Source organism: Miscanthus floridulus, chromosome 8 (genome assembly GCF_019320115.1).
Source record: "Miscanthus floridulus cultivar M001 chromosome 8, ASM1932011v1, whole genome shotgun sequence".
NCBI classification, from domain to species: domain Eukaryota; kingdom Viridiplantae; phylum Streptophyta; class Magnoliopsida; order Poales; family Poaceae; genus Miscanthus; species Miscanthus floridulus.
The window spans coordinates 42,640,244-42,711,865 of NC_089587.1; the positions used below are offsets into that span (position 1 = coordinate 42,640,244).

A 71,622-nucleotide genomic window follows, 5' to 3' on the forward strand; every position below is an offset into this window, starting at 1 on the left:
ATGCAAGACAGTAAAAATACGATGACATAGTCATGGTGCTGCAAGCTACCTGTATGCTACTCAATTGCTCCAAACAATTTTACACATGAAGTACATTTGGTGATGTAGTCAGTCGTCGCATCCTCCTTGGATTTCCCTGTTCGGGTGCAAAAGTTGCAACGATGTATAAGCATCAATTCAGAGTTTGGTCAGAGGGGAAAATAGCACATCCGGAATAAATCTGAACAAACCTATAATAACCTTCCAAGCATCCCATTTGGCTGTGTCCTTCAGGTTGAAAATGCCTTAAGATTGAAGTGATGAGTCCTTTTAGATTTAGTAAGCACTCTATTAGGAAACTGTTAGTAAGCACAATAGTTTAAAAAGATGCAAGATCCAAAAGCACAGGATAACCAAGCTGTATGTGGGCATCACTGTACCTAAGCTGAAGCACACCCAAGTATAACTATTCCATCAGTTTTTTAGGATCCCCTCTAATGAGGCAATAACGAGGCAAAAGGATGCAAGGAAAGATTGCGTACCACCAGAATCTGGGCGAATCTAATGTAAAACTGAATCCTAGTTACAAAAAAAAGGTTTCACTATGTCACCAACATATTCACTATGCTTCTGAAAGGCGATTCAGTTGTGCAATTGATTCAAAGTTGAAACCGAAGACAATGTACATGTTTATTTGCAGCTACACCAGGTCACCAGCAAGTTATATCTACAGAGTATCCTTTTTTATGGTCTGAATCACTAGTCCTAGAATCACATCAATGTCTCAAATACTTTAAGAAGAAAGGAAGCGTAATTGCCTAAATATATGAATACACTCTGCTAGTTACTTTATACCACCAGGGAAATAGGTCAGCTGTATTTGCACAAGATACTACTACCCAGAAATTAATTAATGTAAGCACATGATAGAATAAAAACAATAGGAGAAAAAGAAGAGGTGCTAGATCACTGTTGCCTGAAACCCTAACCCTAGCCGCCGCCGCCGCCGGGGGGGCTATTGTCCTAGCCGCGCGCGACCTGGTGGACGTCGGCTCATCGTCGCGTGGGGGAGAGGAGGAGTTGGCGTGCGAGAGGACCAGGGATCATTCACCTTGGAGAGGAAGATGAGAGCCTTCTCCCGGAGCTCCAGGATGTAGAGGTTGAGCATGAGCTGCGCCATGTCCTGATCCTCCGTCGCGTCGTGATCCTCCTTCGTCGCGTCTGCACAGGCGGCGGGCGGCGGTCAGCGCCGGGGGAGAGCAGGGGCTCGGACGCCGCCGCGGCCACCGGCGTTGGACGGCGCACCATGGCGCCGTGCCGGGGGATGCGGCTGCGCCGCGCACAGGTTGCGGGGAGCCTCGGCGGTCGCGACGAGGAGCGAGGGAGAGAGCGAGAGCGCGGAGAGGAGAGAGAGAGGAGGGGAGGAGGGGAGCTGCTGCCGCCTGCCATTTATTACACGAGAGAGATAGAGGAAGGAGAGGACCACGGTGGAGCCCAGCTCTGCAAAGCAAGCCAGGCCCCAACGGCTCGCATGCGTGCCGACCACCATGAGTTAGGCACTGACCATGCATGCCGAGAATCCACCGTTCCCTGCTACGCGCCACCGTCCATTTGCATGCCGCCTACGATCAGAGGAAGTCGTACTTCATTTAATGCGTCCAGTTGCTTTATCTATCCACTGCGGAATGCACGGACGAAGGCCGGTTGTGACGCGCCTCATCTGTGCCGTGGAATCTCTATCTAACGCACCAAATAAAAAGAACTTACGTGGACACCCTAGAAGGCCACCGATTCGGCGTGCCTTCATATCTTTAATGTCGCTAGGATGGAACATACATGAATATTCAGACTACTCACTGGTATTATTAGTGTTCTTGGACCATTCACAGCATCGAATTAGCCTGTTTGCTCTGTGCCATTGACAGGAAAGGAGTGGATCAATAGCCGATGCTTCAACAAGCTCCAAGAGATTTTGCAGGGAAGATTCTCCATGCGTCACATGCTGGCAACACTTCTGGCTCGTCTGCAATGCTTGTCTATTTGGATGTTAGCTTTTGTTTCAACCCACCCTTGGATCGCTGGTATTGCTGTGGTATATGCAAGCAGGCTAATTGCGGAGGGGCCTCCCTCAATTTTTTACCAAAATGGGCTTGTTTCATACCGGAACTTTCTCCAGCAGAAATACCATATTTACCCTAAAGACTGCGTTGATAGGTGGTAACAGAGGAAGATACAAATGTCTTTAGCAAGTCTACAAATCTAATTATTTGATCGATTTGAAGCATATCTATGTTCCTTCTCTAGAACTTGATTTGCCTATTTATATTGATATTGAAATTGCAAGATGGCTAATTGTCTTGGAGAAATAAGCTAACATACAAACTAATAAAAACGTTTCGTGAATGGAATTCAACTAATATAATTGTACAAAATTGCTAAAGAACAGGTGACAGCACACAACAGCTAGTACAGTACCACAAGCAACCTTCGTTTCTTCATGTCGTTCACAGGAAGCTGCTCGTAAGAGGGCTTGATGATGTTCTTCAGGTTGAAAGGATCAATCGTGTCCTTGGTCTCAAACCCAGGAGGTGAACTCTTCGATTTATTAGTCTTCGTAGAGTTGCTAAAAAGTGTGTTGATGCAGTAGTCGTCCTATACTAAAAGAGCTGGTGTGCTAGGATCGCACAGAACGGATCACTTCGCCGGAGCTCAAGGAAACGAGACTGGCCGGTTTTGGCTAGCTTGCTGCAAAAAGCTACAAATACCTCTCGTGAAGGATCTCATCAAGGAGGTGCATCGAGAGTTGCTCTTGTGTAGGTACTAGGTAGACTACTTAGATCACCCACAAACTCACTTGTAGAACTCTAAGATATGGGTATGAAAAAGCTATGATATATTAAACAGTAATGCTTTGATTTGAGCGTCCTGACTCTTTACTGGATATCAGATGGACGTGGGGCATGGGGCCATGTCAATTTTGATTCTCTACTCCCCAACTAACACAACTTTAATATCTTGTCAATTCATCAACTATCCATCTCCCACACCGCCGCCCACGCCACTGCTCCTGTCGCTGCTCCGTGCGCTCGCCCCGCCGCCCTGCCGCTGCTCCGCACGCTTGCCTCACTGCTCCTACCACTCGTCGCCGACGTAAAGCAGACGCCTCACTGCGGCACCGCCGCACCATCCCCATGGCTATGGCTTCCAACGTCACCACCGCTGCTTCTCTCTGCCTCGCCTTCCCTCTCCTCTCCGCGCCATCCTCCTCGTTGTCCTCCTCCTCCTCGTCCTCCAATACCCTTCGCTTCCCTCTCCACACCGCTGCCGCACCTCCCCGCCCCTCACCATCGCTGCCTTCAAGAAGCTCTCAGAGGTGTCCGTCATGTCCATCCTTCAGGAGCCCACGCAACCCCTGGTTGAAGAGGACACCCTACCCCGAAAGCCCGGAGTCTACGGCATCTACAACCCCACCGGGGAGCTGTAGTTTGTTGGGATTTCGCACAACGTCAGGGCCGTACCGGGATATAATGCATGTTGTAAGTGTACAATTCAAATGTTTTAGATGTTTTAGAGGTATGTTTCAAGTGTTTTATATAGATGTGGCAAAAGTATATCGGGATGTTGCACATATTGCAATGACTATATACATATGTTGCAAGTATATATTTTAAATGTTTCAGCTGTTTTAAACATATGTTGTAAGTGTTTTATCTGAATGTTGCATATGTTGCACTAGCTAAACACGTATGTTGCAAGTGTTTTATCTGGATGTTGCATATGTTGCAGTGCCCATACACATATGTTGCAAGCGTATGTTGTAAATGTTTTATTAATTTCAGACGTATGTTGTAGCAAATGCTTTTTACGTTGCAAGTGTTTCATCTGTGGGTGCGGCTAGGGGGCGCAGGTAGAGGTGGTCCCCTCGGTCGCAGCGGTCCCCACGTGCACAAAGCTAGGTGTGGAACACAAAGCTGGGCGCGGAACAACAAGCTAGGCTTGGAGCACGAAGCATGAAACTTGGCATGGAGCACGAAACTGCATGCATGCTCGGTTGCTCTCTCTCTCTCCTTATTCAAGTTGGATACGGCCAGTTAGCACAGCATCACATGCCAACAGCAGCTTGTGGGCAGCAGGATTGTGTGGCTAGGCGTGGGCCCGTCACTGCCTGATGGCAGCGGGCACGATAATTTCCAGGCAGCAGGCGCGGGGCGGATGCGCCGTTGGCGTTGGACGTCCAGACGCTAGCATCTCCCCATATTAAAAGGTAGGTGTTAATTTATTTTGATGGATACCCGTAATCTATGGTGACCCTTTATATTTATACAGGGTGGGACGATCTTAATCTGTTAGAAATAAACCGTAATCGTTTAGGACTCAAAACCTACACGATTTCGTGAACCTGGTTCGGACTAGCCAGTTTTGCAAGAAACAGCCCACATGGCTCAAAACGCGGCTGTTAACAATTTCATTGTTAATTAACTTGCTAATGGAAACGAGCTCTTGTAACCGCTGATGCTACTGCATCACCTTCCTCGTTTACTGACATACATCTTGCTTACATCTTGGGATATCCTGGGCATCTGCGGGCAGTTCCTGCCCATATGCGGTGCTAGTCACCGGCGTCTCTGGCGGCGGGCGAGCTCGTGCAGTAGCTGCTTCTAAGCGAGCTGTCTCCGACAGTGTCCTCTCTCGGAAACTCCTGATGAACATTTCCGCTTGTTGGTCTACTTTGCCATCCTGCCCGTCGACGGGCTTCATGAGGACCGTCTTGCACCCGGCCATGGGCTCCACAGAGCGGGTAGTGGATGTTGCCGAGGGCCATGTCGGAGCCATGGTGGTCGCTACCATCTTAGTCGTCGGTGATGCGGTTGCACAGCGGGGTGCGATCCTCGATAGGAGGTACGACGAGGAGGCCATGATCATGTTCGCCGTGATGATGGTGGAGGACTCGAAGAGGGAGGAGTTTGTTCCTACGCCTTGATGGCGCCATAGTAGCTACCTCCCAGCTGTGGGTGCTGTTGCCTAACAGATGCAACTGTATCTTCCTGTGTTGTGTCAGTTTGTGGATGGGTTTGGTGAGAGAGAGAGATTTGTGATATGAGTGTGCGTGTATTCTTGATGGTACGTACACTGGGGCTTTATAGATATCACGTTCGTTCACTGTTGTAGCTTGTAATTTGAAATATATGTGTGGTGGTCTATGAAAACGCGTGTTCGGTTTGGTTGAACCAATGAGAGTAGTTCGCTTGAAGAGTATAGATGCTGTACAGCTCAGCTCAATAATGTTTTAATTTTATCTGTTTCCTTTTCAGTGTACATATTCAAGAGTCTGTACATGTGCGTGGACTTATTTGTCCATTAAGAAAAGCACTCCTCCGTTCCAAATATAAGTCGCTTTGACTTTTTTGGTTCATCTATTTTGCTATGTATCCAGACATATTATTATATCAAAATACATAGTAAAATGGATGTACCAAAAGAGTTAAAACGACTTATAATTTGGAATTGAAGGAGTAGTTGTGTTGGAATTATCCTTTGTGATACACCGGACTTTTTGTTTGTCACTGCAAATAATGAAGTACAACAATGGAAGCGGCAGGGAATTAAGCAACAACAGCAGTATATAGTACTCCCTCAATTTCAAATTGTAATTATGTCACGTAGGCTTTTACATGCCTAGATATAAATTATATCTAGATCCAGATACATAGTAAAACCTTTGCACGTAGAAAAGCTAAAACGATTTCAATTTCAAAAGAATGGAGTATGTCATAGAGTGTTGAGCTATGGAGTAAATATAACCACAGTGCATTTCTTTGCTAAAATAAAGTTGCCTGATGTTCTTACTAATTGCCTTATGGTAAACACATTCGTTGAGAATTTTGAATAGAATGACTGCTCAATTGGCAAGAAGCTTAATGCAAAGAATAACTTTTGTGATCACTTAAGCTCTAGTTTACGTGACTGTGAATGTGTGTGGCAGAAGTATTTTTTTTATAATTACCTAAATATATATTTAGCGCTTTAGTGAGCTTTCCTTGGCTCAGCGTTTGAGTTGGCACACAGGTGCTTGCACTTTCCTAGCTAGTTTTATTTTAGAAATCTGTTCTTTCAAAGGTTAGGTCGCGTACTTAAGGTCATCTGCCTGTGTCATTGCCTGTGTTCATAAAGCTGAGCGTGTGTGTATAGGGGAGTATGTATATGTGTCTGTGTTTAGAGAAAGAACTACCTATCTCAGTATCCGACACAACAGTTGCAGTGGCCATTGGCCAAACGCAATTCAAAAGAGCGTAGTGTCAATATCTGGAGTACAAGTGGCATAGTGGAAGGCTAATACGATCATATCCTGAAAGGAATATTAGTTATGATGGCTCTTGGGTTAAAGGCAGAGATTGATAAGTATAAACATTGCCGCACACGATGACACGAACATATTCTCGACCTATCGTTGTAGTAAGTTCAGTAGAAGTGTGATCAGACTAAGTGCTTCGGACTACTGATTGTCAACTACTAGTTATAAGGATTGTTTTACTACTTGACGTGTGTGCATTATTGACATACACTCTCTATGATATTTTATGGCCAAAGGCATATGCCACTGCTTATATTGAAAGCATCAAAGGTGTTTCTGAAGATACCGGTTTACATCTCAGCTTTTTGTGCACGATGGCACCAAACAAGTAAAGAATGAACTACCCTCCACTATCTCTGAAAATCTCCCCTAGCTTAGAAAGTACCCAGTAGAAGAGATTAACAAAACTTTTTACAAAACAAACACGCAAAACACAGAGACACACAATCAGAAGAAACCCACATGGGCCTTCCTCCAGGTTGGCTTTTAACTTTTTAAATTCATCCGCCTTCTCCTTAGTGGGATTCATGTATCAACCAGAAGAGACCTGTGCATTTGTTTTGTGGGATTCATGTATCAACAGTATTCATAGAGATTTAATGTTTGTCCTTGTTACTGATCTCCAGCGAACCAATAGTAGCTATGGTGCTTCCAAGAAAGGATTACTCAAACACACCCTCTGGGTGAAAACCAGTGTTTTCCTAAACGCTAAACGGTAAACAGTCGGTCACCTACCGTTTAGCTATTATTCGGGCTAAACGGTCAATTAAACGGGCTAAACGATCAATTAAACGGGGTAAACGGACGATTAAACGGAAACGGACGGAAACGGCGCACCACCGTGTAGCGTGTACACGGCGTGTACACGGGCTACACGGCCGTGTAGGCGAACAGTGGTGAAAACTTTTTTGGAGACTACCCCAATATGCAGATGACACGCTCCTCATCCTCCCAGCAGATGCTAGACAACTTCTCAACTTGAAATGTCTCTCTAAGATCATTCTCTGACTCCACAGGTCTGCATGCTAATTTTCACAAATCCTTCCTAGCCCCTATCAATGTGCGGGAAGAAAAATGTTTACAGCTCTCTATAGAACTTTTGGATGCAGTGTGGGATCCATGCCTTTAATTTCACCTATTTGGGGCTCCCCCTAGCTGCCACTAGACCCACATTCATAGATTTCACCCTTCCTCTCCAAAACTGAAGGTCGGTTAATGGGAGTTAGCAGATATCTGTCCTATCATGGTAGACTAATCCTTGTGAACTTTGCCTTCTCTGCAATGCCCACATTCTACATGTGCACCCTCAGGCCGCCACCAAGAGTGGTGGACCAGATTGATCGCTATAGAAAACACTCACTGTGGAGTGGTAGGGAAATTCGAAAAAAAAAGGCTCCTGCCTAGGTGCCTGGGACACAGCTCGCAAACCTAAGGATCAAGGAGGCATTGGAATCCTCAAGCTACGGACCTAGAACTAAACTCTCCTCCTCAAGTTCCTTGTTAAATTCTATAACCATACTAATATCCCTCGGTGACTCTGACCTAGAACAACCTCTATTCTTCCAACACCACCCCACATCAAGCTAGAAACCCCATGGGGTCTTTCTAGTGGAAAGACATCCACAAGATCACTGTCAACTTCAGAAGGTTAGCACATTGCTCCCCAAATAGAGGAGACATAGTTTTGTTTTGGAAAGACTAGTGGCACTCTAGCACCATGAAACAATGCTTTTCGCAACTTTTCACTTTTGCTAAGAAACTGAACTACTCTATCAGGTACTTCCTAGAGCAAAAAACAATGTTTAGTCTGCCCTATTAGCCCAAGCTGCAGCTCAATTTGACGACCTCCTCACTCTGATCGAAGAGAGAGTTTGGGATCCCATGAGACAAAACAAGTGGAGGTACAGTTGGGGCTCCGATGCCTTTGTACCAAAGAAAGGATATACTCTCTTGATAGAAACATAACTGGTGTCCCCCCTTTTCAAATGGCTATGGTCAGTTAACAATCTTGGCAAGCAAAGTTTTTCTTTTTTTGAAAGATCCGTTACCGGCTTTCATTGATAAGAAGAGAGCAATTTTATGTACAAGCAAGGGCAGCCAAACGTTGCATAAAACACCACGAAAGGATAGCCCACCCATGCAAACGCGACAGAGTACACACTACCATGTAGGGATGAAAACGGTCGGGAACGGTCGGGAAAATGTCTTAACCATTCCCGCTCCTGTATTTTTTTGCCGGGAACGGAAACGGGAACGGGAAGGCCGGACGGGAAAACGAAACCGGTATTGCGGGATATCAGGAATGGAATATTTCGAACGGGAACATGTCGATTACGATCGGGAAGCGGTAACACAAAACGGGAACCGCTGCTAGCCCCTTCCTTGCCCATGACAAAATACTAAAAATATAAAAAATAAGATATTTGAAATGGGTCTAAAACACCTATTGACATGACAAAGGAAAAAGAAAATAATAACGAGGAGAAAAAAATAAGAAGGAAGACGTATGGAGTGTGTTGTTGGGCTCCAGCGCGCTATTCCACGGGTGGGCCTAAAGGAAAAGATGGCAGCTGCGTTGGGCCGCAGCCCATTAGAATATATTGCTAGGGCGCTCGACCTCGGCAGAGCCTGGGCCGCAGCTAGTTCATTTGTTTAGTCCCACCTCGCCCAGCCAAGCAACGCGGAGGCGCGCACTCGCTACATAAGGAGACCCAGGGCGGCAGACCAAAGCATATCTTTCTTGTCCTGCTTGAATACGGGAATAACGGCGGGAATTTTCCTGCTTGAATACGGGAACCGTGAAAACGGTCGGGAAAACTCCTTAACCGATTTCGATCCTGTTCCTGTCTAAAATACGGCGTCGGTTTCCCGTTTCCTGTTTTTCCTGTAAAAACGGTATGCGATCGGTTAATACGGTATACGGTGTCGGTCGGTACGGGAATTTCCCATCCCGTTTTCATCCCGACTACCATGAGTCATCGTTGCCAAGCATGGTTGCAAAACAGCTGGCAGCTTCGACTTCCCATGGAAGCACACAGACGACCCAACTAAGATGTAAGACCGAAGTTCCCGAAGCAGGAGGCCATAGCAAGTCATCGTTGCCGAGCTAAAGCACATCGCGAAGAGCATCTCCTACTTCCAGCTTTGACCTCATGCCCCGCCAGCGGCGAATGCCGAGCGTCCGAAGCAAACCCAGCCGTCTAAGAAGAGGCTGACCGGGCACCGAGAAGCGGAGGGCATCCACCACACGACACATCGCAACCGAGTCGAAATTCCACAACGACGCCTCTAGGAAGGTTACGACGTCTAGTGCGCTGGCGTCGCTCGTCTAGGCATGGACCGGGTTTTCACCATGGAAGACATTGTTGGGGGACATGACGCCTCAACAGGGAAAGCGGCGCCCACATGTGTCAGCTGTTGCCAGGCTTTCGCCCGAGTTGCCCCCCAGCAAAGACGTCAGCCTAGATGCCGAACCCAGCTTGTCGCCACCATCGTCACTGCCGGTCATCCGCCATGCAGAAGCCTTGCCAGAGGGGCATCGACGCGACGGCTACTCGCAGTAGCCGCACAGCTGCGTCGACCACCCCCGCCGACCAGACAACATGCCGAAAACCAGACTCACTCTGCCGCGGGCGTCACCATGCCGCACACTGAAGCCGTCGACGGCTGCCGCCGGCGGCTAAGCACCCGCCGTCGACGCTGCCGACCTCCAGCAGCCACCGTCAGGCGCATGCTCCACGCCTCCACGGGCGCTGCCCCCTGCGCAGGGGGCGCCAGATCTGGCCTACAGGGCACCAGACCCGGTTTCCCCCGCCGACGCCGCCGCCTCCACCATGGATCCATGGTCGAGGGGGAAAAGGAGGATGCAGAGGAAGAAGGAGAAGCCCCCGGCCGCTGCCCGGCGCCTGCACGGGCACTGGCCGGCACCGCCGCAGCTGCAGCAGGTGGCCCTGCCAGCCGCTGCTGCACACGCCGCCACCACAGCCGAGCACGGGGAAGTTGAAGAGGTCCGCCCCCGGCGCCCCAGGCCGACACAGGCGCACCGCGTGTGTCCCGGGCGCTGAACCGGCGTCCAGGGCTGTAGCCGCAGCCGCCGTCGCCCCACACCCAAGCTCCGCACGGATCCGACCCATGCCTGGTCAGACACCGAGGCGAGCAGGCCGTCCCAGACCGCCGCCGGCGCCGGCGCCGCCGCACTCTCCACGCCGTGACCCAGGACGCCACACACGAGCTCGCCCTCAACCACCGCACCCACCACCGCGAAGAAGGGCCCCGCGGCCGCCCTCACGGCAAGCTGCACGGCCATGCCGGCGGCCTACTCCGGCGGCGGCGCGGCGGAAGTTAGTGATGAAGGGGAGCGACGGCACGGCTTCGAGTCGCCTCCCGTGTCGCTCGCGTGGGAGCGACGCGGGGGCCCTTCCTCCCCGTACAGCCTTAGCAAATACTGATCCGCAAGCAAAGTTTTTCTTTTGGCTGCTGCTCAAGGAGAAGCTGAATGCCTACTGAGGAGAAAAAAAGACACCTTGAAGACTACAGCTGTGTCTTCCTGCAATGCGGGTATGGAAGAGACAATTCTACACCTCTTCTTCGAATGTCCCTTTAGTCAATCATGCATGTTGGGTTGTTTTTTTGGGATTAGGATCCACGTCGGTCAAGAACGTGTTCGATCGCACGAGAGCGCGCATATATAAAATCCACGTCGGTCAAGAACGTGTTCCATCGCACGAGAGCGCGCATATATAAAATCCATACCCTGTCCCTGGGAGAAATTCTTGAGAATCTAGAGAAATTTGTAAAAGAAAAATATTATTTTGAATGAAAAAAAAAGCGGATCAAGACGAGTTTAAATAGAGAAATTTGTGGAAGGAAAACATTATTTCGAATAAAAAAAAAAGAAGCGGATAGGCGGGTTTAAACGCACGCGAACGGGTAAAATCGAGGCGTCAGGAGGTGGAACGCACAAGAACGTGTCCTCTTCGCATCTCCTGAGAGTTGACCTCGAATCTTGACAACCATGATGGCCGTCGCGGGCTCGCGGCGGCCACGGCCCAACCGGCGCCTGGCATGTTTTCCTTCCCTAAGCATGACGTCGTGATCTCGGCGCGCAGATTTGGGCTCTTCCTGAGGGTATTTGCCCTGAACGGGGCGCTCTCCACGGCGCTCTTCCTCTTCAAGATCCTCGTCACGCCCCTTATGGAGTCCGGAGGCTAGAGCGCCAGAATAGAAGACGACGCCGTCGCTGCCTCGACCGTCGACGACGCCGAGTTCAGCTTCTCCAGGGTGTGGCTCCCTCACATCGCGTACCTCGTTCGGCTCCTTCCTCCACAAAGTGAGGGGCAACCTCCTGGGAGGCTCCGCGACCGTGGTGTTTGGCCTTGTCCTCCGGACGGCCTGCGCCACCGCCATCGCCGCCTCCATCCTCGCGCTGCCGGCGCTTGTCTTCTGGGGCTACTCGCTTAAGCTGTTCCTGCTCGACGCGCTGCTCGCGGTGCTCGCGTTGCAGTTCTACTTCTACCTGGACGTCGTGTGCACGATGGCCGTCGTCGCGTCGGTGGCGGCGGAACCCGGGCGGCGGCGCGGCGCCCTGGGCGCGGTGGCGCGCGCGTGGCGGGCACGGGCGGGCGCGCGTTCCTCTACACCATGGTGACGCTGGCTCTGGGCGTGGCTGCCCGTTCGGTGAGCAATCTCGCCGTGAGCAGGCTGCCGCATGGCATGGATAAGTTGGAGGTGTTCGTGGTAGACGGTAGCATCAAGTACGTGCTGCACTTCGTCGTGGAGGTGTTCTCCGTGGTCGCCATCACCGCTTACTACTTCGAGTGCCGGAACAGAAAGGAGGACAAGGCCGGCCAGCATACCGATGGCACGACACGCACTGAACTTTGTCGTGGAGGTGTTCTCCGCGTGGCCGCCACACTGCTTGCTACTACTTCGCGCCCGTCCGTTGCTACTAGACGTGCTTTAAGCCCTTGTTCACTCCAACTTCCAAAAAGTTGCTACAGTATCTGTCACATCGAATATTTACGGTCTGTGCATGGAGTATTAAATGTAGATGAAAAGAAAAACTAATTACACAGTTTGGTGGAAAATTGCGAGACGAACGCTTTGAGCCTAATTAGTCCATGTTTAAATACTATTTGCCAAATAAAAACGAACGTGCTACAGTAGCCCCAAAATCCAAATTCCTACGACTAAACACAGCCTAAAATTTCATGCCATCCTATGTATTTTTCCGGTTATTGAAACATACAAAAGCAAATGAGAAAAGCAATTAACTTTTCCTAATTTTTAGGATGATTGTTCGTCCATTACTCATCGAACAATCAATATACAGCGTTTCTTTTATCGTCTACCTCATGCTGTTGCACCTTCAGATGTTTGCCCCGCCGCTATAACTCAGGTCGCCATCAAACCACGCTAGATTCTCGATTTTCAAGAACCTATGCATGGCATAAGAGCAAGTATAATAGCAGGCTGTAAGCCGACTAAATGCTGAGATAAAGAAGAGAGGGGAGGAGAGAGAAGAGAAACGGGCTGTAAGCTTACAGCCGGTTTGGGCACAAGAATCAAAAAAGTCTGTGAGAGAGACAAGTGGGCCATGTATTAACTGTAAAGAGCTAACTACTATATGAGTGGGCTGAGAGAAGACTACAAAAAACCTTACAACCAGCAAACCGGCTGTATTATTAGCCTTGCTCTAACTCGGGCTTAGCAACCTTGCAAGGCCTGAGGCTACCGGAAGCCCCGCTGGCTCACCGAGCCCCCAACCCGTCAACCATTTACCCAAAACCAGCAACAAACAAGCATCTCAAAACTTCTCTAAAAACAATGGCGCCGTCAGGAATTGTGAGGCCACCTGCTAGTTCAAAATCCACGGCGAGTCAAATGTATTGACAAATCTCTACTTATTTGCTGACTTGCAAGAAAATATATAATTTAGCGCACAACGAAGAATTAGAGCCAACAAGCTTGTAGAAACATTTCTCAGTGGAAGTTCTTCCCTGCCACTCAATTTTCACAAATTGATCAACATGTAACACAATTCATTTTTATAAACTGGAAACATGGTGATGCCAATGGATATAATCAGTCTCCGTTCAAAAAAATGGAAATAATTAGTCATCTAAAATCCAGTTGGATTGTTAAAAAAAGTGCAGTTGGCACCTGTCGATGCGGGACCCACGGGATACACCGTAAGGAAGAAAAGAGATCTAGTTTGATTAGGATTTCTCCCATGTAATCCTAGTAGTAATAGTACCATGTAATCCTACTATAACTCTACATTGTAAACCGACTAGGACTCTGACCTCCTGACTATATAAAGGAGGGCAGGGCTCCTTAGATGGAGAGTTCCTGGAGAAGGGAGTTAGAGAAAACACTTTACAATCAATCCAACGTAAAGGCTAACGCCGACTGGACGTAGGGCTATTACTCGATCACGATCGAGGGCCCAAACCAGGATAAATCGACTGTCTCTTGCGTTTACCGTCGAGTTCTGCATACGCTGAAGCCCGAACAAACTGTCCCGGGTACCCCGCGACAGGCTATCGGTGGTGAAACATCGACAGCACCCCATTAGTCAAGGCTCATTTCATGTTCCCTGGTGTGAAAGTTCACCATTATGCCCCTGTATTGTGGCATTGCTGGGGCTGGTGTCTTTACAGTTTGTGCTGACCTTCACGGTCTCTCAAGGGTTCAATAACAACAGCCCTTGTATTGTTTCTGATAGCCTACCAAACGAAATGATCAAAATGCATGATTTAGAAAAACAATCTAGACACATAGTATATTGTTAGCACCGCGGAATTGCTGTGGTGAATTTGAGACAGGGAAGGAAGAACCGAAGAAGAACACAGAACAGAACAGAGGAAGGGGATGGTCCGGCTTAGGTACGATAGTTGAGTTTGGTCTCTATCTAGTTCAAAGTTGGTTACGGCTCTCCCTGTTCTACTTCTTATCATACTTCTTAACGGGCCTAGCAACACATGTTAACAAACTTGTACCGTGAGAGCCGGGTTAGTTTAGAGGATCTGTTGTTATCTTTCTGTTGTTGCATATCTTGTATAGGTTGTTAGTTGTGTTGTAGTTATCCTCGAATCTCAACAAACCTGAGCTCATCTTGTAAGCCACGCAGGGGGCAATTCCTTGCCTATATAACAAAGGTGCGGCCTCCTACGGGAGGTTCAACGCTTCCCATTTTCTTTACATGGTAATCAGAGCCATCCTCTAAACAAAACCCATCCAACAAAGATGTCGACTTCCAATGGCGCCGCCCTTCCATCCACCTTCGGTCACCCTGTGACTGAAAAACTCTCCCGATCCAACTATGCCCTCTGGAAGCTCCAAGTGCTCCCGGCCATTCGTGGGGCACAGCTGGTCGACTACATCACCCTCCAAGGCTCCGTCCAAGGAGATCAGTGGCAGTGGAGATGGAAAGCAGCAGGTGCTGAACCCGGCATACTCGGCTTGGCTGGCTCTTGACCAGCAAGTCTTCAGCTACCTCGTCGCCTCCCTCTCGCGCGATGTTCTCAAACAGGTCTCCACCTGTAGCACCGCTGCGAGCTATGGACGGCAATAGAGACGCTGTTTGCATCTCAGACCCAAGCGCGTGCAGTGAACACTCACATCGCGCTTGCAACTACGAAGAAGGGAGCCATGTCTGTCGAGGAATACATCGGCAAGATGCGTGCCCTCGCTGATGAAATGGTAGCAGCGGGCAAACCCATCGACGAAGAGGAACTTGTTTCCTACATCTGCAGTGGCCTCGACCTTGAGTACAACCCCGTCGTCACGCTTGTTCTGGCTCATGTTGAGCCGATCACCGTCACCGAGCTCTCCACGCAACTACAGTCCTTTGAGCAACGGATGGATCTACTCCACGGCGGCTCCTCCTCATCTACGAACGTTGCTGCTCGCGGTCATGGTGGCGGTCGCCGTAACCGTGGTCACGGAAATCGTGGCCGCGGTAGCGACAACAGCGAGCGCGGGCGTGGAAACTTCAACAACTCCGGCAAGCAAAAGGTCAAGTGCCAGCTTTGCAAGAAGGAGGGACACATCGTCGTGGACTGCTGGTACCATTTTGATGAGACCTTCGTTGTCCTTGAGGACAAGAGTGCCAACGCCGCCAGCCATGGTGGATATGGGGTGGACTCCAACTGGTACACCGATACCGGGGCCATCGACCATATTACTGGAGAACTTGACAAGCTGATGATTCGTGATCGCTACACAGGAGGGGAACAGATACACACAGCCAACGGCTCAGGTTTGGATATAGCACATGTTGGTCGTGTTATTTGTCACACTCCTACACAAAATCTTCTCCTTAATAATGTTCTTCATGTTCCAAGCACCACAAAAAATCTTGTTTCTGTCCATAAATTGGCATCCGATAATAATGCTTATTTCGAATTTCATCCACATCTTTTCTTTATTAAGGACCGAGCAACGAGGAGAACCCTTCTGGAAGGAACATGTAGAGGGGGTCTATATCCTCTACCAGCTGTCGCCCTCAAGAATAAACAAGCCCTCAGCACGTCCAGTGGTGCTCATCCCTCCTTGGAAAGATGGCATCATCGCCTAGGCCATCCCTCATTTCAAGTCATTCAACAGGTTGTGAAAAGGAACAAATTGCCATGTTCCTTCGAGTCCAGGATAGGTTCAGTTTGTGATTCGTGTCAAATGGCCAAGAGCCATCAGTTGCCATATCAAAAGTCGTCAAGTTAGTCTAGTTTCCCTTTACAATTAGTGTTTTCAGATGTATGGGGGCCAGCTTGTGATTCCTTTGGACGAAATAAATTTTATGTTAACTTTATTGACGACTATAGCAAGTTCACCTAGATCTATCTTCTCAAACACAAATCTGAAGTGTTTCAATGTTTTCATGAATTCCAACAACTAGTTGAAAGACAATTTGATAAAAAAAATTCTTGCTCTTCAATCAGATTGGGGAGGAGAGTATGAGAAGTTGAATTCCTTCTTCTCAAAAATTGGCATAACCCATCTTGTATCATGTCCTCATGCCCACCAACAAAATGGAGCGGCCGAAAGGAAACACAGACATATAGTTGAAGTAGGGTTATCCCTCTTGGCCCAATCATCTATGCCTTTAAAATATTGGGACCAAGCCTTTCTAGCTGCTACCTATCTCATCAACAGAACTCCTAGTAGAGTCATTGATCTTCAAACACCTCTTGAACGGCTTTTCAAGATGCAAGCCGATTATGGTTCCCTCATAATCTTTGGGTGTGCCTGTTGGCCAAACTTAAGACCCTACAACTCTCACAAACTCTCCTTCCGCTCGAAACAATGTGTCTTCGTAGGCTATAGTAATCTTCATAAGGGATTCAAATGCCTAGATGTTTCATCTGGACGTATCTATATTTCACGCGATGTTGTTTTTGATGAAAACATCTTTCCTTTCTCCAAGTTAAATCCTAATGCCGGCGCTCTCCTTCACTCCGAACTAAATCTTCTACCACCAAATCTCTTAAATCTTCCTAGATCAGGCAGTGCAAATACACATGACAACAGTGCTGATATCCTACCAGATAATGCTATTAATGATCCTTCAAGTGTGCAGGAAAATCCAAGTGAAAATGGTGATTTTGTGCAGCTGCCTTCTTACATGGAGCACGAGACTAATCCTCCTACTCAGTCAGTCCGAGGTTTAGGCAGATCTCCATCAGATCGAGCGTCGTCTAGCTCGTGCTCGCCACGTGGCGAGGCTCCTGCTCCGCCACCAGCACCCCAGTCACGATAGCATGGGGATATTGAATCTGAATCTTCTGCATCGCCATAGGCTGTTGCTCCACCGCCACTGCTCCAGCTGCAAGGATCGTTTGAATCTGGCACAAACTCCGAACATGATCTGCCTACGCCTAGATCGCCTGTCTCTGGTGTTGTTTCTAAGACAGCTTCTCCACCGCGTCCCAGGACCAGATTGCAGGCTGGGATTCGCAAACCTAAGCACTTCACTGATGGAATAGTAAGGTACGGTTTGTTAGCTGCTAATGGCGAGCCAAATAATCTTGAGGAGGCATTGCAGGATGAAAACTGGAAGAATGCGATGGATGCCGAGTTTCTTGCTCTTCAAAGAAACAAAACTTGGCACCTCGTACCACCTAAGGAAGGAAGAAATATCATAGATTGTAAATGGGTATATAGAATCAAGAGGAAAGCTGATGGCAGTATAGATAGACACAAAGCAAGGCTTGTGGCCAAGGGATTTAAACAAAGATATGGAATCGACTATGAGGACATGTTTAGTCCTGTTGTTAAGGCAACAACTATAAGATTGGTACTCTCTATTGCGGTGTCAAATGGATGGAGTCTTCGTCAATTGGATGTACAGAATGCGTTTCTTCATGGCGTTCTAGAGGAAGAAGTGTATATGAGACAACCTCCTAGGTATCAAGATAAGTTGCATCCTAACTATCTTTGTAAGCTTGATAAATCACTCTACGGTCTTAAACAAGCACCTCGTGCGTGGTATCATCGGTTAAGCATGAAGTTGCAAGCTCTTGGGTTTAAACCATCTAAGGGTGACACCTCCCTCTTCTTCTACAGAAAAGGAGGCTTGATTATGTATATTCTCATCTATGTTGATGATATTATAGTGGCAAGTTCATCTCCTGATGGAACTAAGGTTCTTCTTCAAGCTCTCAGGTCTGATTTTGCATTGAAAGATTTAGGAGAGCTTCATTATTTTCTTGGTATTGAAGTTTCAAAGGTACGTGATGGAATAGTCTTGTCTCAAGCAAAATATGCCAATGACGTGCTTAAGAGAACAGGGATGCGGCAATGTAAACCGGCTAGCACACCTATGTCAGCATCAGAAAAGCTTTCTGCGTATGAAGGAACTCCTCTAAGTGTGGAAGATTCTACAAGGTAAAGAAGTATAGTTGGTGCCTTGCAATATTTAACCTTGACAAGGCCAGACATTTCTTTTGCAGTTAATAAGGTATGTCAATATTTGCATGCTCCAACTATAGTCCATTGGACAGCAGTAAAACGTATCTTGAGATATCTAAAGAATACCACAAGGTTGGGAATTAGAATAGCAAGATCGCCATCAAGTCTTGTCAGTGGTTTCTCTGATGCTGATTGGGCTGGAGATGTTGATGATAGGCGCTCCACAGGAGGCTTTGCTATTTTCTTTGGATCAAACCTTGTGTCATGGAGTGTGAGGAAACAGGTTATAGTTTCACGATCAAGCACAGAAGCGGAGTACAAAGTTATGGCAAATGCAACAACTGAAATCATTTGGATTCAGTCTCTTCTACAAGAACTTGGAGTTCGGTCTCCGCCTGTTGCTAGGCTATGGTGTGACAATATTGGTGCAACATACTTGTCTGCAAATCCCGTGTTCCATGCTCGAACCAAGCATATAGAGATTGACTATCACTTTGTAAGAGAAAGAGTGGCACAGAAACGGCTTGATATCAAGCTAAACAGAACCAGAGATCAAGTGGCTGACGGCTTTACAAAGCCAGTTCCACTTTTCAAGTTACAAGAACTAAAGTGCAATCTCAACCTTCATGTACCAGGTTTAGATTGAGGGAGGATGTTAACACACTTGTACCGTGAGAGCCGGGTTAGTTTAGAGGATCTGTTGTTGCATATCTTGTATAGGTTGTTAGTTGTGTTGTAGTTATCCTCAGATCTCAACAAACCTGAGCACATCTTGTAAGCCACGCAGGGGGCAATTCCTTGCCTATATAACAAAGGTGTGGCCTCCTACTGGAGGTTCAATGCTTCCCATTTTCTTTACAGCACAGATGTTACAAGTTCCATTCAGGGCTATTCAGGCGCACATTCCTGGTCCGGGCTAGCTCTCATAGACTTTCTGGGCTTGGGCGCAGCTACTGGGTTTCCTAGATGTGGGCTGCTCACATCCCTCCCCCATTGGGCACCGGCATGTCAACTGTGAACCGCTGTCGGATCGCGATGTTGTCCTCCCAGGTGGCGAGGTTGTTGCAAGTTTCTAGGATTCAAAATGCTAAAAAATTCGGTGGTCACTGAATTTGACGAAATTTGGAAATTTCACACCGGTTTTTAGTTAAGTTGACCAGTCAAATATTTCATGTTTGACTGAATTTTGACAAATTTAGTCTGAATTTTTGATAAAAAAAAATAGAACATCAGAGAAATCAATTAAAAACGATCAAACAATGTACCACGCTTTGATCAAGGCTTTAAAGCAATAAATACTTCAATAGTTTTCAAACACATAGGCTGCAAAATTTGGAATCGAAACAGAAGGGAGACTTAAGACATAGGATCACATGGACTATAGCACGTGCTAGTTTGCAAAAAGATAGAGTCTGTCTACTATACAACCATGTGTTTTATACGATTTCAACACATGAATTTTTTTGCACCATAAGATTAAGATCCAACAGCCTCCATCCTTCTACCTCTAGCCTTCTTCTACCTTAACCATCATAAAATCACAGATCCATATATCACAAATCATATATCACAGAAAATAATTTTTTTCTATGGAAGGACAAAATACAGAGGTGCTGCTGGTGCACTGCTGGTGTCGCGTCATGTACAGAGGGGTTGGTTCCACTTGGTGCAGCCGCCGTCGCGTGCCGCGTGCGCTGCTGGTGCTGCGCTGCCGCCGTGCAGCTGCTGGTGTTGTGCTGCCCACACGACAGTCAAGGCGCAGAAAGCGAAAGCGCGCTGCTGGTGCTGCGCTGCCACGTGTGTTTCTTTGTATAAAAAATTTATGTGTTTTTTCTTACTAAAACACATGTGTGTTGTATAGCATTTCTGAAAAGATATGCCAACAACGACATTTAGAGATATAAGTAGAAACCAACTCGTACTTAAACAGTATTATATTGAAAAAGAAGTCCATGCTTCTATTCACAGTGTCCTTATGATTAACCTTTGCCTCAGGAAATCAAACAAAGGGACACAAATCTACAAAGAGATCTGCGCTCAAATTAGACCACCAAAATCAATCTGCTACGCACACCACGGCTGGAAGGACAATCAAAACCTGGGACTCATTCTAAGCACAGCGAACACAATGACATGCGAGGGACAACCGTTCAATAAAGCAAACTGAAATAAAAAAAATCAATAGCACAACAGGTGATGGGATAGGGGAAAACAATAATGAATACAATATTTTTGTTTGGAATTTTCTGGATTTATAGGACAAAGGCAAAAACACTAAAACTAGGATAAAGGTGAACCTGACGGTACGTGAAGCTTTGATACCACTTTATGGGGATGGGGTTCCCGATCTTCCATCAGGTGAGAGCGACACATCGATCCGGATTTAGATCACAAAGACTTCGAACCCTACAACCTTAGCACCACGTCTGCTTTAGTTATCGACCGTGTCACAATCTGGTTGACCTCTTGAAGAAGGCTAATCCCTGCTGCGAATCAAAGAACACAAGCAAGAACAAGATAAAACATAAATCAAGTATAATGCCAATTGCGGATGTATGATTAACCACTCGAATGTGGGGTTTCTCAAACCGATAACGGTGACTGTTCAAAGACAGATTGATATAAAGCAAAACCCAAACCCTAATGGAGACGGTGGCTACTGAATATATAGCCTAAGGGGAGTGCAAGTACCATTATTCGCGTCCCCCTTTTGGGCCTATACGTGACATGGCCCAATGGCCAAAAGGCAGTGACACAACACCCTGACAGATTTTAGATGCTGACTTATTTCGACAAGAGTAAAATACACCGGAGGTCCATTAACTTTAAAGGAGGTGTTATTCAGGTCCATTAACTTTAAAACAGTATTTTTGGGTCCTTAAACTTTTTAAGTGGTTCACCATACATCATACCCCTTCGTTTATGTTTGTATTTTACATAAACATCTTTCTATTTATTTTACTTTCACACCTTTACCCTTCTCTATCTTCTGAGCGCACGGTGTTGGTGGGAGAGCACAACGAGCATGCAAAAGGGCCTGCAGACTGCAGTGCGCTACCATCTGTGGACTATGGATGTGGGTAGAGATGTGAGCACCACGAGCCAGCGAACACCTATGATGCCATCTGCAGCTACCATCTGCATGGCTCCATGAAGATGGCGATGCGGTGGGGCCTAGACTCCAACGAATGCCTCGTCTTGACGTCTTGGGCAGTTGGGCTGACGATGCGCCACCATCTCCGTTCAGCACGCGCTCGTAGCACGACATGGGCGGTGAGGCCGCAACCACACCAGCACTTTATCGGACGCCAACGAGAGGCGCTACCTTAGAGTGGCGTGCTCTGCGACTACGCTAGCGTACATGGAGGTGAAGGACGCATCATCAAACCGACCGTTGAGTATCAGCATGCGGCTCGATGTCGACAACCTAGCTAGCCGGCGTACCCCTGCATGACGACGTACATCACGGCGAGCACAACCTTGGCCTCCCTCTCTCACTTGTGGTGTTTATCACAAACACTGACACACTCATGTTCTCTACGGTGGATACACGCGCACACATACAGAAGCCTGCTCACACATGACACATACAGACAGGGACGGATCCCCCCTATAGCTGGTGCATCAATGGAAATGTGGGGAGGGTGAGGGAGAAGAAGAGGTGGAGGAAAGAAGAAAAATAGAGAGAGAGAGAGAGGAAGAAGAAGAGACCAGCCCCCCTTCAATCCTATTCTGCATCCACCACTGCATACAGAGCAGTACAAGCTAACAAGCTTTGTTGACACAGCCACACAACAGCTCTCGTCCTTTCCATTCATTTATAGACTATAGTAAGTACATGCAACAAGCGATAAGAACCGAGCCATCCACTCAGCGGAGACTATCGCCATGAATAAGGTAAATAGCAAATGCACTAATGACAAGATTAAACTCTAACAGAGTGCGTACGCCTGCTCGACGCGAATGGCATGAACGTGGGGCGTCGGCCTGCCATGAGCCGCTCCGGCTTGCCCTTGCTCTTGCCGTGGGCAGATGGGATCTGAGCTCTAGTGGGAAGTGCTTCTCGGCTTGCTGCTTTGGGATCACCAGCTAGTTCAGCTTGCCCACATCGCTGGGGGTGACCATCTTGTCGAAGAGATGTCCTCGCGGGCGGCCGTCACGGGGGAGGGCGACGTGTGGGAAGAATGGTTGTTGGCCAGCGACTAGGTGGCAACCAAGGTGCGCTTGTTCTGCACGAGCTCATCAAAGTAGCTTCCCGTTGGGCTATGGCAGTTTCCTGCACACGCCCTTGTACCTAGACGATGGCAGCTTCCCACCCATGCCCACCGCGGCGGAGCCAGAGTCTGCCTCGGCGCTCTACTCGCCATTACCCGTGCGCTCAGAAGATGAAGAGGGGTAATCATGTGAAAGAAAAAGAAACAAAAGGAGATTTTTGTAAAATACAAACATAAAAGAAGAGGTATGGACATACGATGAACCACTTTAAAATTTAGGGACCCCAAAATGCAGTTTGAGAGTTAATAGACCTAGGTGACACATGACCAAAAGTTAATGGGCCTACGATGCATTTTGCTCTTTTGACAATTCCCATTGACTCAGGTGGAATTTGGACCTCAAACTAAATCCATTGGTTAGTTTATGAAATTATCTTTCCATCCATATGTAGATCATCAAAAGCGGAGTCTAGATGCATCTTGGGCGTCCATTTTACTGTAGGCTGATCTTGAAGGCCGAGGCAGACTCGAACTCAAGTTGGACTAGGCCTTCAGCTTGGCTTGGACGCCCTTGCTGGCATCCTATGGAGGTGGCCAATGAGAATGACATCCAAGAGCTTTCTTAGTGTGTTCTCTGTGTCCTTGAGGGGTCCTCCAACTTAGGCCTGGATCCCAAGTGTGAATAACAAGCTCACGAGTCAGCGACGACATCGTAGCACTCGGCAAAAACAATAATAGATTGTCGTGATGATTTAGAGGCCTTGCTGACATGATCTTGATGTCAAACGATAGCCATCTAAAAGCTTATCAACCTTCAAGTAGTGCTCATGGATGTGATAGAACCACCCAATTTATACAAGATTAAGTATGACTATCCCCGTTAAACACATTGACACTTATATAAACCCGATAGTCCGTCGAGTACCACGAAGGCCTCGATAAATCAACTTCACAACCAAGATCGTACTTGATTAAGCAAATACATATCACATACACAGAGTTTGCAGCAAAAATAATATTACAAGAGAGTCACAAGTAATTAATACAAGATCAGTTTCAAATCCAATAGGTTAAAACAACATAACTTTGAAATGATTACCAAATCATAATTTTGAATCATATTGCTAGCTCTGATGATACCCTCCAACAAAAGCATAGATGAGAAGCAAATACGGAATAGCCGAGCCCACTGGCACTTAGTCACCACCTTCAGCAGACAGAGCGCTTCACCTGCAACAGGGTGGGATAAAACTCTGAGTTCTCAATTGTACTCAGCAAGACTTACCCGACAGGAGAAAAATAAAGACTCCAAGGACATGCATGGTTTATTTGGTGGAACTAGATGGATAGCATAATCTTTTGCAAAAGAGCTTACTATATAAGTCCTTACTTTCAAAATTTTAGCATCAAGTTCAGTGAAGCCAATTATAGCTAAGTTTGCATCTATCCTATAACAATCATTTGATTAATAAGTATCATAGTAGTAACCATATTCAATTATCATGATCAATAGAACCATCATGTTTCATTAGCTACTACGACTGCCGAACAATGACCAAGTTTCTCACTTATCGGGAGAGACGGCGATTCGAATCGATTACATCCAGCTGGGCAATCCCAAACACACACACGTACGAGCCCACATTAGCTCGCATGGGTCACCGTTCACTCCATTCGACGGTGAGTCTGGACCATTTCACAAAACTCATGATCCTGCATCCTCACATGAATTGCCCGAAGCCCGAAGCCCATAGCAAACATGGTCTTGGGCCAGTCCCCTTCCTTCAGGCTCCCCTCCCAGCAATGCTAACGGTCCAATATACTCAGCCCGAATGAGCTAATCGGCTTCACGGTCAACTATAACTCAGGCCCTGTTATGTGTTTGGTACCTTCAATCTCAACCAAGGTCTGACAATGAAGCGGTCCTTAAATGACACAGACGGGATCAAAGAATACATGTCTAGCCGGCATCAACAAAAACCATAATAGCACCAGATCCCGTCTGGTCTCCAGTTATCCATTATCACCTGATTCTTTTCCACGATAGTAAATATAGCCAACCGTGTCAGAGTAGCCACCTATGTCTCGTAGGCGACAGGGATCACCTGACTTCTACCAGTCTAAGCATAGCTAAGCATAGAGCGACCTATATATACTAGTAAGGATACAAGTATATATATTGTAGACAAGGTAAGACATGCAGCAACGGGTTTTAATTCAACTCCTATACTTAATGCACAATATAAAATATAAACTCAAGTGTATTTTAAAAGAGAGGTAGGAAGCTTAGAATACTTCGAGGCTTACCTAGGGTTCAACACTAGGTCAGTGTTTGTTAGATGATACTCGCTTGACGAGCATCTTTTGCCCGACATGCATTCATGGGGTCCTTCCATCTTCTAGATCCGTCCACCAACATCGTCTTTTGGTTGGTTACAACACCACGTTCTTCACCTTCTCATCATGCATCTAACGTACCTAAATGATATATGCAAGATGCAATGCATGAATATGGAGAAGGAGTGATACATGATGCATGACAATTTGGCGACAAAACAAGCACAAGGTTACACTAGATTAAACATAGGCACTTAGGTGGATGATGATTAACTAAACATCACACAACCTACTAAGTTACAATAGCAAAGCAACACCAAGACACTCTCATGCAAGCTAGCCATACCAACCATGATAAAGGTTATAGCAAGTCAGGTACAAACATTATTTCTAATGACATGCATACAAGACCATCTATTGGCTTAATTAGTTTATCATAATTAAACAACAAGGTGACCAGCTGGTTTAGGTAGATTAACTCAATATCATCAAAGCATGAATCACACTAGCAACCATATCAACCATCAAGTTAAAGCAATCGACTTAAGCAAGGCAAGTTCTGGACTGCAGCAACAGCAGTCACTTGTTTTATTCATAACTGGAGTTGTAGGAATCTAACAAAAGTGTTGCTAGACTTTCTGGAAATCTTATGAAATTGCCCACAACTATCTTATTATCATCTTGAGATGATTAAACAGTTAACTAAGCTAAAAAGCACAACCTTTCAAATCTATCCAGCATACAAGTAAAACCTGATAGGGAATTTTTAAAATTCATAACTCTCAAATTTGTTGGCCTAAAATCATGAAATTTTAGGACAACAAAGATCAGCAAGTTACCTACAACTTTTATATAGACCACAACCACAGAAAACATCATTTTTATCATGAAACCATCATCACAACATAAACTACACGTGTAGCTATCTCAGCACACGTGTAACCAAGTTCCTCACCGGGTTCAACAACAAGATCATATATGTACAACTAATCATATGGATAACAACTTCTATCAACACAACTAATTGACCATTAGTTATAGTTAACATGAAAGGCATATTAACTTATCTTCACATATTTTTATTAAAAAGGCAAAAGTTATACATGGCAATATATTGAAGGCACTTAAAAGAAAACTGCATACTATAAACAAGACCTGGGCACATATCATGATAGAAACAGTTAACACACTTCCTAAACATGCTAGAAAAACTGTGGATCACTCCCAAATGAATTATTTACATGTCTTTTTTAATTACCTAGCAAACACAAGGGAAAAAGAAAAATGCTACTTGTAGTATAGTATTAATTCTATAAAAATTACAGCAGCTCCAATATGTCCTAACTAGCATGATGCATAAATTTCATAAAGTTTTGATACCTATAGCTGCATTTATCATTTTCACAAGCTAAACAAGCATCAAACAGGTTAAATCAAGAACTCAGTGACACTGCGTCCAATGAAGCTGAAATTTTTACCATGCATCAAGATCAACATGAGTAGCCTACCATAAAAATTTCACATCAAAAGGAGCACCCTAACTATAGATATGTATTTCTCCCTAAAAAGCATAGGCAAAAATCTAGAGCAAGATTTTTCTACTAACACATGCAAGATTATATATCCACTGCATATATCTAGTCATGAGGATTCCAGAACATCTTCATTTTTCATTTTATGATTTTTCTATGATTTACTATGAATTTCTAAAGTTTCAGCTGAAAACACATAAAAGAAAAAGAAAACCCTGTAGCGCACTATTCACTTGAGTCACGGTTTGTGCATTTAGACCCCTGGAAGAGTTTCTATTTCGTCGCGAGGTCCCTATCGTCGAGTCAGAGCAGAGGATTGCCGGGGAACGGCCGATTCCAGACGGATGGGCGGTCGCCGGCGGCAAGGAAGAGGCGTAGGAGCATCTCCGGGGCTAGACGCACCCAGGGGCGCCTTTGGAAAGGACAGAGGTGGCCGGTGGCCTCCCAGCCACATGCACAGGCGGTCTAGAGCGGTGTAGCCCGACGGCCATGCCGCGGAAGCGGAGCCGGTGGCCGGGAACGGAGAAGGGAGAAGCACGGGAGCTCCATGGAAGCGAGGCGAACGCGACGGTAGAGTGGTTTGCTGGCGAGGGCTTACGGAGAAGGAACGAGCGGCACCAATGGAAGCTGAACGCTCGGCCGGCCATGGCGGACCACGGTGGTGGCAAACTGGTGGGCGGCTGATCCCGATGGCGAGAGGCGATGCGAGTGGGTGCAAGAAGCGCTCAAGGACAAGGCGGAGCTAGTTTCGAGAGGAATTGGGCGGAGGTGTCGCGACAGCGGCGAAATCGACCGGTGGTGGAGAAGAGAGGGAAAAGAAGGAGAGCACCGACGTCGCGGTGCTTATAATGGCGAGGACGCAAACTTTGGTTTGTCCAGCGCCTTATCAAGCTCGCCACGTGGACGATCACACGTCCAAGCGCGCGAAACATCGAGGCGGACACGGCGGACACTGCTCACCCCGGCGCTGTTGTTCACGCTGACAGCGCCTCTCTCTAACTCTCTAGCTCTCGATTCTGAATAGTAACTTGATGATTTGCCTTAAGCAAAGTTGTTCAACTAACTGTGATCTCCAACTTTTCTTAAAGGATCATCCTCAAACTCTCACTGGTTTGAAAGATCTTGAATTTTGAAAATAGGAAATTGAAACTGAAAACTGAATTCAAATTCAGTTACAAAACAGAATTGATTAACTTTTTTGAGCAATTAATTAGTAGCTAAACATTGATCAAACAATCCAACCAATAGCTCAATATCAAAGTGCAAACATCACACCAATTCATAGAAGCAAAGTTGCACAAATTTTATTTATGAAAATTGATTTAATAATTCACCAAATATTGAACTTAATAACTGATATTCAGGAAAAGATTTTTGGAAAGCTAAAACAGCACTGCATCCAAACTTGTGATCACTGTTTTATCAGGTTATAGGATGATTTAGGCTTGGGTCCAAAAACAAAGTTCGTTGTACACAAACTAAACTACAACTTTTATTAAAGGCCAAAGCTCAAAACTAGAACAGAAACCAAAGTTCTATATTGACCAAAGCAGCAACATGAAAATGTTTAAACTAGAATTTTAGCTATTTTTAAGCATTTTCTTCACATTTTTCAAATATAAACCCTAACTTACTTTTGTTCGAGAGTTCAATTAAAGTTGTTTGAACATGAATGTAAGGTTTAGTTGACATCACATGTTTCTACTCAATTAACAAAAGTGTTTTTAAGCAAAGCGAAAATTATTATTTCATATAACTTTTTTATTCAAAACAACATGCAACTTTTCATGTGACCAGAATATGTTCATCATTAGGTGATGCACATGAAAAGACATGATTAAAACTGCTCATGCACATTTTGAAATAAAATTTACTTTTGAACAAAAGAGTTTTGTCGTTGCCTTTGAAAAGTTTAAGTTATGTCATATTTGAAAGAATTTGACTCCAGCTCTGTCACCACTTGTTAGGTGTTAAATTAAAGCTCACAATCATCCTTTGACTTGCTTAGATTAGACTTAATTCACTGCTTAACTTGAAATTGACACATGGGGTGTCACAATGGACCTCATACTCACTCCGAATGACGAAGTTATGGCCTTCCCAATAAAGTACTGTCGGGCTGCCAGCGAACCGAAAGTTTAACTTGGATGGATTTGCACTTTGAGATAAGTTTTGTTCAAGGCATATCCATTCTCTATCGTCATCTCCATTGTTCCTACACACATTAGAAATATCAATATTAGGTAGCAACCAATTCTTAGTTTTCTCATTATGGCCCTGTTCGGCTTACCTCATATTCGGCTTGTTCGGCTTCTTTTTTTAGCCGAAACAATATTTTTCTCTCACAATAATTCAGCCAGAACAGTGTTTTTCAGTCAGTTTCAGCCAAGTTTCGAACCAGCGAACGGGGCCTATGCAAATATAGAAACGAGCTCACCTTATAATCAATAGTTGTATCTAAAGGTGTTATATCCTCATCATATGGTGCCCTGGAAACTGTTTGGCGTACTGGTGAGGCCGAAGGCCATAATATTGAGCTTAAACTTTCCTAGTGTGTCTGGAAAGCCATCTTGTGTTCTTCACTGGGTGCTAGTCAGATATGATTGAACCTGACACAGAGATCCAAAGAGGAGAACCTCCTGGCAGCAGCTAGTTCATCCAATAGTTCATCAACGATCGGTATGGGGAACTTCAGCCTCTTCGTTTGCCTGTGACTTTTCGTAAACGATAATAAATTTTTGGTCGGAATAATATTTTTCTCTCACATAAACCAGCCAGCAGTATTTCTTCACGAACCAGCAACGATATGAACCAGCCAACCGAACAGGCTGCTTGCCTTTAATGGTGAGCTCGTTAAGTGTAACACCCTGGTGTTACTTATCTTAAGCCGTGTTAGAGATCGAGGTGGAGCTGGTTTTATATGTGCTAATAATGTTAATTAGGGGAAGAGCAAATGAGGAGGGAAAGAAAGAGAAAAAAAAAAAGATGGTGGGCAGCAGGTCTGTCCCTGGGCATGGCCAGCAGACCGCACGTGCCTCCACTTTTCTCTTAAAAAAAGGAAAGGAAATCAGTTTTGTAAAAAAAAACAGAAAAAAAGGAGGAGGGGAACGGACTGCTGCATGGGCCAGCGACGGCCGTGACGGCGTGCTTGCCCGCACGCGCACAGGGGCGCTTGCCGCACCGGTTAGGTGTCCGCGCCGGCGGGCCCGTCGACCATGCCGCGACCGCGTGCTGCCCTGGTCGTCGCCGTACTCCGCAAATTCCGGGCGCGCTTAAAGAAATCGCCGGGTATGCGTTGGGCCCATGCTGGTCCCTGTGGCGACGCTGTGCTCATCCTTCCGGCGCTGTGCCGGAGCCTACCCGCGAGCCTCGCTTCGGACCGACGGACGCTGCTCGTCCTCGCCGTTCCTTTTATAAGCACGAGCCGCTGCCGTTTTTCTCTCTCCCTCTCAAAATCTCCCGCAAAGGCTACGTCTCCCGGTCGCTCTCTCCTCGCTCGTGCCGCAGGGTGAGCATCCCCGCCCCTCCTTCCCTTGCTCGCGCCCTCGCCGGTGTAGCTGGCTGCAGGCGCGGCCATGGCCGTTGTTTGTGCGCCGTCCTCTTGCGCGTGCGTGCTGCAGGGCTGTTGCGCCGTTTCCCGTCGCGGGAGCGACCTTGCCGCGAGCCCGCCGTGGCCGCCGCGCCTCCCTCCGCCGCCGGGCAGCCCGCGGCCGGCCGGGATTGGCCACCGGCCGGCTGCTCTGTTTCGAGCTCGGGCCGGGGACTGCGAGTTTAGAATTGGAAAGAGTGGAAGGGCCCAGCTGTTGGGGACATTTAGTTTGTCGCAAGTTCGGGGGCCTTTCTGCACTTGTGCGTGGAGAGGCTGGGCCTGTCCGCGTGGGCCGCGGCCTTTGCCGCGCGGGCCTTCGGCCATGGGCCGCCACAGCTGGGCAGGCCACGAGCCTAGTGCTCGAAGGAAGTTCGTTTTCTTTTTATTTTTGCTACAGAAACTTCAAAAATCCACTAAAAATCATAGAAAATCAGAAAAATGTGAAACAAGTTTTGTTAGATTTCTGAAATCATTTTATGTCCTTAGATGTCAGTTTTAGTACTAGGTTGTGTGTTATCTGTAGGTATAATTAAATCGCCCTTGCATTCATGTTGCATATAGGTGACGTGGCAACCGACTACGTGCCACACGCAGAGTCGGAGTACGAGGAGGTTATCGAGAAGTACGAAGAGGAGGTCCTCGTTGATGGTGTTCCCGAAGCCCCTGCTGATTTTTCCGCTGACCCAGTCCCGAACCAAGGCAAGCCCCGGTGCATAGGCCTTATATTTCAACGTACTTGTTATTATGTGATGTATATATTAGGTTATAGGCATTGGTTGAAACACACTTGCATATATATATAAATATATTAACCTTGAGTCGTACTAGTATGATAGGTCCGAGTAGCTGCCTTGCTTAGGAACTTCGGTAGTACGTGGGTGACCTGTCGTCATGCATAATAGGCTTGTTACTTCTTAAATCATACTTGTGGGTTGGATAACAACCGGAGACCAGGCGGGAAGTGGTGTTTGGTTGGCAACAGGGCTGGGTGCTTGTTCTTAGTCCGGCCCGTGTCGATTAAGAATCATTCATTAGTGGCCATACTGACAAGTTTGAAGGTACCAAACACATAATAGGGCCCCGAGTTACAGTTGACCGTGAAGCTTAGTTCTCTCTTACGACTAAGGTGCGCAAAACGTTCACCGAAGTGTTTCTCTGGCCATTCTAGCGGCTGTTTTTGGGAAGGGAATGTCCATGGACCAAACTTATGAGGGGGAAGCCCGTCGCCGGTTCACGGGGCGGGCCTCATAGGGTGGGTTCCCCGGGGTGGTTAGTTCATTTCGGGCCTTGGTCGTACGACCAGAACGGTTGCCTTGTACTTGCTGCTTTGAGAAGTACAGGCGTGTGTTTGGGATTGGCCAGCTGGATGTACATCGATTGCAATCGCCGCTCTCCTCGGACATGGATACCACTTGTCGTATCACTGCTATCGTAGTAATAATTGTAACATGAGGTGGTGCTAAGATTATGGAGTTAAAATATTCTGATTGCTCACCACATGCTTGAAAGTAGTACAGGTGCCTATCTAGATTGGCTAGGTAATGAACTTAATGTGAATGCTAAAACTTGGAAAATAAGGATGTACTCATAGTAATGCTTTCCTGCAAAAGTAAATGAGCCAGCAAACCAAATAGCCCCCTGCATACCCTTGAGAGTCGGGAAATTATTCCCATCTAGACGGGTAAGTCTTGTTGAGTACATCGCGTACTCAGGGTTTGTTCTACCCTTTTTGTTGCAGATGTTAACCTTGAGGTATAATCGGGTGTTTGTCCGTTTGTTGGTCCTTCCTTGGAAGAGCGTACCTGTGTGTTGCTTCCGCTTCTGCTTGGTTGAGTCCTCCCTGGTGGGCACAGTGAGGACTTCGACTTTGACTTCGACTTCTATCATAGTTAAATTCGTAGTGTCAGTCTAAGCTTTCAATAATGTAAAAAGGAACCTCTGGTATTGTAATCCCTATGTATTAAATTCCGCTGCCATTCCAAAAACTGGTATTATAATGTATTTGGATCATGTATTGTATGTGAACTGAAGCTTGTAATATTATTTATGTACTTCGCTACTCATTTATGGATCCTGTATCAAACGTGGATGGTTTCGAGTTCTCCTGGATGGTGGACTCGACAGACGACTAGATTTAAATTAATCCTTGCTTACTTAGTACTCAGTGGTGAGCGAGTAAGTATTTGATTAGTTTAAATTGGCGGTTATGCCACATTAAGCATCCTATAATCCACGCATAATCATCAGGAGCCATCTTTTTTGCGGACCAAGAGTACTGGCCAAGAGAAAACACTGGAACATGGTTGAATCAGGCCAGGTTAGAGCATTTCTGAAACCTGCTTCTCAATTTCATCTTTCAGAGCTGGGGCATACCGGTATTGACACACAGCCATTGATGGAGCACTCGACACTAGCGGGATGGTATGGTCGCAGGTACTCCAGGGAGACAGCTCAGTAGGTTCGATGAACAAGTGACTGAACTCATCCAACAGTCTGTGGACCTCTAGAAGCACGACTGGAGCTGAAGAGGAACTGTCAGTAGCAGGAATGTGCAGTGGTTGAAACAGAGCAGACTATTCACCTTCTAGCAACAGGCCTTACAACAGCACATGACCCGAACCATAGGGAATAGACATCTACTTGTGTTGCTAGTGCACCTTCATAGGAGAGAATGCCTTGAGCCGGTCCATCCCTATGATCAAATCGTAAGTCCCCAAGGGAAGGATTTAAAGAGTTGAACGAAAATGGTGTCCCTGAACTATCCACTCGGTATGTGGTAAGACAGCGGTTTCAATCAATAGTTCCACCGTCAGCCACACGAACAACAACAGGTTGTGAAAGCAGTTGAGCACCTGGTAAATGGCTGGCCACTTCCAAGAAAAGATGACTGCTGCCTGAATCGATCATAATGTATACTTTGTTGCCTGCAATAGTGCCCACCAATTGCAAAGTGCGGGAGGCTGAAGCACTCGTCAGAGCAATTGATGACAAAAGCATGAAGAGTTGGGCAGGAGCCGCCTGAGTAGACAATCCTTCTTTGTCAATTTCCGAAAATAACCCTTGGCCGAGATCCTAGACCTCCTACAGAGCATTTGTGTTCCGGAACCCATTCGTCTACATAGAGCACACAGAGGCCTTGGGCCCTGCGATATGAACGAAGCATGGAGAGCTTATCATCCAGAGTGATGGTCTTGTTGCCCAGGTCACTTTGTTTTCCAATTAGCGCCAGTCCTCAATAGGAATAGGTGGAAGGGGGCTGAGGCAGTGGGCGGTGGCAGAGGAAGAGGCAAAACCGCCTTTGATCGAAGCCGATTTGGAGAACAGAGAGCCCTTAGATTTCTTGAATTCCTTGTGATGCCCGTGGGCCGATGCCGCCTCCTGCAACAAGGTAATCGTACATGTAGTATCCAAGTTGGAATGACGAGAAAGTGGTTGGGAAATACATTCTGCTGCACCTTCGACATCATACAACTCGGTAGTTATAATAGATATAGTATTGGCTGCAAAAGTGGGAATGGACTGGCTTGAATAACATAGCTCAATGCAGGTTCAAGGAAGAACAAATGGTTTAAGTTTCATAACGACGCCAAACTGCATGCAAGGTCATTTACCATAACATGTGCCTAGTCCTCCAGTTTCTAAGTTTGACCTTAAGGATCTATACAAGAATGACTATATACTTTACAAGGTTTCTCTGGTTGTTAGGCTAACTGGCCATCAGAAAGCAAAGACCTTATTCTGCAGTTTGCCCTATTTTTGATGGACCCAAAGGGTTTGCCTCCAAGATGTGCAAATAATCAGACTACCCCCCTCATTGCTGGTGTTTAGCCATTTCGCCTTCGTCATCCTTACAGATATTGTTGTGAAACTTGGCTGAAAAACATTGTTCCGGCTGAATTGTTGTGAGAGAAAAACACTGTTCGGCTGGTTTGATAAACAGTAAACTGAGAGGGTGAGCAGCCGGCTGGCTGGTCAAACCAAACCAGCGAACTGCCCCATAACCCATCGCAGAAAGGTGAAATAGAGAGACGAATTAATAAAGACATGTTGCCAAAGGCCTCATTTAATTTAGTTCGGGCCCATACTTCTCCCCAATCCTGTTAATCAAAAAGAAGGCTGGAGATTGAATGCTATGACTGTAAAAAATAAGTACCCACTTCCAGTTATTGATGAAATCCTTGATGAACTTAATGGACCAAGGTTGGTTCATTTTCTTAGACATGTGCAGTGGTTTACATCAGATTCATATGAAAAGAAGGGAAAGTGTACAAAACATCATTTGGAAGTCACAATGGATACTTTGAGTACAAAGTAATGGCTTATGCTGTTACAGGAGGACTGGCTACCTCCGAAGGGGCGATGAACACTATTTTGGCACCTTTACATGAGCTCATCCATCTCAGCGATTAGAGAATAACTACACCATGGCAGCAAAAAAGCACTGACTAAATTGTTGATGTTAACTACAAAATCTTCTACAAGAAAGGCTACGAAAACCGAGGTGCCGATGCTTTGTTTAGAATACCTCAGCCTCATGTACATGTGTGGCCCAAAGAATTGGAGTACGCATTTACAAGACCATCAGGCCTACCAACTATTAAGCGACACCTACATCACCACTTGTTCGCCGAGATGTGGGGTCAGCACTCAGCATGCCAGGTGTGCCGACTGTTGTTCCGGTTGCTAGATGCATTAGAGAAGGTAGCGGGTCAATTGTTCCCAGCTTAACAGATCAATGTGCTGCGTGCTTCTGCCTCGTTGGTCGGCCATGTGCTCTTCATTCGTCTAAATGTATGCGCGCTTGTATATACTAGGCCGGGTTGCGCGCTTCGCTGCGCACGCAGGTGATGTGTACATCTCTGTGTTTTTCTTGCTGTGAACCTGTGATACCGCTCTTGCTAAGGTTACGTCACTTTGATCTTTGTGAGTTGTGACTGGTATTCGAGCATCGTCGATGCGTGAGGATAGCGTGGCTTGCCTTTCCGGAGTATGTTGACGTGGTATTTCCCTTTCAATGTGGTATATGTATTGTTTTGGTGATTCATTTAGATCTTTCCGTATTATATATAATGTTTAGCTATGATGATGAAGCGAATACACATGGGATACAAAGGAACTTAGAAAAGTATACATATGCAAATACTGACTGGATTCATAAAGGGAGCATATAACGTTCTTTGCAAAAAAAATATCCAAATTTGCCTAACTATGTATTGATTATTTTAAAAATACATGCACACAGGACACATGATTTAAAAATAAAAAACAGTTCTGGCAGAACCCGCTAAGGCTCATACATCGTGACATAAGCACCGATTCACTTTCGCAAGCCAAATTGCCTAACTTCCCCTTTCACCTGTAACCTGAAATAAAAATAGAGAACATATATCAAATGAATAAACATTATACAGATTGGGGTTTGTCAGAACAGATGGAGTGTAGTTCCATTTGAACATTGGAAATTACCTTAGCTTTTATGCAACAAAAAAGAGGTGGTCTCAAGCTTTGAAGATTCACATGTTTCAAAATTGTGAAGAGGTGGTTTCAATATTCACAAGGGATCATAAAAAAATGTGAACTGACCTCTTCCAGATTTGGTGCCCTAGCTAGTATTGTATTATAACCAAGTAAATAGTTAGTCCCCACTAAAAATATATAGAAGTCAAAAGAGTCATGTTGTAGAGGAAAATGACAGATTGTAGATGAAGTTATCTGAAGTATGACAGGATCTGGTAGCTTTCTGGACATAATGTAGAGTAGTTCTACTCCAGGTTTCATACATAAAACTGATAAAACAGAGGTTTGCAAAAGAGTTTAAAGCCATCAGGAATATATGGTATTTTTTATCATAATAAAATCATGATATCACTAACCAAAAAGATTGTCGAGCATGAATATAATTTAGTGTTAATTTTATATGCAAATTATGCTAGCACCATGAATATAAAGGTCACCTAAAGCACATTATTTCATAGTATTTGACTGTACTATAGGTTTGAAACTTTGGGCAAGTTCATTTTCTTTGAACAACTGCTTTTTGGCCTGATCAATAACATCATTCTGAGGTTTTCTGAACACCTTGTCCATGTAATGATAATAACAAATGTGCCACTGGCCTGTTGGATGTTGGATCTCCACTTGCAGTATGAAGCTCACAGCTGACAGCTCCCAGGCAAGGAAGCAGTCATTGCTATTCTGAGTGGTGTGTGCTCGATGCGTCATGGCTTGCATTTAGCAACTCAGTATTGTAAGCCTTCAACATTACAATTAACTTTTAGAGCAGAAACAGAACCGCAACACTACTGATCTCTTTGCTACACGATTTTTACGACAAAGAATACCACTGCAAGACGTGTGTTTACCTTTTTATGGGAGAAGACGCTTAACAAAACGATTAGCTCAAAAAGATATAATGTAGAAAAGATTCATCAGGTGAACAACTTTCCTTTAACATTCGCCCCTCCCACGGGCCAAGAAGAAAAAAGAAAAATAGATTCCCAACATTTAGTGCAGTGCAATTCAAATACAGGACGGATTATATTGTAGGCATGCAAGTTTTGATCGAAGTCATCACTCTAGTGTCCGGTAAGCACAAACATAAAAGAAATCGCCATATAGGGAACATCCCGGCACGTCAGCCAAAGATGCTCGACGCATATTTTATCAGAAGTGATAATAGCAAGAAGAATAAACAACAGTAGTGTAAACTCACATTGTAGAATCACATGATTGAGGAAGAGGAAGAGGAAGAAGCGCGGACGGAGGCGGCGAGGCGCGATGCCGCGGTAGGAGAGCGGTTTTTCTCCTTTTTTTATTTACTTTGATTTGACGCAGGCACAGGAAGAGACCATACGCGTGAGGTATTCATATATGATTATTAGTAGGCAGTCGTAGGGAATGTGTGGGATCGGATGATAGACCATCAGTCTCACAGTGGGATGTACCTGACCCAAGTCTGATTCTGCAGCAGCTTCCTGTGGTGACCAAGCACACAGTATATCGAAGAAACACCTACCTGCAGGAACACAATAGCACATGATATCAACAAACCATACATGACACACATTGAGAAAAGCACGTGTGTTAATGACATCATCCCCATAAAGATTAGCATGAAACCATGTGAACACGGAGAGTTAACAGATTAAACTATTATGAGCCATAAATTATCAAGAATATATCTTCACTCAATTGTTATGTGAAGCACTGACCAAATGAGTAATCTTTTAGCCACTACAAATGGATCTTAATAGTTTAATTGGTACAAAACTAAAATAAGTTAGACAAATTTGATTAGACATTTGGACTGGCAACTCTGTAAAACCTTCATGCACATAACAAAAACTCCTGGCCACAATCCAAGAGGAAGCTCCTCGAAACGCTCAACATGAAAATAAGTATTAACATATGAGCGGTTTACTACTGTGGGTTAAAACAGAGGCATTCCCATGGGTCTCATATTCGTCAAGATTTGTTTATGGTAGGAGATGTATCATAAGTTCCAACTATTTATAACCAGAGTGAGCTTGCGCTGCTTCTCCTTTTCTATGTCTGGCTATCTGTAAGTAGTAAGTAGACTCACCCTGAAATAATTTAAAAACTGTCTACACAGTAGTCTTATCTCTGAACTACAATATAGCTGTCACGGTAAAAAAAATAAAGCTCAAGTAACAATAGGGAAACAGTTATAGGTACCTGCTGTCATAGTTGAACCCCTTTGTCAACCAAAAGAGATTTTGATAGACATAGCCAGAGGATAATTTAGACAGGAAAAGGCATGGGAATGTCATAAGCGTATCTTTAGTCGCGAAAGCACAAGCTTAATCTGGCCAAATAAAAGCAAACCAAAAACTGGTTAGTCTAAAATAAATATACTTCAACGCGAAAGACAATCTGATTTAAAAGCTCTTCACTCTAAACTGAAATATTAAATATCAGAACACCAAAAACGCACTGAATCTTTTTTTTCCAAAAGAAAATCAGTGGGGAACTGAAATTACCTCTAGGATGTACATGATCAGCAGCAACAGCATTGTTTGATGCAGATGACGTTCACAAATTGTAATATAAAGCACCTAAGAATATAACAGTCCCCCATCTCGTCCTTAACCTATGCAAGGCCGGTCCAAGTTTGTTCGATGGAACATCGATTTGGACATAATATGTTTCAGTTATCACCCATGTCATCCCTAACCTGTAAAAAGCAACGATGGTTAGGCGATCTTTTGCAGGCCATATCTAGTTAGCTGGACATAATATATTTCAGTTATCTCCCATGTCATCCCTAACCTGTGCAAGGCAAATGATGATTAGGCGATCTTTTACAGTCTGAACTGAAGAGTTGTTGCATCAGAATATATATTAACATGAATTATTTATTCTTAAAAACGCTGGAGCTATATAAATAAACCAAATTTCTTTTCTGAAAGTGAATTCCTGTGAAGATAACACCTTATATAGGATATAAATGAACAATATTTCTGCAGGCAAAATAAATACCGCAATATCATATACTGAAGCGCTAGCTAACCAAGTATCCTGAATTCCAGAGGAAAAAGGCAATGGAAAAACTGATCGTATGATTAGCTAGTTTGACCTTTTTTTCATTCCCTTCCAGAGAGGGATCCAAATCAAATAGCAGTTAGGATGAGCATGGATAAAATTACAGATCAAATTACCAGATGTAATTAGAAGTACTGTGGCAAGAGTGACAACGGAGGAAGAGAATATGTGTACGGCTTACTGCACCAGAGCACTAGGGGCCCCTGCACCCGCGCGCCGCACACAGCAATCAGATGGAGGAGAAAGAGAGGGCGCTTGTATCTTGCTTGAAGGACCAGCAGCAGCGAACAACAGCGAAGAGCATCGTAAGAACGAAACACAGACATAGGAGAAGGATAACAGAGAAGACCCTGGCAATGGCGACGGCGGCGCGGAGGAGATGGGCGAAGGAGCAGATAGGACGCGCAGGAGGAACAGCGAGTAAAGCTAAGTGGAGCACCTCAGAAGCGCGGCGAAGAACACAGACGAAGGAGCCGAGGAGAGCCTCCGGCAATGACGACGACGGCGGCGCCGAGGAGGCGGGCGAAGGAGCCGAGGAGAACCCGCTGCCGATCCCAGCGGCGCTGCCGAGGAACGGCGTGCGACTCCGTGGGGCAGCGGTGCCGTGTCCGAAGATAAGGAAGAGATTTCTTTTTTATTTTGACGGACGGAGAGCCAATTAAACGACGCGAGACCAAATCGAGGACTACACACGCACGAGGCTACGTGGCTGCACACGACTGGTGAACAGTAACCCGAGCGCCCTCTGCGCGCGGATCGTAGGAGCTTTATGGAGTTTCATATATGTGAATGCCCATGCAATTCTCCATACGTCAATTGGATGCTCGATGCTAGCGCCGAGTCATCTTGGGTTCTACTTCTGTTAAATATCTAGTGTCTCGAGCACCTTTAGAATAAACAGACATTCTGTTCACGTGGCTTATAAGCCGTATTTTTTCAGCCAATAAATATTATTTTTATCTCATAATAAATCAGTCAACAGTACTTTCAGCCATGGCTTATCAGCCAGACGGGACAAGAGTAGATAGACGATTCTCAGCAGAGATGCTACATTTCTTACAGACCTCACATAGTCATTCGAGCATGTACCGTCAGGAGAGCCGCCGGCTTCGGTGTGTTCCCAGCCTGACCACATCACCGAAAACATTGCGCAGCGTCGGATCTGGATCCAGGGGCGTGGAGCTCCGCCGTACGCGAGCTTCGTGTGAGCCCGCGCCTACGGACTGGGAGGGCCCGCCTGTTGTGTGGCCCGCTTGGCGGAGGCGCGGTGCAGCCGGAGATTACGGTCGGGCGCAGGGGCGAGTAGCTCAGCCGTACGCGCCCTGCAGTGGTCCCACGCGTGTGCGCTGGCGTCAGTCGAGCCCGCAACAGCTGACTAGAAGGGCCCACCTATTGTGTGCCCCGCTTGGCGGCAGCGCGGGTGTGCCTAGGGGCGGGATGGCCGCCGCGGGGCGCCTGTTCCGGCAGGCCGCTGTAGAGCTGGGATTGGCTCGCGGGATAGAGGCGGCCCCTCGGCCTCTCCGTCAGCGGCGCCCTCGACTGGGGGTAGTACGGTCCAAGCTGGTTGTCGACTGGCGGTCGGCGGAGGCGGAGGCGGAGACGGTGGGGCCGGGGCCCCGCTCCGCGTAGATTCTTGGAGCCCCATGTGGAGACAGCCTTGTCGGATTACTTCCTCCTCTGTCTTTCTCTCGTGCGCCTCCACCGCTCCTCTCCCTCTCTCGCAGCGGTCTCGCGAGGTAGATTGCCATCTCCCCTCTCTCTCTCATTCTCTCGTGAAGCTCAGGTCTCCCAGCGCAAACAATGGTTGTGGCACAAGAGGAAGGTGCAGGGATAGGCGCGGCGGCGGGGTTCGGCGACAGCCGGCCAAGGGCGCGGGGCCCCAGAGAGGGCGTGTCGAGACGACGGGCCCGCCCAAGAGCACGACAGGAGCGTACGCGGCGCCCCGGCCCAGGGCGCGGCGGCGGCGGCGGCGGCCCGACAGGAGCGTGCCTCTGCTCGGCCACGCGGTGCGTGAGCTGAACTCTGCGGTAACCGGCCAGGGCGGCACGCGGCAGCACACCCGGTGGCGGCAGTGTGGGCCGGACAAGCGACGGTGGTGGCGGCGGAGCTGGCCCAGGAAGCAGTGGCGCGGGATGATGAGGCCGCGGGAACGGCGACCGGCTTCGCCGTCCACTATGGCGCTGTCGTCGTGTTGCAGAACAGCGGGCGCGCGGGAACATGCCACATGTCCGATTTAGCTTCGCTGCGACTACACGAGTAAGCTGGCTCTTCTCTTGCAATCACTATATTTATGCATGCTCGTTTTGTCCCATGTTGCAGGATTCAGTTACTCGAGTTCCGTAGATCGGCCACAACAATTTTTTTTTGAAACTGAATGCTAGGCTGTTTTCAGGTTTCAGTAAAACTGCATGTTTTGTCTGTGTTGAATTGATAAAGTTGCCTGAGGCAAAATGGAACAACAAAAGGGGTCTTCTACATTATAACCAACGAACCAGTATGGAGTTGGTTACTCTTCTAAACCAGAAAGGCCTTTTGCAAATGCTGGTGCGAGTTGCCATGTGAATTATGAATGCCATTTGATTTCCGAGATAATAAAGTTAAAGTTATCCACATGCAGTCTGGTGCAGCTGTTTCTGGTAGAAGGGCCTTGATTTCAACATATCCGCATCTCTGTTTGTTCAGCCTTTTTTTTCCAGTGTATAAAAACTCTATCATAGCCATGCTTCTTTATTTTTCTTTGGCAGATTATTGTTGCAGACATGAGGAAAATGTTGGCAAAAAAATTCAGCATAAAGAACGACAGATGCTGCATAGGAGAAAATTCATTGAGAAAATTGATCCAAAAATCAAACACTTATGGAGTTATGGTAACTCCTAACATTGAGTAATTTCATGTTCTGGTTGAAGTAAACCCACCAACCTATTGTTTTCCCCTCAGTTGAATTGGCCACCTTTTCTGCAACTGTGTTAGTACCCTGCTTTTGTGCATATTTATTTATCTGTTATTTCAACATTAGTAGAGATTTTTAGGATACTACACCATCTTCCATTCAATCACTTTGAGTTCATTTCTTTTTTTTTTGGCTGTGTTTTTGTATATTTATTTTGCTGATACATGTGCATTATTCTAGCAAGGTCTGGAGGGCAGCAGAAGTGACTGGTGCCCAATCACTTAGCCCTGTACGATGTGCCGCTGTCCTAGTCCCCCTGATTGCCTCACCACTTCAGCAGCATATCACCGTTCTACATTAGGGAAAGGTAAGAGCCATCTTACATGACTGATTAATTATGCCATTGCTTAATTTCAACTTTTGCTAAATTGTGCGATCGTGGGGAAGCAGGAGACGTGCACCAGCTGCGGCGGATGGTCAATTCGTACCTCTGATACAGGTTCCTCGACGCCGTTGCCAAGGCAGCAGGCAAGACCAATGTGTCTGCTACAGAGGTGAGGGGTTATTAATACATTGGCCCAGTCATCTGGGGTGGCTATCCTTTAGTGGTTGATGCAGAGAGTGAATTAAGGTGCTGATGCTGGTTTGTTGTTTTTGGTTTTGTTGGGTGCAAAGAAATCCTTGTATGGTCTCGAGGAGAGGATTGCCAGCCTTAGGGTTGCTGTTCCTGAGAAGAGGGCAGAAGCAGAGAGGATGAAAAGGGAGCATAGATTGAGTTCAGTAATAAATGTGCAGGTAAGACGAAGTGTTGATTTTCTGAATTTTGAATAGTTGTTCTGTTCAGTGTACATTTCTTCATAATGGGTGCTAACCAAATTCCGTGATTGTTTAATCTGAGCTACCTAAATTCTTGATAGTGTACATCGACTTGATAGTGTACATTTCTTCACTTCCGATTTGTTTTACTAGCTTTGTCTCTGCCTGCAAGTAGTCAGATGGCATACTCTAGATATAAGTTTATCCCCAGTCTACTATATTTCCTTGCCGGCCAAATTGTTTGTGATTTGGTTGGCTAAGCTGATTTACAAATGATTCAATTTCATGCCCCTATCTCAAAATTATCTTTGTTTTGTAGTAAATACTTCCTTCAAGCTGGTTCAGTTAGTCCTGGCTTTGTTATCAAACTGATGCACTGAAAGAGTTGTATTCTCTAAAAATAGCGCCTAATTATTGAGGACAAACGAAGAAGGTTACCAATGTAAAGTAATCTGCTGCTCTCCCTCTGTACGAGCGGCAGGGGCAGGCGCCGAAAGGGCTCCCCTACTGCTGCACTATAGCCACTGCAGGGGCAGGCGCCGAAAGGCTCCCCTGCCACGCTGTAGCCACAGCAGGGGCAGACGCCAAAGTCAGCCCTGCTGTCACATCTAGTCACTGTAGCAGCATGGCAGCCTGGCATGTCTGTGTACTAGGATTAGATGTGTAGAGTTGTATATATAGCTTCCCACTACAACTCAGTAAAGGCAGTTCAGTTTGCCACATGCAGAAGCAGAGCTTTCGGCCAACGCAGGGCTTGTGCGATGTGTGTGTGAGTTGTTCTCAATATCTTCTTCTACCTCTACCCATAGTGAGTGTGCTGGTAAGCTTACTGCTTATCTGTACAGGGCGGCGAGGGACCAACAAGTGGTATCGAAGCCGTACAAGTGCTGTCGCCGGACTAACCACTGGTGATGATGGATGGTCTGGAGATAGGCGACAGCAGCGGCACTGCTGTGGCTACCCAGCCACGACAGGAAGTCGTCATGCCCACGGTGCGGGAGGTCAGCGGCACCAGCTGGCCGATGCTGACTCGCACCAACTATGGCGAGTGGGCGGTGACCATAAAGGTCAAGCTCAAAGCCCGACGGCCTTGGAATGCCATTGACAAGGGCATCGACAACGAAGAAGACGACATGTCAGCGTTGGAGGCCATCCTTGCTGTTGTGCCGGCGGAGTACAGGGAGCCGTTGGGAGCGAAGAACTCTGCTAAGGAGGCGTGGGAGGCCATTGCAGCGATGCACGTCGGCTCCGACCGCACAAAGAAGGCGACGGCCCAGCTGCTGAAGCAGGAGTACGCCAACTTCAAGTTCAAGGATGGTGAGTCGGTGGAGGACTTCTCTCTCCACCTGCAGTCGCTCATTAGCAAACTGAGGAGCCACGGTGTCACCATCGACGAAGAAGAGGTAGTCTCTAAGTACCTCCACTCCGTTCCGGCGAAGTACATCCAGATCGCTCTCTCCATAGAGACAATGCTGGACTTGTCCACCCTTACCATTGAGGATGTGACAGGCCATCTATGGGCGGTGGACGAACGCCTGCAGCAGGCGACAGCAACGACGGACAGCGGCAAGCTGTAGCTGACAGAGGAGGAGTGGGCTGCTCGAATGAAGGTGAAGGAGTCCGGGGAAGCTTCCTCCAGCCGTGGTGGCGATGGCAAGCGCCGCGGCAAGGCTTCTTCGGAGAAGAAGAAGAAGAAGGTCGACCCCAACGCCTGCCGGCGCTGCGGAAAGACAGGCCATTGGGCAAAGGAGTGCCCAAATCACAAGCAGGAGAAGAAGACTGAGGCTCATCTGGCGCAGGTAGATGATGATGATGAAGCCACTCTCCTGATGGCGACGTTCTGTGCTTTGCACGACGTTGAGGCCAAGAAGGGAGAGGTGATGGTAGTGGAAGGGCACAGGAAGGATCTGAAGGCTGCAGAGGGGGTGCCGAGCACCTCAGTAGCAGAGCCCACCACTCCAGAGGGGGTGCTAAGCACTCTAGGAGTGGAGCCGACCACTCCAGAGGTGCCGAGCACTCCAACAGCAGAGCGGACACCTCCAGCAGCAGAGCCGACCACGGTTAAGGCTCTGAAGGCTGTCAACCTCGACGAACCACGTGCCCAAGTCCACCTCGGACGTGTGGGCGGCGAGCAGGAGCAGCGGTGGTACCTGGACTCCAGTGCCAGCAACCACATGACAGGCTTCAAGGAAGCCTTCTCTGAGCTCGACGGCAATGTGACCGACACGGTGAAGTTCGATGACGGCTCAAGGGTGGCGATCTGAGGGCGCGGCACCATCATCTTCAGGTGCCAGAACGGCGAGCACCACGCGTTGACGGATGTATATTACATCCCGCAGCTGCGTTCAAGTATCATCAGCATTGGCCAGTTGGATGAGCGCGGCAGCGAGGTACTGATCAAGGACGGCGTCCTCAAGATCAGGGACCGAGAGCAGCGGCTTCTTGCTAAGGTGAAGAGGTCCCGAAACCGGCTGTACCTGCTCGACTTGAAGGTGGAGCAGCCCATCTGCTTGGCTGCATGGCATGCCCCGTTCGGCCATCTTAACTTCGACGCGCTCGGTCGGCTGGAGAAGATGGTCCGAGGGCTGCCCCACATCAAGCACGTAGACGAGCTGTGTGATAGCTGCCTGGACAGGAAGCAGAGGAGGCTGTTGTTCCCAACGGTGGCCAAGTATCGCGCGGCGGACACTCTCGAGCTCATCCACGGCGATATCTGTGGGTCAATCACGCCAGCCACAAATGGTGGTCGACGGTACTTCCTCCTGCTCTTGGATGATTGCAGTCGCTATATGTGGCTGCAACTCCTAACGAGCAAGGACGAGGCGGCGGAGGCGATCAAGAAGTTCATGGCGCGCGTGGGGGCAGAGAGCGGCAAGAAGCTGTGCGTGCTGCAGACTCATCGCGGCGGCGAATTCACTTCGGTGGAGTTCGCTGCGTACTGCGCGGATCAGGATGTGGTGCAACACCACACCGCACCGTACTCACCACAGCAGAATGGCGTGGTGGAGCGGTGGAACCAGACGGTGGTCGGTATGGCTCGATCCATGATGAAGGCCAAAAGCATGTCGACAAAGTTCTGGGGAGAGGCGGTGACCACGACAGCGTTCATCCTCAACTGCGCGCCCATAAAGGCCCTAAAGGGCGTGATGCCATTCGAAGCTGGAGGACAGGAGCACACCGATGGTGCTCCTAGGCTACGAGGAAGGTACCAAGGCGTACCCGGCTCTACGACCCACGCGGAGGCAATGTGGTTGTCTCGCGCGACGTCGTGTTTGACGAGAAGGCGGCCTGGGACTGGGACAGTCCGGGCACAGGGGAAGCTGGCCGCTTCACCAGCCCTTCGTCGTCGAGCACTTGGTCATCCACGGTGGTGGAGACACTAGAGGGAAGGTGCCGACCACTCCAGCAACAGAGCCGAGCACTCCTGGGGCGGTGTCGAGCACTCCGGGAGGGGTGTCGAGCACTCCAGGAGTGGTGTCGAGCGATCCTGTAGTGGTGCCGACCACTCTAGGACGGGTGCCGAACGCTCCTGTAGCGGAGTCGAGAGGTCTTGCAGTGGTGTCGACCACTTCAAGACTGGTGCCGATCACTCCTGCAATGGTGCCAACCACTCCAGGAGTGGTGACGAGCGGTCCAGGACCTGGAGTGGTACTATGCGGTCGAAACGTCGTGGGTCTTCTTCCCTCCGTACACGGTGGCAGCCACACCACAAACACGGTTGGTGTGGTCTCGCAAGACTTACAAGCCCCGCTGAGTACGATAATGTTGCGCGCAAGCACCGAGTGGTAAGAGGTATGCAAACCTCACTAAACACTAGGTCTAAATCTAGAGTAAGCGCATAAGCAGTGGTCTAACTAACCTAAGCACTTCCCAAAGCACCTACGCTAATCACTGAATATTTCACTAAGCACTTTGGTGGCTAGAGCAATTAAAATTGAGTCTCAACTCATATAGCAATTCCTTGGGCTCTCACCATCCCCAATTTGGCCGGCCATGGGGGTATTTATAAGCCCCTAACTAAATAGAGTTGTTAGTCCCTTTGGTAGCCTCTCTAAGCACCAACCGGACCGGACTCTGGAGGGTGGTCCGAACCATTCTCCCTGGGTCCGGCTCCTCCAACGGTCTCTGATAGCCGACCATTTAAAATGGTCGTTTGGCGCGTCTCAGGGCCAGCCAACCGGATCGGACCATTGATGGTCCGCAGCACCTGAACCCGACTCGGTCCGAAGCAATCCGCGCCCTCTGGAACCTCTTTGTTCATAATCGAACTGAGGTGACCGATTGTTCGGTCCACCTACTGTTCACTAGGTCCGGACCGGGAGGCTATGATCTGGACCACTGTGTCTCTAGGTCCGGAGCTCCCTGTGATGCTCCATTTTCTTCGTTTCTTCGCGATTTTGCATCTGGCTTGGTTCCTTTCTTCATGCTTGAACTTTGCTTGATATTTTTGGTCTTCCTTTGTGCTCCTAAGGTCTTTGCTTGAGGTGTTGATTATCGGATCACCTCGTCGCCTTCGTCCAAGTCACGTTTGCACCCTATTGGACTATAAAACAAACACTCGCAAATTCATTAGTCCAATTTGGTTGTGTTGCAAACACCAAAATCCAACTTAAATGGGCCAAGGTCCATTTTCCTTACACTTAGAATCAAAAGTCTTAGCATATGAAGAGTCTTGTATCTTGTACTATAAATATCTTGCTCAACGAATGAAAAGTTAAGCCGGCCATTATCATTCTTTCACCGCCCAAGAAACTAATCAATCCACCAAAGAAGGGGAAGATGGTGCCTACAACTACAATCATTCCCGAGGTGGAAGAAGGGGGCTACTACATATACACCAGACCATTTGTAGATGCGGCAAGGCGGCTCCAGCTAACTCCAGTCGTCTCTACAAATTCATCTTTCAGAGACGGCTGGTAACAGCCTCTGAAGATGAATTTGTAGAGGCGGTTGGAGTTGGAGCCATATCTGAATATGCATCTTCAGAGGCCACCTCAATCAGGAGCTGCCTCCACCCAAAAATGCTCCCATTGCTGACAATTGTTTTCCCATTGCTGAAAATTGTTTTTTGTAAAATAACAAGTTATCTTGGGTTTTGTTACCTGAACCACACAAAACCGTCATTGCAGAGCGTTAAACTACGTTGTGGAATGAAGAGCGTGAATTCATCTCAATCCTCGCTAATCCTAGAGATTATTTTAGTACTTGATCATCATCATTTTAACATGGATGATCACAAACATTGGGTGCTTGAGGCGTTTTTAGTCTTACAATCCTACGGCATAAAGTTCTTCGCATCTAATGGATGACATTTCATTTTTCGTTAGTGGGTGTATTTCTTTAACTTTGGACTGACGCCTCTTTTTTGAAGAGGACTGACGCTAGAATTTTCCATTATCTAAAAAAAATCAACATCCGAATATAGAACAACTTGTGTAGTTCATCAACATCACCCGAATAGAGAGCACCTAGTGTAGTTCAACGGTAGTGTTCTCAACAAAGATCGAAACCTGTGCTTGTATACCAAGATAATAAATGTGAAAGCTACAAAGTCCAACACATCAAAATAATGCTTGCTCTTTTAATGTTCCAACTACAAGATACAGTATGCTATGGATGATAGAAATACTCCTACAAGCCACTAGCATCAATCTCCCTCCTGTACATAAAAGCCAATCAACCCTAGGAAACATAAGAAAAGTGGCATACTTATGCTGTTATGCCTATGATTAACTCAAAACGAACCCTGATTTAATCCATAGGTAACAAAACAGCCACATCATCAGCAGGATCAACTTTTGAATTTGAAGCCATCTATCGTATTCCCAGTTGATGCGTCCAGTTAACCCTATTTAATTTATTTGAGATAACGGAACAAGTCTTCTTGCCTTTTGCATCTTGTGATGCATACAACTCCAGTTAATCAATTTTACTCGTAGAATTTGTATGTCGTGGCTGACAAAATGATCTGCCGGAGCCCTCCTATCGGACCCAGAATCAGCAGCAGCACTCCAATTACAATGCAGATCTGAAGAACATGGGGGACAGATAAATTAGAGGACAATCTTAGCAGAGGCGTTATACTGAAGAAATGAAGGTTGTTTATGTTTCGTAGTTCTTATTACCCAGTTGATGAACCATGAAAGGCCGAACCGTTTGGGCTTGTAAACCTTGAGCCACATGATGCAGGGAAGCTGGAAGAAACAAGCAAGATTTGGTGAGCTCTGAAGTTACATTTCTGGACTTGATTTTATATCTCAATGGCTATTGGGACTCGATCATATCGATGATTAGGACAATGCGAAATTAAGAATGCACCACTGTTGTAGCAGAAAAAAAAATGGGTCAACTATGGATCTTTGGGAGCTTACAAAATAAGTTGTTGGTGAAAAGGCTAATCCACCAAAGAAACTGAGCAATCCACCGAAGAAGGGGAAAGTGATGCCTACAAACATTGTGAACGCTGCACAGGTTGCACACACTTGTTATCTTGTTTGTTAGAACGTCAGATGCTCATTTGGTGAGCACATGATTTCTCAAAAAAAAAAAAAAATTGGTGAGCACATCTTCAGTGTTCGTTTCGGATAGAGGCATTACCAACATAGACACTCCGGGCAATAAGACGGAGCTTTAGGCTTGGAGCGAACCACAGTTTCTTCACCAGCACCGTCTCTATCATGTCAAACACCGGCATGGCATAAATCTGTGCCAACAACGGAGTTCAGCTGAGTTGAGAGACGATGGTATATACATATGCAGTGTACGTACTGAGTTTGATCATGTACCAGCACGACATGGATGGAAAAGTGAAATGTATGTATGTACCTGGTAACTGCCAATGACATGGATGACGACAAACATGTTGGCGAGGGCAATGAGCCACTTAGGCTTGGAGAGCGTGATGAGGATGTTCTCGTCGACGCCACTGCCGAAGGCCCAGTACCCAACGAATGTGACGGGGAAGTAGCAGATGGCGACGATGACGTAGGCGACGAAGGCGCCCTTCCACATGGCCTTCTTAGATGGTTTCTCCGGCGTGGACGGGATGGTGGACTGGATCTCCAGCACCACATTGTGCCCCGAATACGCAAATGCGACGTCCCCTAGGCCCCCGAGGAAGCCGAACACCTTCCCTGGAGTCGTCGTCGCGCGCAGATGATAGTCCACGTCTGCGCCCTTCCCCTTGTCAAGGGATGCGCCCCACGCAATAGTCGAGTAACTAGCACAACAAGTGTAGCACATGATGTGAATGTACTAGTTTTCAGAGATTTGCCGGACATGCAACAGTTATGGTTTCAGTAGGTGTTTTCAGAGATTTTCCGGAAATGCAACAGTTGGCTGGTTTCAGTATATATGTTGTGTTACCTGACCGACATGATGGCGGCAGCGAGGGAGACAGCGGAGATGGAGTTGAAGTTGGGGAGCTGGGAGAGCACAAAGTGGATGGAGGCGAAGATCATGATGAAGTAGGAGAGCTTGAAGTCCTTGCAGTTGCCGTCGCAGATGACGTCGTGGAACTTCTTGAGGGACTGGCCGCCGGTGACCATGTAAATGATGTTGAGGCTCACCTCCACCGCGAGCTGCTGCGGCACCACGAGCCAGAGGCCCAGCCGCTCGCCGAACACGTGCTGCCCGAGCTCGTGGTACCGGTCGAACCGCTTCCCTGGCACCATCTCGTGCATCTCCACCATCTGCCATAGCGTGTACAGCGTGATGATCCATGACAGGATCATCACCGCGATGCCAGGACCCCTGCATACCAATCAAATAATTAAAACCATGTCGATCTCCTAGTAACTTGTTTATTATCAGGTGACTGATGTTAAGAGTTTTGTATATGTATCTATCATGTTAAGCCCCCTTTGGCACGGCTCATCCAAAACGACTTCACCGGTGAAGCCAAAGCCGGTGAAGCCAGAAAAACTGATTTTTTTCCGGCTTCTAGTTCATTTTAACCCCGGCTTACAAAACGGCTTCACGCTACAGTGCCTCGATTTACGCAAAATAGATGAAGCCGAAGCCGGCATAAGCCGTGCCAAAGAGGCCCTTAGTCTTCTAACTGTCACATCTAGACAAGACCGGCCCAACAGTGACAAATTAACACACATGAGACTACTAATACTAATAAAAAAACAAAAATAGGGGAGAGGCAAGTCAAGATACCTCTAGCGGTCAACATAAGGGCCGGAAAGAGACAAATGAGGCATCTTGAGATTTTTTTTTGGCACCAATCAGAGAAAAAAATCTGGATTTTTCTTATTTCATCAATCTATTTGTATTGATTGATTGAAGGCTAATCGATCAACGTACGACCAGAACAAACAAATTAAAGGCGCTTGATTAACATCCCAGAGATAATTGAGCAACAGATTAAACTAATCGTTTGATGAGCGAGTCGATCGGGGATCGAAACTGAAATACGGAAGACGGATTTGGATTTGTGAGATGAAAGGTAATATTGTAGGCACGTACCAGCCAAGCTCGGACATGGCATAGGGAAGGCCAAGCACGCCGGCACCAACCATGGCGGTGACATTGTGGAAGGCGGAGTACCACCACTTGGCCTTTCTGGAGGAGTTGATAGGGAGCCAGTCATCGATCGACTTCTCCTGTTGGGTCCTGCCGCCATCGTCCTTCTCCTGCATGTGGTGACTGGTGAGTTTACGTTGTTAACCGGGACGTCCAGTGGGTGAACATGAACAAGTCCTATCATCTAAGATTTCAATTTCCTTGGAGAGAGAGATCAGAGAGCGAGAGAAAGGCAGATCGATGGAGAAGAAGGCACTGCACGTAGTACGTACTACGTAGGTACCTTTTGAGAAGAGAAGCTCTGGGGCGGTGCTTGCGTCCCCATGCAATGGATGATAGACGATGGCACAACTTAACCTTGAGGCTTGAGCTATGGCAAGAGAGATCTCGATGGAGAGGCGGCACTGGCAGCAGGGGCTCCTCGCCTGTTTATAGGAGTAGCAGATCGCAAATGATGAAGTGTCGGCCCTGCTCTGCTCATGGGGATCCGGTTGCGGATCGAGAAGGACGACCCGCGTCGGGTCTCCGGATCCGCCGAGAGAGATGGCCCAGCAGCTGATGATAAGTCAAGTCAAACGTGATGTGTCGTCCTCAGGAATTGCGTACGTGGTTCTGTAGAAAATGTGCCTCAATAGTCCTCGGTCCTCGCTCGATCGTTTAATTTTCGACTCCAATCATGCACGTACACCTAGCTAGTGCAGTGTATATATCTTGCCGGGTGCTGAAAGCGGCCGGCAAGAGGGCCGTGACACAACAAGACTAATCTCCGTTTTTTACTTGTTGTATGTACGTATGTAAGCAGGAGTATGTATACGTGATCTAGCTGCTGAATGAGAAAATGAGACGTTGCAGATCGACCTCCCACGGACAGCCACGGTCTGTTCACCGGACCAGACGATGAGATGAGACGACGATATGAGGCGTGCGAATTTGCGACGAGACTTGCATTGACTCATCTCGCTCTCGCCCTGTGTAGCTGGACCAGCAGTCCAGCACGCATGTACGGCGCCACTATATCTATAATACAATATATAATAATGCTTGTAACATTAAAAATTCCGTGGGACGAAATAAACTCGGCCAAGAGGTACAGAAAGTTTAATATGGATCGAGTATCTTATTTGACTGTAATGTGACTGTAGTACTGTACGTGTCCTCTTGATCACGAACGAAGATCATGGACAATGAAATGGAACACATGTCATGCCGTAAAAGAAGCGACGGATATATATGCTGCCAAGGCCGGCCGGGACCAATCAAGGGTGAATGTTCACGCTGCTTTATTCAGCGATGCTAACCTGGCTGGCATTGGAACTATATATATAGGAGTATATAATAATAGCAGGAGAAGATAAATTAAAGGAGCGCATGCACAACTACTTACTACGTCTGCACGGTTCGCTTTGACCGTGGACATGCAGAGGAAGCTGAGATGCTCAGCATCAGTGGTGAGGCAGAAATAATTTTCAGGTATGACAAGGTTTACAAAAAAATCAAACATGTATAGTAAAATGTTATATATATATATATATATATATATATATATATATATATATATATATATATATATATATATATATATATTACAAACAGATCTGGTTGCTTAGCAAAAATGCTCTTCAAATAAATCTGTAAATTATTTAAAAAAAATTACTAGGTAAAATAAAAGGTTAATTAATACTTTAAAAGTAGACTAGTTAGAATTCAAAATTTAAAAATACCTTTCATTACGTATTTTTTTGCTATTCTTTGATGTCATTGTGGACTTGTCATCGGACTTCAGGATACGAATGGACGGAGTAGTCACTTGATCAGATTTATAGGGAGGAAAAGAGCCGCAGGTATCATGCTAGTGGCTGCGGGATAGATTAGATTTTTTGAGAGAGAGAGAGAGAGAGAGAGAGAGAGAGAGAGAGAGAGAGAGAGAGAGAGAGAGAGAGAGAGAGAGAGAGAGAGAGAGAGAGAGGAGGAGATTAGCTTGTTTTTGTGGAGTTTGCTAATTGCTATATAGGCCCATCACCAGGCGAGCCACCAGATACAACAGATAGCATGTATTTTTATATCATGTATATATACTACATATATTTGTTATTTCCTACATATTTTAGCTACTAGTATAATGCCCGTGCCAACGCTACGGATTTTTCTTGAGAATGTCTCTTAAAACAATAAAATTATTTTTGCATAGTCTAATGTAAAAACAATTGTACTTGAGTCTACATATAATTTTCTAATATTATGACCATCTAAGTTACATTTTGCCTAACTCCTTAATCATCTCTTGAAGATATTCAGGGATGTTGTCGGAACATTCGTTTGCACGACTCGCCAAAACGTCTGCCAAGAATTCCATCCTCAGTGAAGTTGAGAGCTGTGCATGGTATATAGATTAACAATAAGTTACTGTTTTTCTATGTAGTGTACAATATATAGCTAGAGACTATATATGCTTACATTGTTGATCTGTGGCAATCTTTCGCCGTCCCAGAACTTCATGAAATTGTATACAAGAAAGCCTCCCAGTTTCCTGGACAAGATCAGTTGTTTATTTGATGCAAATAAATGAAATAAATTTTTTTGTGATATAATAGGTGAAATATATTACAACTGGTTACCAGTATTTATTATGTGTAACCTTTGTTACACATGTAGGGTATTCTTTCTTCTAGTCATAAATATTGCCGTTCCACTTAGAATTTGATAGCCCCATGGCGAGACTGAACATTCTAGCCATTGTGTGGAACGTAGGTATATAAGCCATTGTTTGATCATAACCCTTGAAACATGGACCATCTTGAAGGGGGTCCATAATGTGCACAGTTTTGTTTTCCATGTCCATTATGAATAAAATGTACAGTCCGCTTTGATAATATGGTAGTAGAATCTAAAAACAAACATAGAGAATATAAGTGCTAAACAAAATAAATTAATTTTGTACATTAGTACACATAACATAACTTACGTTGTTACAATCTTTAATTTTTTAATCCATGTCCGGCCAACACTCAAGTACTTTTCTCAATTTCCCGCGGTATTCGTTGTCAATTCTGCCACAACATCGTGGATCTCGTCCAAACCTAGTTATTTCCTGAGGATTGTGCAAAAATATATTTTAATTAATTATACAATTATTGTAAGTCTTTGATAAACAATAAATTTATATATCAACTTATAGCAAACTTGAGGTCCATGAAGTGGAATGTTTGTTTCTTACCAACCATATGTTGGTTGCACGCAGCCATCCGAATAGCCATATTTAAGCATTCATGATCCATCTCTAGATCCTCATCTAAAATATTTTTAATCTTGACAAGATTCAAAGAAATTAGGTACGGTCGTGTACTTCGTACCCACTCTTTGCTATAAAACAAGGTTAATCCACAAATTACTTTTTGTATGAATTCTAGAACGGATAACTGAAATATCTAAACTAGAACAAAACAGTTTACTATAGAATGACTTACTGAAGTAAAGTTTTGTCGCTGGCGATGAATTGGATGTTTGTGCATATTGCGGCTAATATTTGTTCCCTACTTTTCCACTTTATTGCACGTGTCAACTTAATTTCACCCGACATTATTATATCCAGCTCATCGAGCTCTGTGACATCACCATCTAGCTCATTGTGGGTCTCTAACTGTTGCCCATGATCCGGTAACCCTCTTGCTTCATTTAACGGGGAGTTATACAAGATCGCAGGTAGTTTGAACTTGAAGTTACTTATATCTTCCTGAAAATTTGAGCAAGTTCTGATATATATTAACCAATCCAAAAGAAATGATTATGTTTAGAAATAAACTCTTATAGAATTACCTGGGTGACATGGTCAGATAAAGCAGTTCCAGTCCAATATTCCATATAATTAATCAGCCGTAATCCACAACTACAACTGAGCATATATTCCGAAAAATGAATAAAATATGAGTTTTAGAGGTACTGTTGTTGGTTGTGCAATTGTATATACACGAAATGGAAAGATAGTTTACCCATCTTTTTGCATTTGTTCGGTAATCTTATGTTTAATCTCCCAAGATGACACTTCGATACCGTGTAGCCATTTAGTTTGGTTTAGTAGTTTAGATTTCAGTGCATGCTTTATTAGTCTTTCCATTCCTATTAACTGGAATGACCAAAACACCAAGGTTAACTAAGAAAGAGATAATGGAGAATTTTAAAGAAGTTTGTATATCAATTGTTAAGCCATACCGTATATCTGAGATCTTTCCAATCTGTCATATTTTGTCCGAAGGAATCCAAAACATGTATTTCTGCGTGAGGTCTCAGGCTTTGTCCGTGGAGGTGGGGGCACTGGCCACGCGCATGATCTCCGTGGAGCTTTCGGAGTCGACGTCGCGGACGGCACTCGATGTAGATGACGATGGAGGGACGTGTCGCCGCCGCTGATCGTACGTCGCGGAATCGCCGTTGCTGGTTGCCGTGATCAGGATCCTGGCCGTCCTCCGTCGTGGACGGAAATAAAAAAAGGAAGGCAAGGCAAACCTTCAAGTGCGTGAGGTCTCAGGCTTTGTCCATGGAGGTGGGGGCACTGGCCACGCGCATGATCTCCGTGGAGCTTTCGGAGTCGACGTCGCGGACGGCACTCGATGTAGATCACGATGGAGGGACGTGTCGCCGCCGCTGATCGTACGTCGCGGAATCACCGTTGCTGGTTGCCGTGATCAGGATCCCGGTCGTCCTCCGTCGTGGCTGGAAATAAAAAAAGGAAGGCAAGGCAAACCTTCAAGTGTGTGAGGTCTCAGGCTTTGTCCATGGAGGTGGGGGCACTGGCCACGCGCATGATCTCCGTGGAGCTTTCGGAGTCGACGTCGCGGACAGCACTCGATGTAGATGACGATGGAGGGACGTGTCATCGCCGTTGATCGTACGTCGCGGAATCGCCGTTGCTGGTTGCCGTGATTAGGATCCCGGTCGTCCTCCGTCGTGGATGGAAATAAAAAAAGGAAGGCAAGGCAAACCTTCAAGTGCGTGAGGTCTCAGGCTTTGTCCGTGGAGGTGGGGGCACTGGCCACGCGCATGATCTCCGTGGAGCTTTCGGAGTCGACGTCGCGGACGGCACTGCGATGTAGATCACGATGGAGGGACGTGTCGCCGCCGCTGATCGTACATCGTGGAATCGCCATTGCTGGTAGCCGTGATCAGGATCCCAGTCGTCCTCCGTCGTGGACTACTAGCATGGGCACGTCATGGAATCGCCGTTGCTGGTTGCCGTGACGGATGGGCGGGCGTCGGGCTTCCTTTTTTTGTCGATGATGGACGGGCGGGCGTCGGGCGTCCTCGTGCGGAAGGGAATTTTTGTTTTCTTTTTTTTTGTCGATACGGATGGCGTTTGTTTCCTTTTATACGGACGGGAGCATTGAAGCCTCCGTGATGAGTCTCAAGTTTTCAATTATAGTAGAGATTACGATCGCCAAAGCTAGCCAGATAGCTGGCTCCGCCCCAACTCAGCATGTACTTGCTCCATCTCAAAAAAATAAGAGTATATATCTCATCATCGAGAAATCAAATATTTTAAATTTAACTTGTCGGTGTTTCATAAACCATACTAGTAAACTTATACGATTGCCGCGCTGCTCTAGGAAGACGATGGTAGCATCCAATAGACATGAGGATCTATACTGGTTCAGGCCAGAACCCTACGTCCAGTCTCAGAGATGATCGAGTGTGTGTTTCTCGCTTGAATGCTCTGAAGTTCATACAATGGGGGTGCAAGAATGGTGAAAGAGATGGAAGGACCTATGCTAGGCGAAGGGTTGCTCGAAGAGAAGCTCCAGGAGCCCTACTACAATGGTGAATGAATGGAATGGTAGAGGATGTGAACCATAGCGAGAAGGGTGCCCTAGCTGCCCTTATATAGAGTTCGGGGCCAGGGCTTTATATAAAGAGGTGGTTCTCCCGATTGAAGGGTCGAGAGTCTGAGTGAGGACCTAGCTAACTTGGCTTGCAAGCTACGCCGTCTTCCGGTGCTCGTCCGGTCATGGCTATCGTCATGGTCTTCTGGCCATGTTGCGGCAGAGTGTGATGTGGTGCTACTGTGCCGGTTGTGGCGGCACTGTAGCCTCGATGGTGGTTCATCAGCCGCCCTGTGCAACGTGGTGTCCGTTGTGGCCTTCGTCATCATCTCCTGGTTCCTAGGGGCGTCGTACCCAAAGTAGGTAGCTGCCCTGGGTCGTCGATCACTTGGTCACTTTGCGGGGCCGAGGACCACGAGCCCAATCGTCGGGGTTGGGGCACTCTGCCGGTCTGGATGGGCTTTTCATCGAGTCCCTTGTCGTGGATCCCATCCCGTAGTGCGTGGGATTGTACAAGCGTCTAGTCGGTCTGTATTTGGACGGTGGGTATCGTACCCGTTGTCACCGTGGTGTGGTGTTGTCTTGTTGGTGCGACACGGTACAAGGATGGTTTTTGACCAGGCCAAGGTGATTGTTGTCCCCTCGGTCCTTGCGGGGTCAGTGCAGCATACTTGCTCTTGTCAGAGCAGGCGCACCTAGCTGCGCTCTACCTCCCCCATCCCTTTCGAGGGTCGTGACGGGGAGAGGTCGTGCATCTTGCAAGTGCCGTGTGCTAAGGCGTGTGGAAGGGGTCGGGGATGACCCCAGCCTTGGCGCCTAGCCCGCCCAGCTCGACTTTCGCTGGGCCTCGCTCGTTCGGGCCTTTGCCGACTACCAAGTTGTGGGCTGCGTGGCCTACCAACTAATCGGTGCCCTGAGATACCCGGGGTTATAACCCCGACACAAACTAAATATACATAATAGTAATAATATATAACATGTATCAGCCTCTTGGTTGATCGCTCTCCTTTTAATATAATGCTGTCGGGGGATCTTTTCCCCACTATTCTTGTTAAAAATATAATATTTTTATAATAAACTTATTTGAAAACATAAAAGTTGGTACTTACATTTATTTCACTAGCAAGAGGATCAACGGCAACCTTTGGCTTGCCTCAATGAAGATTAAGTGGTTGGCAAATCACTGAGCCTTAGGATAAAAATCACGATGTCAACTTGTGTTTCTGATCGGTTTGCAATCACTAACACTAACTATTTACTTGTCGTACTTGTGCTAGTGTAGTTGCTCTTGTGTAACTAGTTAGCTTGTATAGCTAAGTAATTGCTCTCTAGTTGTGCTTGTGTAGTGTTACTGGTTGAGTAGTCCTAGTGTAGCTTGTTCTTTGTGCTTGTTGCTCACTAGTATTTATAGGGGCTTCCAGTTGTTTGGTTGACTAGTTGTATAAGTTTGTCTGACCTTGAAAACTAGAGTTGTGTAGAAGAGCTCCCACTAGCTTGACACCGTAGTTACCTTCCATAGAATCTTTTATAAGGTGCTCGTGATAATACATAGAGGGGTATAGTCGTGGCTAGACAATTAACTTACTTCAACATTTGTTTTGGCTAGTAAACATGATTAAGTTTTAGAAAAGACTATTTACCTCTTTGGTCAGACATCTCGGCCCTATAGGCACAAATGTAGCTAGTGTTTGGTTCGCTTCGCAAAACTAGGTGCTGCAACTTTTAAGTAAAGGTTCGGCATGCCCTTGCTTGGGGACAAGCAATTAGCCTGTTCGCTTGTTGGTTTCAGCCAGGGCTTATCAGCTAGCCAACGGTGTTTTTCTCTTGCAACAAACCAGCACTAGCCAGGCTTATCAGTCTAGAAACCAACCATATCTCTTTCTGCGAGGAATCTGATAGTGCAACATGCAGCTGTTGAAGATGCACATAAGAGAATGATGGGCCTCGCGAGTCTAGACATCAAGCTCGGCCCAATGTGCGCTATAGTGACTTAGGCCTGGTTTAGTTTCCAAAAATTTTCACCATAAACTATCACATCGAATCTTGCGGCACATGCATGGAGTATTAAATATAGACGAAAAAACTAATTGCACAGTTTGGTTGGAAATCACGAGACGAATGTTTTAAGACTAATTAGTCCATGATTAGCCATAAGTGCTACAGTAACTAACATGCGTTAATGATGGATTAATTAGGCTTAATAAATTCGTCTCGCAGTTTCCAGACGAGCTATGTAATTAGTTTTTTTATTACACTACTACAGGAATCAATTTGCGTAGTGTGGCCAAAATGGGCTCCGTGGCGGGCACCTCTTTTGCCCGCCACGGTTAACCGGTGGCCGGCCAGCAAGGCCGGCCACCGAGGCGCCCGCTGCGGGAAAATGGTTTACGGCGGCGGGCCACCTTATTTGCCCGCCGTAGGAAATCGTTATTTACCGCGGCGGGCAGTATGAATCACCCGCCGCGGTTAATACGATGTACCGTAGCGGGCTCTTTAAACTGCCCGCCGCGGTAAAGAGTTCATTTCCTGCGGCGGGCGCTTTATATTGCCCGTCGCGGTAAAGCCTGTACAAATAATCACCGCCGCCCCTTCGTCTTCTCCACGGGTCTTCCTCTCTCTCAAACTCATGGGGGAGGTTTTGCCCTAAAATTTGAAGAAACTTTTGATTTGAGTTGAAGGGCTTGGATTTGAGGGAGGAGGACATCATAAGAGGTTCATAAAGGCTCCCCCTCTCTCCTTCCATCCTCTCTCTCTATTTCCATCACCTAGAGTTCTCTCTAGATCTATATCTAGATCTAGATCAATTTTAATGGAAAAAATGATGTCATGTATTTCTTTAACCTTAGATTCATCATAGATGCATGCTTCATCTTTCACATCGTTATTTCCTCTCTTTTTCATGATTTTGGACGTAAAAATCATCAATTTCTCCTAATTCTTCTTTATTTGTTGATTGTGACGGATAATGTTCGCAAGTATGATGGATAGGTCGGAATGGATGTACCGGATCGATAGAGTGAATGATCCGCGGTACCTCTTTGAATTAAGGAAGTTTATTGCTGCTGGTAAAGCTCACCGTGAGAGACTGAAGCGGATGACAACCATATGTCCATGTTCTCATTGCAAGAGCCTGAAAGCCCACCGAGACAGCGAGGTACAAACTCATTTGATCATGTATGGTTTCATCGAGGGCTACATCGTCTGGACATTTCACGGCGAAAGAGTTGGTGCGAGTGGCGGTGCATCTGGAGTGAGCTCTTCGACGCCGACGACGACAGCACCATCGGTGAATAAAGATCCTTTAGGAGCACCCGGCTCCTCATCATCTTCAGCAGCAGCTGCGCCAGCCGACAGTGACAACAGTTGTCGTGATTACATCATGGTGGATGATCTAATGCAAGACATGGCCGACGAAGCCGGCGACGGTGGGGATGGTCAGGATATTGTGAGCCAACCCGAGGATGTGCAGCTTGTTGAAGATCTAGTCAAACATTTCGATGAAGACGACATTGTGTTGGGTTGCCCAAAGTGGTTGGAGAATTTCAGAGAGTTGAAGCAGGCGGCAGTTGATCCTCTCTATAAGGACGGCGGTGATTGTCCAAAGGAGTGCACGGTGCTCCGTTTTAACCTCCATATGTTGATGTTGAAGGCTCGTCATGGTTGGTCTGACACTAGCTTCAATTAGTTGTTAAGCTACCTTGCCACCACGTACCCAACGGCTAACAAGGTGCCCGCCAATACTTATCGGGCCAAGAAGCTGATCCGGCCAGTGGCGATGAAGCTTAGAAAGTTTGATGCATGCCCTAACCACTACATCCTGTATCGAGGCAATGAGTATGAGAATTTGACGAGTTGTCCGCACTGCGGCTTTAGTCGGTACAAGAAAAATGCTGGTTGTCGCGTGGATGCAGAAGACGAGGGAGGCTTGCGGGGTGGTCGGAAGAAGAACAAAAAGGGGGCAAAGAAGAGCAGTGTGGCCAAACAGATCTCGGCTCAGCAGGATGATGAAGAAGAGGGTTACACGCACAGGAAAAGTCCAGCACTATCGATGTGGTACCTTCCCATGACCGATCGCCTGCGTGCAATATTCGGGAACCCGGACGATGCCAAGCTCATGTCCTAGCATGCATCAGCTGACCGCCTGAACGACAATGGCAAGCTACGGCACCCATCCGATGGCAAGCAGTGGAAGGATTTCGACGAGGCCTACCCAGAGTTTGGCAAGGAGCCTAGGCATATTAGGTTCGCGCTAAGTACCGACGGGATGAACCCATTCGGTGAGCTTAGCAGCTCGCACAGCACTTGGCCCGTTGTGCTCACCATGTAGAACCTACCTCCCCATCTATGTCAGAAGCGTAGGTACCTTGTGCTGACCATGCTTATCTCCGGACCAAAGCAGCCCGGCAACGATATAGATGTGTTCCTAGAGCCGTTCATGGAGGAAATGAAGATACTATTTGATGTTGGGGTCTAGATGCTGGATGCATCCCGCAAGGAGAAGTTCACACTAAAAGCAATCATCTTTGTCACCATCATCGATTACCCTGGTCTCTTCTCACTGTCGGGGCAGATCAAAGGGAAGACTGGCTGCGTAATTTGCATCGACGGGACCTGCTACACTTACCTTAAGGGATTCAATAAGATGGTGTACATGAGGCATAGACGGTTCCTCGCAAAAAATCACAGGTATAGAAGAAGTATTATGAACAAATACTTTGACAATCAGGACGAGCCGCAGCATGATCAACCGACGCAGACTAGTTGGGGGACAAAGGTGTATGAGATGGTCAAGGACATGGATCAGGTGGAGTTTGGAAAGAAGAAGAAGCCACCTGAAGAGGGGAGCAAGCAGACAAGGAAGCGAAAGCGGGACCAGACGGAGGAAGTCCCCGCCGCCGTTCCTTTCAAGAAGTCAATTTTCTTCAAGTACCTGTCGTATTGGAAAACACTGAATACACCCCATGCCATTGACTGCATGCACCTGGAGAAAAATGTCTTCGAAAGCACGATCGGTGTCCTGCTGGACATCAAGGGCAAGACAAAGGATGGTATCAAGTCACGGACGGATCTTGTCAATCTGGGCATCAGGCCAGACCTTCACCCGGGACCGCCTCAGAACAGTAAAGTCGATATCCCGGGTGCGGCCTGCAACCTAACACAAGACGAGAGGACGGCTTTTCTTAAGTTGCTTAGGGGTATCAAGGTGTCGATTGGTTTCTCTTCCAACATCAAGAGCCTGGTCTCCATGAAATACCTCATAATGACCGGCTACAACTCACACGACTGCCACGTCATGCTGATGGTGTTCCTACCAATTGCGATTAGGGCTATCCATCCAGAGTACATGAAGATGGTCATCACACGGATGTCATACTTCTTTAATCGCATCACCCAGAAGGTCATTGATAAGGCTGAGCTGCCTGCCCTGAAGGAGTTCATCGCAGAGACCCTTTGCCAGCTCGAGATGTGCTTTCCACCATCTTACTTTGATATTATGCCACACCTAATGATGCATATGGTCGATCAGATTCATCAACTAGGCCCTATGTACCTACACCAGATGTGGACGTACGAGCGGTTCATGTCCACCCTCAACAGATACGTCCATAACCGCGCTTACCCGGAGGGCTCTATGATCGAGGCATACACAACGGAGGAGGCCGTGAACTGGTGTATGAGGTACATAAGAGATGGGAGGGTGATTGGGCTGCCTGTCCATCACCACGAAGGCAAAACCTTAGGGATGGGGTGCACAGGCCAAAAAGTGCGCACCAATGTGGCAAACCGAATGGTGCAAGAAGCTCATTACAGCATCCTTCATCAGTTAGTGAGCATGGAGAAATATATTGAAAAGAACCTGGAAGAGATCCGCGCCGCTAATGATGGACAACACACGGAGGCATGGGTCTAGAACCATCACAAGAGCAATTTCATAGAGTGGCTCAAAGAGCAACACATACCCCTTGAAGGATGCCCTAATGAAGATACGGAGACTGTTAAGAGGCTTGTGTTAGTCCCATCCAGCCAAATCACCACGTGGCAAGGGTATGACGTCCAGGGCTACAGGTTCCACATGAAAGACAAGGACAAGAAGAGCTCGGCACAGAACTACGGTGTTCGATACGAGGGCGAAGAAGAGTACATGGGCTAGAGGAGGCAATACTATGGGCAAGTCGAAGAAATATGGGAACTTGACTATGGCCAGAACCTACGCATAACCGTCTTCCATTGCCAGTGGGTCAAACCGAATGCGGTTGCAGTGGACAGTTATGGGCTAACCACCGTGGACCTCAAAAGTATCGGCTACAAAGATGACCCGTGGGTACTAGCAACCAATGTCGCACAAGTGGCCTACTATATATATGCAGAGGACCCAAAAAGGCATGTGGTTGTGTCCGGAAAGCAGCGGATTGTGGGAGCTGATGGGGTGCAGAGTCCCGAACAATACAACAACTACGCAGAGCTCAAGCTTTTTACCGATCATCCAAAGAAGATCAAGGCCGTCGAGGACCGATTCAATAAGTCCAGGATGATGCCATGGGCCCACCCCGATGGTGAGAAGAGGACGGTGAAAGCACCTGCACCAAAATGATTTATGTATCCCAGAGACATATATATATATGTAATAATGTAGTGGACTCTATATGTATCCCAGAGACATATATGTAATAATGTATCCCAGAGACTCTATATGTAACAATCCCAGATACTCTATATGCATGCATCAATCTACTACCACTACTCTACTACTACTACTAGTACTACTACTCGCTCTACTACTACTACTACTCGCTCTACTACTACTACTACTCGCTCTACTACTCTAATACTACAACAATCTACTACTGAATCTACTACTACTACTCAATCTACTACTCTAACTGATGCTACTAAAATCCTGAAATATTGAACTACTACTCAATGCTACTGAACTGCTGCTACTGAAATCCTGAACTGATGCTACTCAATGTTGCTGACAATCTTTACCGTGGCGGGCATATAACAGAGCCCGCCATGGTTAATCGATTAACCGTGGCGGGCAACATAACCCGCCCACCGCGGTTAATAGATTAACCGCGGCGGGCAACGTAACCGCCCGTCGCGGTAAACATTTCCCGCGGTGGGCTGTTACATTGCCCGCCGCGGTTAATCGCAACCTATATAAGCTGTCCCCACCCTCAAAATTCTAAGTCTTTCGCGCGGTTCAGTTTGACCCCAAAGGGCTGCCAAAATCTCACGTCGCCGCCGCCATCTCCACCGCCGATTGAGCTCCTTCGCGCACTGACCCCCGCCCCTGTTCTCCTCCCCGTGCCCGGTCCGCGCCCCCGTCCTCCTCTCCCTTGCCCATGCCCTGCCCCCGTGCTCCTCCAGCGCCCCATCACCGGAACCCTAGCGCCAGCCACTGAGAAGTCTCGCGCCGCCGCCGAGCTCCTCCACGCTGGGCCCCGTCCCCGGAACCCTTGCTCCAGCCGCCGAGCTCCTCCGCGCTGGGCCCCGTCCCCGGAACCCTAGCACCGGCCGCCGACACCGAGGGCCGCCGTCGCCCCCGCTGACCTTGGTCGACCACACCGACGCATTTTGACCAAGGTGAGAATATAAAACAGAACAAAAAATTTTTTGGAGGTGCTCAGAAATGTGTTTCTTCCAAAATACTCCATATATATTGTGTAATGCCACTGCCATCCAGTTGTTGCAGTTATGATTGATACCGGTAAATCATTTCTATTCCCTTGTAAAAGATACTAGAACTATCATTTTATTTTTTTTCCAATTTACTTCTTATTTACTGAATAATGATTAAAAAGTGGATTCAGTCTAGCAAAAGATATTCATGGATAAAAGTGTTCTCGGTGGACTAATATAGGTCTACGCCTGCTTCATCTGTGCAGTTTTAACCAAATGGATGTCTGATCAATTTTATTAGATGGAGCAGTTAGATTTTGTAGTCTAAACAACCTTACACTGGTACTATAGTTAGATTTAGGAGGACTAATATAGTTAGATTTCTCAGTAACCTGTCCCATAGATATCTGTCCTATATCTAATGAATTTACATGGAAAGAGGACATATGGATGGAGGTCTGTAGGATATAATATGACTGAGTTCTAATCTTTTTGCCTATTATCTTTGTGGTTAACCCTAAGGAATCTGCTGCAAACAATACCAAAAAAAACCCAGGCATCGCGGATTCTGATTAAATGCTTCTGTTTGAGGTTTCAGTTTTTCCCTCATTCTCTCTTGATATTGATTTAGGAACTGGCTGCACAAGTACATGATCTTTAGCCTCTTCTAAAGTGAAGCATTTCTGAGTTTAGTTCAACCCTGTATGCAATGTTTTCTGATTGTTGCACCTCTGCGTGCAATGTCAAATGGCTGGTTACTAGCTATGCCGATTTTGCCGAGTACATTACCTGATAGTGTATTTTATCACAAGGATGATATTTTTCTTAGTGCAATTTTTTATAATAGATAATCCTGGTATGGAAGAAACGGAAGTATCTTTTCTCAATAGTTCATCAGGTAATTTTGTGCTTTTTTGAGTCCTGTTAAGCCCTGCCTCCAGTATGACCTAAGCAGCAGGCAAAGTTGCTATTACCCAATGGTCAAGACCCATGGAGTCATGGACCATGTTGGATTGGGTGATCTAGTCTCTATTTTGCCTTGGTTTGTGGGGAACCTTGATTTTCTGTGTGAGATCACAGGCACAGGCCGTTTGTAGGACTGCCCTCTCCTCTGATAACACATGCATGGTATTGGTATGTATGGTCATGGAGTTGGAGTGGATAGGAGGAGAGTTATTGAGGGAGGCAAAGCAATCAGTCCTACAGTACAATTTTTAGAGAGAAGGGAAGGGGAAGGAGGGACAAGGACATGCATGAGCTTGCTGCTTTGCCTGCCTCTCTTGCTTGTCATTGGCAGTTTGGCATTGCCAATTGCCATGATGGCCGGGCTGGGGGCATATGAGCAGTCCTTTTACTCATAGCACAGGCCGTGCCATTTGATGTATGCCCCTCATCTGGGATCTCATCTGGGGTGAACTTTGCCATCCCCATCGACACTGTGGTACAGTCGGTACCGAGCCTAATAGTATACGGGACCTCTGTGAGCAACAGGTTTTAACTCTGCTGTACATTAATCCACTGCCTACACTCTACTACCTACACTCTACTGTCTATTGCCTACACTCTATAGCTTGATGCAAATTTTTTGATTTGTGAAAGTTTTTTGAGATGGCTAGCTACTACTTATCCCCTTACTGGTACTCTACTGCTTGATGCAAAATGGTACTTGTATTACCTATTTCTTTCTACCACTGTTGTCTTACTACTGCTGCTGCTACTCTGAATTCAACTAAACTGCTATACTACTGATCTATGATGCTTTTGGTGAACCGTAGCATTTGAATTCAATTCTTTTTGCTGCCTATGATGCCAAAGAAATTTATGACAAAATTCTGAGCATATGCCACTGCCTATGATGCACCTTGCCTTTAAACTAATTCTGAGCTAAATTTGTGAGAATTTTGAGATGAATTGGTCACTCTGCTGCAATTTTGCCAAATTTGATATAATTTGTGAGAATTTTGAGATGAATTGGTCACTCCCTCCTATACTACTAGTATACTACTACTACTGCTTACCTCTACTCCCTCCTATACTACTACTAGTATACTACTACTACTGCCTACTACTTTCTAGTAGTATACTACTACTAGTATACTACTACTACTGCCTACTACTACTCCCTCCTCCTCTACTCCTCTACTCCCTCCTATAATACTAGTATACTACTACTGCCTACTACTACTCCCTCCTCCTCTACTCCTCTACTCCCTCCTATACTACTAGTATACTACTACTACTGCCTACCTCTACTCCCTCCTATACTACTACTAGTATACTACTACTACTGCCTACTACTTTCTAGTAGTATACTACCACTAGTATACTACTACTACTACTCCCTCCTCCTCTACTCCTCTACTCCCTCCTATACTACTAGTATACTACTACTACTGCCTACTACTACTCCCTCCTCCTCTACTCCTCTACTCCCTCCTATACTACTATTCTACTACTGCTGCTCCTGTTTTTGATTTGTGAAAGGTTTTTGTTTAATGGGGCTGGTTCCTTTTTTGGCATATGCAATGATGAACTTTTAAACTTATTGCTAAGGCAGTGGCATATGCAATGATGTGAACCCTTTTATGCTGAGGCAGCGGCGATGATGATCGAGTGCCCCCGCTAAACTAGGATGGCTTGTATACCAGATACAAGCAACCAGTTTAAAAGCGATGTGATGACAATGGGGCAAATCTGAGCCAACTACTACTACTTTACTACTCTAGTACTACTCTACTTTACTACTCTAGTACTACTCTACTTTACTACTCTATAACTGTGTCTATACAACTGAAATATGTATTCATTCTAGCTTTCCAATGGCGGAGGAACCGATAAGCGAATGGCGCGACCCTACCCCTAGTGCATCATCATCAACTAGCCTCGAGAGCCAAGTGTCCGTGACCCCGAGGCCAACAAAGAAACATCGTACAGAGGACAAAGATGATCCGACCTACCAACCGAGGGACGACAAAGTTGAAAGTGCGCGGTCTCCAAACCCTGAACAGATGCTGGTGGTGCCTCGAGAATTGAATTTCGAGGAGGAACAAGTCAGTGACAAAGAACCCCCCGCTCCATCTCCAAACACTTCAGGCAAGTCTAGTGGTCAGAGGACAAAGCTGAGAAGGGGGGAACACGGGAGGCACCGGAGGGAAATCCACAGCGAAGTCCATGTGATCCATGAGGTGGGACCAGAGGGAAACCCGTTGTCGCCACCCACGGTCCTTGCCAAGTTCAGCAACCAGGTGGCATGTATAGTCAAGGACAAGGTGGAGATCACTTGGGAGGAGTGGAACAATGTCCCGGTCGACTACAAGACACATATCTGGGGTGAGGTGACGAGGAGCTTCCATTATCCCGAGGACGCTGATCTGAACAAGTGCAGGGAGTGGGTCATGCACGTGGCAGGAAGAGCCTTTAGAAACTTCAAGTCCATGCTGACCAGGTACTACCTGAAGCTAGGCAAGTCACCCTGTGTCAAATACACTATGGTGAAGGAACATCACTGGGAAGAGTTCTGCAAACAAAGAACAACAGAAGAAGCAAAGGCAAAGAGCGCCAAGTTCAGCGCACTCGTGAAGAAGAACCTGCACCCCCACCACTTGGGCATGCTGGGTTTGCTGGTAAGAGGCCCCAGTGGCAGGAGGAAGAAAGGGCTAGAGCTACCGCCGTGCTTCCCGATCCATACAACGGTGTAGACTTGAGGGCTAAGGACTTCATCTATGCCCGCAAGCCGAAGAAGCTCAAGGAGGGCGCGAGCAAGTTCAATGAGCCCAAGTTCGAGGAGGTGGAGAGGGCTCTCATCGAGGCCGCTAAATCCAAGGACAGCTTCGAGGTTCGCAGGGGCCAGGACTTGCTAACCCTGGCGCTGGGAACCCCTGAGCACCGTGGCCGCGTCCGTGGCATGTCGTCGAAGATGAGCTGGAACTCAGTGGAGTCATGGCAATCCGACACTGCCACATACCAGGTCAAGGCAGAGGTACAAGGAGGGCATCCTTCAGAAGGGCTATGATCAAGGCGTGGCCGAAATGATCAGTCGGTCCATAAAAGAAGCCTTCACGAGCAATGACCCAGATATGGTGTCGATGAGGTCACAGATGCTTCGCCAGGCTGGCGTGGCCGTGCCTCAAGTTCCACAAGGGCAAACACAAGGGCAGCCACTGCCAATGATCGAGGATCGCCTAAGGCACCCCATCGACGACATCCGGCAACTCATGCACGTCCACCTCAACATCCCGTTCAGCAGGGCGAAAAAGTTGACCGTGGGTGAGGGTTACATGCACCCCAAAGAAGATATCAAAGATTTCAACCAAGACCAGATCCCTGCCAACTATGCTGCCGTGATACTTACATGGTATGCGACCCAATACGAAGAATTTGAAATGGAATATCCAACTGCACAAGGGGTAACGATCCTTGGAGCTGCCATTGGTTCCAAAGTCCTGTGGAACAAGGACGACATAGAGATCATTCTCTCGACGCCGACTTCTACGCTGATGGCGACACCAGCATCACAACCATCCGTTGCCGGATCTTGTCCCCCCGATGATCCGGATCACAGCGACGGCGATGACGAAGGCAATGGCGGGGATGACAAGGGAAGGAAGTCACCCCGAGGCACAAGCCCTCACCCTCGTTCTCCTCCTCCAACAACAAGTCCACCTCCACCTCCCGACAGTCCCGTCTAAGGGCACAAGCAAAGGACCGGGAGGCACGGAGGAACCGGGGGCAAAGACACCGCCTGCTGCCATTGCGAGCACAAGCCACTTGTCCTCCACCACCGACGAAGACTAAAGGCGACCAAGGGCATCTCACATACTCACTTGAGTTCGAAAGGTATGGTAGCGGCGAGCATAATTTGCTAATAACTTTTCTTTGCCATAATATGGTACTAACATTTCTATCCCAGGCCGAGATCACCTTTCCATCTATTTCCTGAATCGGATGACTGCCCCAGCCATTACGAGCATGGGAAGTTCATGATAACCAAGGCCTAGCTCGTCGACGAGGAAAGGTGGGAGACAAGGAGGTTTCATCTCTGGTACATGGAAGCGGCAAAAGCTGGCCTACATGGTTTTCTAGTCAAGGTTGTGGCGGAGTACTTCCACTTGCCCGGCAACGATGTAGAACTCCCCGTGGACTTCCACGACATGTACAGACTACTACGGGAACAAGACCTGGACATCGCCCAAGTCACCTTGTTCTCTATGTAAGTGATGAATTGCGAGTTTCACATATCACCTGCCTTTGAATCGGTCAAGGACTACTTATATATGCCACGATGGCTTGTCCTTGCAGGTTGATGGCCTATATATCCAAGGAACTAAAACTTGATGTTATCTATCTATCTCCAATGCATATTGCTCAAAGAGTCATCATTGGTTACCACCTAGATGACAATCATCCAACCATGAAAGACTTGACCAAGCGACAGAGAGAGGCGCACAGGAAGAAACTGATGGACAATGAGAAGTTGAACATTTCAAGGTACATACTAGGAGCAATGAAGAAGATCAGGAGAAATGGGTGTATCGTAGCTGCCTACCACTTTGGGTAAGTCGAAGACATGCCTGTAGAGATAAGTGGGTAGCTAGCTAGTATTATTATTTCTCGTCGTAACCTGTATTTTGTTTCAATGGCGCTAGCCAAGGCCTCGAGGGTCACTGGGTTGCATTTATCATCTACCCTCAGGATGGCAGGGCCTGCGTATTTGATTCGTTGAGAATGCCAAACTTAAAAGGGTACAAGGCCTTTGAAGATTGCCTCAGAGTGTAAGTGACTGAACTGTCTTCTCATATGCGTTCTAATGCCCTGCCTAATACTAGTACATTTCGTATAGCGCTTATAAGGAGTACGTGAAGGATCCTGAATGCTATGATCGAAGAACAGAGAATTTTAAGGCTAAGCATAAGAACCGCATCAAAATCAGACGTAACTTTCCGGTAAGTATTTGAAAGGTTTAATTGTGCTTTCTGTTCATAAGCGTTCTAATGCCTGTATTCTAATGCTTGTGTATCGATCATGCAGTGTGCCAAACAACCGGTAGGATCACAAACCTGTGGCTTCTACGTCTGTGAGTACCTGAGGGAGTGCAAGCAGTACAGCAGCAGTTGGAGGGTGCTCAAGAATGGATTGAACTGGTGGAGAGACGTGCAGAGCACCCAACACTCCTTCAAGCAGACAAAGGCGGACATATGTAAGTTTGTCTTAGACAAATGCGTGCTTGAAGGGAGCACGTTCTTCAATGAGAACAGCCAGCTAGCGATTTTACCGGAGTACGAGAGGCTGAGGAAATGGCCCACGATGATGCGTCCGCAGGATTACTCCTTAGGGCATGTATAACGACTTTAATATGTAAATGTAATGAATTAACGATGACAAGAACGACTAAGTGAATGTATATATATGTATATTATCTCATGTGTAATGCCTGCATACTTTTTAAGTTTAATCTGTGAAATCTGGATGTGATTTGAATTTGAATTTGAATTTATATGCCTGCTGTATTTTTTTAATTCAGGAAATAATTTACCGAGGCGGGCAAATAATAATGCCCGCCACGGCTAACGAACATAACCGCGGCGGGCCACGAAAGGTGTCCGCCACGGTAAAATAATTTACCGCGGCGGGCGGTGCAATGTGACCGCCGTGGTAAAAGTATATTTACCGCGGCGGGCACGTTACACCGCCCGCCGCGGTAAATCGGTTAACCGCGGCGGGCAAAGCCGCCCGCCGCGGTTAAGCCACGATTTACCGTGGCCTCTAGGCCGCGGCGGACGGCTTTGCCCGCCGCGGAAAATAAAAAACGCCCGCCTCCAGTAAAGTTTGTGTAGTAGTGTTAGTATCCGAAAAACCCCTCCGACATATCCAAAACATCCGATGTAACATCCAAAAATTTTCGTTTCGTGAACTAAACACTCCCTTAGATGGATGTGATATATGGTTAAGGGAATGAGGATGTTCCTTTGTAGGAAGAGACAGCAAACAAGATATAAACTACCCAAATGAATCATTTATGTGTGATTCGCCTACTCTGTCCTCTCCGTGTCTTGTACTTCTTCATCTATTAATCCCTACTTCCTATCAGCCTACTAACACATCCAATGGGTGGCGGGCGTGGGCGTTGACGACGATTCGTGCCCACCGGCATCAAGTCGACCGGGAAGAGCGAGGCTCCCATGCCAGTCCATGTCCTCCTGTCACCACTCACCATGTGCTGCCAGCTCACACCCGAGCTGAGCTCCGTCCAAACTGGGACCACGGTACCACAGTCCACAGTAGGAGTACGTCGGTGTTTGGAGGTGGTAAATGACCCAATTCCTGTGCTGTGGATATGCATGGCGACAATGGAAAACTGGCAAGGATTCTTGAATCTTGGCTTGCCCACACAACAAGCGAAGTACTAGCAGACAGTCAATTGGTTGGTTCGTATCGTTGCTGGTTAGTAAAGAAGTACTGCTGGCTGATTTGTGTGAGAA

The 71,622-nt window shown here is 46.8% G+C and overlaps 1 protein-coding gene, 5 long non-coding RNA genes, 1 other non-coding gene and 1 pseudogene across 19 annotated transcripts in view; 4 read left to right on the forward strand and 4 right to left on the reverse strand.

The window, feature by feature from the left end:
- Positions 1-1,790, reverse strand: part of LOC136476246 (uncharacterized) — a 4,975-nt gene extending 3,185 nt beyond the window's left edge. For 9 of the 10 annotated variants that reach the window (XR_010763463.1, XR_010763465.1, XR_010763464.1 and 6 more), the window contains exons 1-2: positions 231-1,790; positions 1-136 (exon numbers count right to left, since the gene is read on the reverse strand). The exon at positions 1-136 is cut by the window's left edge. This is a non-coding gene — a long non-coding RNA (uncharacterized lncRNA). The remainder of the gene's footprint in view (positions 137-230) is intronic. The other variant, XR_010763460.1, reaches the window with a different exon arrangement.
- Positions 1,791-15,049: 13,259 nt separating this feature from the next.
- LOC136478850 (small nucleolar RNA Z247) lies at positions 15,050-15,188 on the forward strand. The gene has a single exon (XR_010764522.1). It is a non-coding gene; the product is annotated as a small nucleolar RNA Z247 (small nucleolar RNA).
- A 14,586-nt stretch (positions 15,189-29,774) lies between these two features.
- LOC136471775 (uncharacterized) lies at positions 29,775-31,972 on the forward strand. Its single transcript, XR_010762104.1, has 3 exons — positions 29,775-29,832; positions 30,475-30,612; positions 31,652-31,972. It is a non-coding gene; the product is annotated as an uncharacterized lncRNA (long non-coding RNA).
- A 5,596-nt stretch (positions 31,973-37,568) lies between these two features.
- Positions 37,569-39,106, reverse strand: LOC136471776 (uncharacterized). The gene is made up of 3 exons (XR_010762105.1): positions 38,915-39,106; positions 37,914-38,107; positions 37,569-37,738 (listed from the first exon to the last, which is right to left on the reverse strand). It is a non-coding gene; the product is annotated as an uncharacterized lncRNA (long non-coding RNA).
- A 1,140-nt stretch (positions 39,107-40,246) lies between these two features.
- LOC136476248 (uncharacterized) lies at positions 40,247-42,514 on the forward strand. 4 transcript variants are annotated; one of them, XR_010763470.1, is made up of 6 exons: positions 40,247-40,731; positions 41,220-41,342; positions 41,414-41,441; positions 41,607-41,733; positions 41,817-41,920; positions 42,042-42,514. It is a non-coding gene; the product is annotated as an uncharacterized lncRNA (long non-coding RNA). The 4 variants fall into 4 exon arrangements; XR_010763468.1 differs by having other exon boundaries at positions 41,220-41,441; XR_010763467.1 differs by lacking the exon at positions 41,414-41,441.
- Positions 42,515-47,621: 5,107 nt separating this feature from the next.
- On the reverse strand, positions 47,622-51,214 carry LOC136476247 (lysine histidine transporter-like 2). Its single transcript, XM_066474015.1, has 8 exons — positions 50,995-51,214; positions 50,655-50,821; positions 49,548-49,934; positions 49,008-49,401; positions 48,780-48,885; positions 48,554-48,645; positions 48,308-48,376; positions 47,622-48,210 (listed from the first exon to the last, which is right to left on the reverse strand). Exons 1-8 carry the CDS (start codon positions 51,034-51,036, stop codon positions 48,112-48,114), a joined length of 1,356 nt encoding a protein of 451 aa, XP_066330112.1. The 5' UTR covers positions 51,037-51,214; the 3' UTR covers positions 47,622-48,111.
- Positions 51,215-52,857: 1,643 nt separating this feature from the next.
- On the reverse strand, positions 52,858-55,852 carry LOC136468949 (uncharacterized; annotated as a pseudogene).
- A 13,937-nt stretch (positions 55,853-69,789) lies between these two features.
- LOC136471777 (uncharacterized) lies at positions 69,790-70,526 on the forward strand. The gene is made up of 3 exons (XR_010762106.1): positions 69,790-69,915; positions 69,984-70,086; positions 70,172-70,526. It is a non-coding gene; the product is annotated as an uncharacterized lncRNA (long non-coding RNA).
- The last annotated feature ends 1,096 nt before the right edge of the window (positions 70,527-71,622 follow it).

Coding starts and splice junctions, on each gene's coding strand:
- LOC136476247 (XM_066474015.1), bottom strand. CDS start 51,036: ATGGGGACGCAAGCACCGCCCCAGAGCTTCTCTTCTCAAAAG. Junction 50,822..50,994: donor AGAGCTTCTCTTCTCAAAAG/GTACCTACGTAG, acceptor CACCACATGCAG/GAGAAGGACGATGGCGGCAG. Junction 48,211..48,307: donor TTTCATGGTTCATCAACTGG/GTAATAAGAACT, acceptor CATGTTCTTCAG/ATCTGCATTGTAATTGGAGT.